The sequence below is a fragment of the Kogia breviceps genome, chromosome 11, assembly GCF_026419965.1.
Source record: "Kogia breviceps isolate mKogBre1 chromosome 11, mKogBre1 haplotype 1, whole genome shotgun sequence".
In the NCBI taxonomy this organism is placed as follows: domain Eukaryota; kingdom Metazoa; phylum Chordata; class Mammalia; order Artiodactyla; family Physeteridae; genus Kogia; species Kogia breviceps.
The window spans coordinates 16,872,974-16,945,062 of record NC_081320.1 but is presented as its reverse complement, the minus strand read 5'-3'; positions in this window follow the sequence as shown (position 1 = coordinate 16,945,062).

Below are 72,089 nucleotides of genomic sequence, written 5' to 3'. Positions count from 1 at the left end.
TATTTTTTCTGCAGCATTAGATGGCTCAAACACATAAGCCTAATAGATATTATTAATTTCTTTGAAGAAATAATGTTTTGATCTAAGTGTACTCATCTTAAATTGTCCCCTTGTTTTCTCACTCCTCCACTCTGAGAATAGTAGAGTAGGAAAAATATCATCATTGTATTCTACCTTGTTTTACAGATGAGGAAACTGAGGATTTTAGGGAAAAAATGACTTAAATGGATCTTACCAAAGGGAGTCCCAAAAGTTTGATATTAATCTTGATCTTCTGCCTCCAATCTTAGTCCAAGAATACGAATGTGATTCCCTTCCCAACCACACGCACAGTGAATTATCCCTAGACCCTATTGCTATAAACTTAGTTGCAATCTCTTTCTCCCTTACCCTTTATTTCTCCTCCTTTCCTTCCTCTCTCCCTCCTTGCCTTCCTTCTTTCCTCCCTCCCTCCCTCTCTCCCTCTCCATCATCTTTTTGTTTATTTGTATTTATGTCTATTTTAACATATGAATGTTTTTCCCTTCCCCTTGAGTATGGGCTGGACTTAGTGACTCATTTCTAATGAATACGGTAATTGACAGTGTATGACACAGAAACTAGGCTATAAAGAAGTACTGTGTCATCTGTCTTGATTTCTCCTCTCTCTCTCTCTCTCTCTCTCTCTCTCTCTGGAAAACCAGCTTCCATGCCTTGAGGGCACTAAGTCAGCCTTGAGGAGAGACCTATATAACTAGGAATTGAGAACCCCCCAACCAGCAGCCAGGTGAGTAAGCCCTTTGGGAAGTGGAACCTCAAACCCCAATCAAGTCTTCAGATGACTGCAGCCCAGTAGACAGCTTTTCTGAAACCCTATGAGAGACCCCAAGCCAGAAACTCCCATCTAAACCACTCTCAAACTGCTGACCCCAAGAAACTGTAAGATAATAAATGCATGTTGTTTTAAGCCACTACATTTAGGGATAATCTGTTATGTACCAATAGATAATTCAGATTTCCCATTTTCTGTGGTTAAAAAAATGTTTAAAAACCCCCAGGAGTCTGAGAAAAACATGTATCATTGCATGTATGTCTGTTTACTACTTGCTCAGTAAGCAAAGTGATTTCTAAGGAAACGAGATGTGACCTTTTAAATATTTTTCCATATGGCTTAATCATTTGTTCTAAAACGTATCTAGCCATTATATTATAGCTATTTACATAATTCTCTATAAATATTATTCAAATTTCTACTCTACACATTGCAACATCTCAACCCTTATTTCTATTTGTGAATTTTTACTGTTTGACTCCCTAACACAAAGACGACATAGCCGTCATCTTTGTTCTCCAGCAGATTGTATTTTGAAACAATTATAATTTTATACTCACTGTATATAGTATTTGTATGGAGTTCCAACTTCTTTTACTTCTCTTTTAACCTAATTTTACCCAGTATATGTCCCCTATATCCCTGTGTGTAGGCATATGTATGCAGCAGTGTGAATGATTTTCCTGGTATCATGGCATTCAAATAAGCATGCATTGAAGTGGAGATGGCCTTGAACGTAGATCATTCCCTCAAAAGACAGAGTTGGAAGAAGCACTTTAGGGTCTCAATTATTATTAATTAATTAGTGATAGTAGTGCTTAAAGAAATCTCTCTGATTGTTTTGATGTAAGAGTGGTGAGGATAATTCTGAAAAGAAGGCAAAATGATAAAAAAGAGTAGGCAGTAATTCTCTTAAGGGTATTATTCATAGGTAACTTGCCATAATAGATCAAAGGAGAGTATAAGAGAAAGAGGAACACGGGATGGATATGAAACGTGGAGACTGACATTTATGAAGCAGTTGCTAAGTGCCAATCAAACGTTGAAAAAACTTTTAGATTATTTTGAGTTTTCCTCACAAGAATCTAAGGAAGAAACAATTACTCCAAATTTATGGTTGAGGAAGGAGAATATTATAAAGACTAGGTGAAATTTACTATTTCCTACAATGAATAATTGAACTGAATCTAAAACTGCAACAATTTACTCCAAGTTTTCCTCATTTGAATATAGCTTGATGAGGAGTCCAGAAACCAGGGCACAGGAAGAATAGTTAAAGGTCCTAGAAATGTTTAACATAGAAAAGAGAAGGTTTGGCATGGGCAAAGTATCTTCAGGTATCTGAATGATCATCTTTTGCAACATAAAGTAGACACAATTAATCCTAAGCTACTAAAATAATAATTCGATAAAGAGACTGAAAAACAATTTTCTTAAGAAGAGACTAGAAATGTGTAGTGGCTCATTCCATCTCTAATAGTTTCCATTCCTAAGCTTTGACAACATGCTGACTTTGCCTAGGTCCCTGGCTTCCCACTATTAGAGAGATTCATGCAAAGTAATCCACTTTCCAAAGAAGAGAATCCAGAGGTAGTGATTATATTTCAGTGCACTGCTCACAGTACAAATCTGTCCAAACTTTATGCTTCTCCCTCCTGAAGTCTTTATTTCCTTTTCCTTCTGAATATCAGATGGTTTACTTTTGTTCTTTTATTATTCGATGTCCGTATCTCATCTTCCAATTGCTTTAAGTTATGCATCGCAGCAGAGATATAAATCTCACATTCATCCATTCCTTCACTCAGTAGTTGGTTTTTTTTTTTTTTTTTTTTTTTCACAACACTTTTATATAAGCCTTCATGTATTAAGAGATGGATAAGAAAGATTCTTTGACCTTAAACCCTGCTAGGAAAAGAGACAGGCAAGTTTATAAAGAAGTGCAATGCAGCATGGCAAATTCTATGATTGGTAAAAGTATGAGTGAGAAAAAAGAACAGAGGCAGCTAATTGAAACTAGTATCATCAGGAAAGGCTTCAGGAGGAGTTAGGATCTGAGCTGAGTTATAATGGACTCATAAAGGTGAAGAAGTAGAGAGTATACTTTTCTTAAGGCATTTAAGTGGTGAAAGGAGAGTGTGTGTGGCAATGACCTAAGTTCTGATCGACTTTAATTCTGCTGTACATAAAATATATTTCTCAGATGGGGAGGGCAACAATAGGTCTTATAGCAGTGATTATCAACTGTTGGTGATTTTGCACATCCCCACCTCTGCACCAAGGAAAAATGCCAATATTTGGAGACATCTCATGACTAGGGGTAGGGATGCTTTTAGCATTTAGTGGGTAGAGGCCAAGAATGCTGCTAACAATCCTACATACACAGGACAGGCCATCACAGCACAGATCTATCCAGCCCAGGATACTTATAGTGCTAAAGTTGAGAAATTCTGTCTTAGATGCTTGAAAATGTTTAAAAACTTTGCTTTAGATAACAATTATCATTGCAGACTTTAAAACAAGAGAGTAATGTGGTAAAATCCTCCTCTCTCTGTCTTCCTCAAGCCATCCAGAGCTCTGCTGTAGAAATAGTAGGCCTTGAATACTGCTCTGCCAAGCTTGCCAATTTTATAAAGTGCCTTGGGTTTGCTCCGACCTTTCTGTATGGGAGATGACCTTGCATTCCTAATTCCCTTGGATTCTTTTTTTAATCTAGGGAAATGTGTTTCTTGATTAAGTACAAGATCAAGTGTATCTTCTTCCTAAATTAATGGTTCTCTTGATCTGAGTGCTTACTCATTTGTTAATGCTCCAAAAGGAAATGTGCTTTTCTCAGACTCCATAACTCATATAAACAGGATTTTATATTCACCATTTAAATGAATATAAATCATGATTTATCTTCAGTATTATTCTTGATTTGTACTGAAAATATGTGATATATATATATATATATATATATATATATATATATACATATATATATAAATCTGTGGATGTAGTAAGGACTTTGGTAGCTCCATTATTTCCTTAGGGTCTCAGTTCACTGTTGTCTCACCTTTACCCTAATTAGGATTCTTAGTTGCTCATGCAAGTATCATAACTTGAAATATCAACGTCTTTAAAAAATATATATATCCAAATATTAAAACCATGAAAGGCCTGTCTAACTCAAGCCCTGCATTTTCTGAGTCCTTCCAACTTGATTAAAGTTCACATTAACCTTTCATATTTAGTTTACTTGGAAATGAAAATCAATTAGTACTTTACTCTCTTTTGTCATCTTAGCATAAAATTGCATTTACCACACAATTAGTGTGTGTTTGTGAATGTGTATAAGCATATACATACATATATGTACGTATTATAATACCACATTCTGTTTTTGTGTGCCTTTTTTGTTGTTTTAAGATTTTGAACTCCTTATTGATGACTAAAATAAAAAGATCAAACATGCATTATAAAATAAAAGAATATGCTTTTTCTCCTGAAGTGACTGTAGATATAACTAGAGTATCTTCATTGCCATTAGTATGAATTCAAGCCTCTCTCATGAGAATCTAATAAAGGGTTGCAAATATGCTTTAACTCTTATGCAAAATTGGGCCACATCTATCTATACTCAGCAGGAAGGAGTACAACAATTGATTAGTGAGGTTGTGATATTGTGATTTTATAATGAGACAAATATTTGTTCTTTGTCCCATTTCTGGCACAGAGCTCAAACCCTTGGAATTTCCTAAGTGATGAGAGCAATAAATGTGTCTTTTGTTAGGTTAATCAGGTGATCTGGGGGATGAACCTGAGGGAGTGGACTGATTGTCAAGAGAACTAAACATGTGATGATAAAAAGGTTGGAACTTTCAGTCCCATCCCCGACCTCTGGAAAGCAGTGAGGGTCTAGAGGTTCAGTTTAATCACCAATGGCCAATTACTTAATCAAGCATGCTTATGTAATGAAGCCTCCATTAAAAATCCAAAAGGACAGGTTTGGAGAGCTGCTGGGTTGGTGAAAACATTGATATTCCTAGAGAATGGTGTGCTCACAGAGGGCATGGAAAATCTGAGCCCTTTCCCCACACCCTTGCCCTATGCGTCTCTTCCAACAAGTTGTTCCTGAGTTATACCTTTTTACAATAAACTAGCAAACTAGTAAATAAAATATTTCTCTGAATGTTGTGAACCTCTCTAGCAAAATTAATGGAACCCATTGAGAGAGTCATTGGAACCTCCAATTTGTAGCCAATCAGTCAGAAGCACAGGTGACAATTTAGACTTGTAATTAGCAATCTTCTAGAACTGAGCCCTTAACCTGTGGAATCCAATACTATCTCTGCACAGATAGTGTCAGAATTGAATGGAATTATAGGACATCCAGTTGGTGTCTGAGAATTGGGTGATGTGGGAAAAACTCCTCCACATATTGTAATTAGAATGAGAATTGTTAGAGGCCTGCTTTGGGCTCCAGAGTTATGAGCACAACACAAGGGCCCTACATTTGTCAAAGCTAGGTTAGTCCATCAGGGAGATGGCTGAGTGCTTGAGAACAGATCAAAGTATTGTTGGAGTCAGTGTTTCAGTTGTGGAAGTGAGGTAATTAAAATGGGAAAAAAGAACGAGCATTTCTGGGACACGTTGTAGACTATATATGTATATATATGCACACACACACAAACACACATTACTTCACAAAATTTGGGATCATGATCATTATCAACATTTCAAAGATGAGAGAAACTAAATTTTGAAGAGCAAACATATACTCAGCTAGTAAGGGCAGGGCTTGAATTCAAACCTGGGTTTAGTTGGCTTTGAACCCTATGCTCTCCTAATATTTACAGGGCTTTGGACAATCACAATTCTTTTAGGATTTGTGTTTGGTTGGGAATGAGGACAAAACTGAGAGCCATAGGCTGAGAAAGAAGGCCGTGAATCTGCACTAAGTTTTGACAATCATCTGTAACCATTATCACAATCAATCTTGCAGAACATTTGATTATCCCAAAAAGAAACACACTACCCATTAGCAATCATTCCTTATTTTTCCCCAACACTTCAGCCCTAGGTGACCACTAATCTACTTTCTATAGCTAAAGATTTGCATATTATGGACACTTCATCTAAATGGTGTCATATTATATGTGGCCTTTTTTGAGTAGCTGCTTTCACTTAGCATGTTTTAAAGGTTCATCCATGTTACAACATGTATCAGTACTTCATTCCATTTTGGATAAACAATATCTCATTGTATGAATATATCACTTTATTTTTCATCTGTTTGTCACTTGATGGATATTTGGGTTGTACCTACTCTTTGGCTATTATGAATAATGCCATTATTAACATTTCTATACAAGGGTTTGTGTGTGTGTGTGTGTGTGTGTGTGTGTGTGTGTGTATGTGAAAATATAGTTTCAATTCTCTGAGTTAGATAATAAGGTATAGGTTTGCCAGTTCATATGGTAATTCTTTGTTTAATCTTTTGAGGAACTGCCAGACTGTTTTTCAAAACAGCTGTACCATTTTGAATCCCTACTAGCAGTGTAAGAGGATTCCAGTTTTTCCGATATTCTTGCCAAAACTTGAATGTAGCTATTTTAGTGTATGTGAAGTATTATCTCATTTCCAAAATGGATTATATTATTGAGCACATTTCCACATATTTATTGGGTATTTGTATGTCTTCTTTAGATTATAGCTTACTTTTTTTATATTGTAGTATATCAAATTAACAATGTTGTGATAGTTTCAAGGGCACAGCAAAGGGACTCACTCATACATATGAATGTATCCATTCTTTCCCAAACTCCCCTCCCATACAGGCTGCCACATAATATTGAGTACAGTTCCCTGTGCTATACAGTAGGTCTTATTGGTTATCCATTTTAAATATAGCAGCATGTACATGTCCATCCCAAACTCCCTGACCATCCCTTCCCCCCATCCTTCCCCCCGGCAACCATAAGTTCATTCTCTAACTCTGTGAGTCTGTTTCTGTTTTGTAAATAGGTTCTTAAGTATATATGCAACAATACACATAAAGGACTTGAGGCAATGTGTATCTGGTATATAATAGCCTTTGAATTAAAAAAAAATCTACTCTAGTTTTTCCTGTTTTTTAACTATGATATTTATCATCAATAATCAGAGTCTTTTAAGCCTTTAGAGTTAACAATTTTTCAGAAATTACTTAACTTTCTGTAGCATGTCTTACACTTAAGCTTTGTTCAATTTAATGCACTCAATTTTAAGATCTATTAACTGTATAACTTATAAACAGTAATTAAAATGGACATACATATCAATTGCTCACTTCTACATTTTGTTAGAAAATTGTTACTTTGTGAAATTTTACAGGTTGAGATAAAACAGTAGCAGTTATCCACATCTGAAACAGTGCCATTTTGCACAGCAATCATTTGAAAACTTCAGCTCATTCATTTTAAAACCTTCCAGAGAACAGATATACCTTATATAATAGCAGTGAGGATGATTCTTTATTGTTTATTCACTATGCACCTAGAATTATGCTAGGCCCTTTACCTCAGATTGTGCAGTTAATATTTACAAATATCCTATAAAGTAGATATTTTTATCCTAATTTTACAGTTGAAGGAATTGAGATATAGAGAGATTAATTTATTACTTAATGCCATACAAACCTTAAATAAGTGTCCCCATTATGCAATGTCTTTCCTTCTCCTAACTCTCCAAATTAACTATTTCAGCACATCCGAAATTCAGTACCTTTCATATAGGCTTTCTTAACAATTTAATTCACAGAATCATAAGTTATTCATGCAATAAAAGCTTCATTGAGCCTTTTATTAGGTACCAGCTACCACTTATATGCTGTGGACAAGAAGGCAAGTAAAACATGACTGCCATACTGGTATAAGAGAGAAACTTACAAGAAGTGTGAAAATGGAGATAGTGTATTGCTACCAGAATAAAGTGGAGGGTCATTTTAAGCTCCAGGAAGGCAAGAATCAGTGCCTCCTTTATTCAGCCTTGTATAATCAATGCCTACACAATGCCTAGCAGAGAGTGGGTACAATAAACATATTAACTAGAATTCAATATTAAAAACAATCTAGTGGTAAGAGAGGGGATTGATGCTGATGAATTTGAATTCAGCACCAAAGGATAGATTTGGTGCCTTAAAAGGCAAAAATAAGGAAGGACACTTCAAACACACACACACACACACACACACACACAATGGCAGAGACTCAAAGGAGTGATTGTGTGATCCTATATAGTTTTGAATGACTGCAGAAAAATATATGTATATTGAGACTGAAAGCCAGAGATGAGGCTGAGGTGTCTGGGGTTCAGGAAAGATCTTATACGTCAATTTGGGGGGTTTGGGTTTATCCTGAAAGCTATGGTGAATTGCTGAAGTGTTTTAAGCAGAAAACTGTGAAAGATGGTATTTACGATTTAACAAATCATTCCAGTAATTCTGTAGAAGACAGATTAAAATAGGAAAACAATTCAGGGAAACAATGGTAATTGTCTTAGTTCAGCTGCTGCAATAAAATACCATGCGCTGTGTGGTTTAACAGACTTTATTTCTCACAGTTCTTTCAGAAGAAAGAAATCCAGATCAAGGGGCTGGCAGATTCCATTTTTGTTGAAGATTCTCTTCTTAGCCTGAAAACCCTTCTTAGCCTGATCACCCTTCTCACTCTGTCCTCAAATGTCAGAGAGTGGAAAGTCTGGTATCTCCTCCGCTTCTTGTAAAAGCTCATGGGGCTCCTCCATCATGACCTCATCTAAGCCTAATTAACTCCCAGAGGTCTGTTTGGGAGGGGAAATGTCCCCCCACCTCTGTTGAGTTATTGTGGCTGGACTATTAATAAAGTTGACACAAAACCGATTAATAGGAGAAAAGAAACTTTAATAACCTTGAACTTAATATGAGATTCAAATCGATAGGGCCAAACCTGCTGATTTTTGAGGGCAGGACCTTCATAACTTATATAAAACATTATAAAAGTTTTTATTTTTCCTTTTTTGTTTTTCTTGAATAAAGGTCAGAGAGAAAACTTTGTTCTTTGAGAGAGGTAGGAACATAGTATGGCATCTATCTATGCCTGAGTTGGACCCTGGCTTAACCTACAATTCCCACTTAAAAGCAGAGTAGAAGCTGTGATAATTGCAGACACTAGATTGATTTTTTTTTTTACAAAAGTGTAGTAAAAGGTCTGTTTTCACATAATTTCACCAAATCTGGATTTTTTTTAACATTTTTAATTCTTAACTGGATAGTGAACAGTTTTGTTGTTAATTTTGATAGTTACACTATTTTCATATGATTATTAGAGATTTTATATCTTTAGTTGAAATTTTCCAGATGTTGTCCTGGCTTATTTATCTATGGATACAAACCATTCTTTGTTTTGTACAAGCACTTCATATATTTTCAGAGCTACATTTTTCATATAATGGAAATATCTATTCTTTGATTTTTTATTTGTCTTTTGATTTTGTTTCTATTTTGGACATGTGAATTTGTTATTTTCCTGATGCTTTTTGGCTTTCATGACATACTTAAAAAAAACATAGTAACTCTAAGATTATAAAAATATTTTTGTAAAGTACTTGTAATACATTTTTACTTTATTTTACATTGTTTTAAGGCATAAACAATCCAATTTAATTTATTTTATAAATGTTAAGTCTATTTTGTCAAACCCAATTACTGAAGGCATTTTTACCACCTCACTTTATAATACCATCCCAAAAGGCTATTTTTGTTTTTATTTTATTTGAGCTTCTTCTATATTTGCTTACTTCTTGAAGATCTTGCTATCTTATAAAGACTCCATCAGTACTTGGTAATTATAATAGAACAGTGGGAAGATCAAGTCTTAGAAGCAATAACTAGCCTTTTCCAGACTGCATCCAGAATAAAGACTCACAAGTGTGATAAATAACAATAACCATTAGTGTTTTTCTGGGCAACATCTCTCATTTTACAATTAGATACACTAAGGCCCAGAGGGACAAAGTGACTTGACCAAGGCAATTTAGTTAAAGTAACTCAGCTGACATCATGCCAAGTATTGGAATAACTTTCCCAAACATTCTGATAAAATGACAAATTAGGGGCACACTATTGGGATGCAGGGAAGTGTATGGCAAAATCTTATAAATGAAAAAGAAAAAAAGAGTAGCTTTTGATTGACTCTTATATTAGAATCTTACAGTTCCATCCATCAGATTAAGCTTACTCAGCCTTCACAGCCTATTTCCTCAGCAACCTTCACATGTATAATCATTTGAGAAGACAGTGACAATCTCCATGACACTAGGAAAGCGGTGTCTCTGTCATTCATCTAGCTCCTCATTTTAAATTTCATTTGTTCTTATTGGTCAGGTAGTCAGCATTATATCCCTTTAAACACACAACCATAGTCATTCACAAGTTCTTCATATCTAGCTAATAAAATATTCTTTAACAAATGAATATCGTACATGTATATAAATAAAATCTCAACATTTGCCGTTTTCTCTATAAACAGCCCTCTTTTCTTGTATCACATTTACTTAGGTTTCTCCATTTTCTGTATCCTCATGAAGCAATTTTTTGTTTATTTGTTTTAAAATATCCATTCCATTACTCTCTAAGGCATCCTGATTGAATGACAATTTGTATATTCATAACTTATATAACACATTATTTCTTTAATATTAATCATCCAATTAAGAATGTGTATATACACAAATACTTGCTAGAATAATAGCTGACTGTGGACTGGACAATAAGATAATGAGAACTTCTCAGCTGGTTCATTCCAAAGTGAACAAGTAAGGGAATCAATGTGAATCTCCCAGAGAGGTCTGGTTGTTGTCTCAGGATATGAACTCTGGCAAATATTTCCATCAGAAACTGGTGAGGGCACCCTTTATAGGGTGATAGATTTATTGATGGGAAAAGTAAGGTAAAGATATAATACAGGCAAAACAGTAAATAAAGATGAGAAAAAAAGAAAATGAACATAGTAAATATGAACAACTCTTAGTTCTCAGAAAGATCATTTTTTAAAGTACATAAATGAAATAGAAATAATTTACAAATTCATACAAAAAGTAAAACTGAGAAAAGAAAAAGGATTCTGTGATGGAATCCAACACTGGATATAATGCTAGAGAAACGTTAACCAGTTTAGAATAAATATAGATGAAATAAGGAACAAACAATGGGGACATATTTTTCAAAGTAGTTGCTTTGGGGCTTCCCTGGTGGCGCAGTAGTTGAGAATCCGTCTGCCAGTGCAGGTGACATGGGTTCATGCCCCGGTCTGGGAAGATCCCACACGCCTCAGAGCAGCTAGGCCCGTGAGCCACAACTACTGAGCCTGTGCGTCTGGAGCCTGTGCTCCACAATGGGAGAGGCCACGACAGTGAGAGGCCTGTGCACCGTGATGAAAAGTGGCCCCTGCTCGCTGAAACTGGAGAAAGCCCACACATAGAAATGAAGAGCCAACGCAGCAAAAAAATAAAAATAAAAAAAAATTGTACAAAGTAGTTGCTTTTGAGTAATATCTGGGAAAAAGGAAAAGGCAATCTGCACATTCTAGTTTATGCTGCAAGTTTTATTTTCCCTAAGTCAATATTAGCCAGCCCCTTTGATGTATTATCATGTTTTATCAACTTTACTACTCAATTGATTATAAGACCCTTCATTAAGAATGAAGAAAAAAAGTTTAGCCATAACTCAATGCCTTAAAGATACATCACACAACTGTCCTGTTGCTTTGAAATTTCTTCAGTCTATTCTAGGCGAGTTGGCAATTTCACCTACATTTAGTTGCATTGCTATTTGTGTATAGTAATAGTGTGTTAGCAATTCTATGCATGTATCTCAGAAATAGAATTTAATTCTCTGTCATCTACTTGTGGGTTTTGCCTTTTCTTAGGTTCTGCATAGTACTTGAAAGTTGCTTTACAACAAAATGTGGAATCAGTATCATTCCTCCAACAACAAAGAATTGTTTCATTCACTTAAAATGCATGTTTGGCTGCTCTTTTTCAGAACCCTTCTGTATAATCACAGAGACATCTCATTTTAAGAACGACTCATAGTGTAATCTCTGTAATGCCATTTTAAATGGCAATTAAACCCAACACATGTAGTAACAATGAAGCACATTAAACAACTGCATTGAAAAATAAAATAAGAATGACCAAGCTTGTATATGTGCAGGAACTGACAACTATGTCAAGACTCCCAGCTGGCTGACAGAGATTATAAAACACTACCAATAATGAGGTAAAAATCAATTTTGTGTGTGCCTCTTGCGAGAGAATATGCATCTTAAAATCAATGAAATACAGATCATATTCTTCTTCCAGCCCACTTCCATCTTCAGGATTTTCTCCTTCCAGTTAGAAAAGCTAGTCCATAAAAAGAGAAAACACACAAACAAAAAAATAAATGAAAAGAAAATTGTGTTTTTGCTGTGCTTGGTCAGAGAATATATTTGAATAAATTACAGGAACATCAATTGCTAATGATGTTATCAAGATAGCAACATAAGTCATTCAGACTTCAGTCCCCCTCATAAGAAGACCAACTATCCTTAGACAAATAACCAGTGTGAAAATGCCAGAACCTAAGGGGTGAGGCTGAAGCATACCCCTGGACTACAGGGATCAAGAAGGGCCACATCAGAAGGGTAAAAGATTGGCTACACACTGATCACATCACCCCTCCACTAGGTCAGCACAGAGTGTCACAGAGAGGGCCCCCTCGGTCTTATGGTTTCTCCAGCGGGAAAAGAGCCTAACTCGGACATACAGCTGCTCCAGTGTTGCAGGATGCTTCCTGGGAGGCCCACTCAGGTCTTACCTTATGGCAATCACTGGGGGAATCTGTGGAGCTTGACCACTTGGGGTCAACAAGAGACAGAGAGGGTGTGGGGCTTACAGCAACCAGTGCTCAGACATTGGTAGATAGTATACCTGCTTGCAGTGTTGCACAAACAGAGATTCCAGCCAGCAGCTGGGCCCATTTCCAGAGCTGAACTGGTGACCCTGTCTGGCCAGGGAGCTCTTTTGGCAGTTCTATCTGATTTGGGGCCCTAGTAAATGGGCTATACCAGCTGGATCCCATTCTACCTAGACAGGGAAGCAAATTTTCAGCCCTGGCAAACTGCTGAGAATAGCTTTTACTTCCACCCATTCAGGAAGCCTGGCCAGAGAACCTGGGCAGCTTCAGAGCCCCTCCTATAGCCTCACTCAGGCAGGAAACCAAACCAGCAGACTTTCCCAACTGTAGAGCACTGGCTGTGGTCATACATAACCACTGAGTCTGAACAATGACTCTGGGCAGACTTGAAGCCCTTCCTATATCTCTGCCCAGCCACACAGCCCAGCCTACAATGTTACCCAGCAGTGAAGCCCCGTGTACAACCTTGACTGATTGCTGAATACAGCTTGTGGCCTCATCCAAGAGGAATCCCAGAAAGTGACCTTAACTAATCGTACAGCAGTCTCTATACCTGCAAAATCTTATAAATGAAAAAGAAAAAAAGAATAGCTTTTGATTGACTCTTATATTAGAATTTTACAGTTTCATCCATCAGGTTAAGCTTACCCAGCCTTCACAGCCTGTTTCCTCAGCAACCTTCACATGTATAATCGAAGGTTATACCACACTGCATTATATAATTAGAGGCCATTCCCAACCAGAGAGCCTGGTCAGCAACCTTGCATAACAGCAGAGGAAAGCCAGTGACCTTTCTGATTACAAAGCCCTGCTTGTACTCCAACTTCCAACTTCAAGATAGAACTTCTAGCCCCATCTGAACATGGAGTCCAGGTAGTGACACCAGTTGGTAATGGAATACCTGAGACCCATATGACCAGAAGCAATGTCAGAGCCAAGCTTTATCCCTCCCCAACAACAGATTTGGTAACAACCACTGGCACCACCATGCCAGGGAAAATAGGTGACAGCCTTGGCTGACCAGAGGTGATTGCACAGTCCAAATAGTGGCCCCACCAGAATGTGGAGTACAGACAGCAGCCCAGCCTGATCAGAGATCTCACTCAGTAATCCCATTTGAATGTGGATTCCATTCACCAGGTCTACCTAGTCGTGTAGCCAAACTAGTGGTACATACCCTGAACTCAGAGCATGGGCCATGGCCTCAACAAACTTGAGACCCCATAGCAAGCCACACTTGGCCACAGACACTACCAGCTGACCTGTTCAGTACCCCAAGCTGAACTAACTGGTGGGTGTCTTTCCCTGATGAAGCATACCTGTAAAGTTCAGAAGAAGAGACCACTTAAGAAAATGAACCACTTTAGCAAATGAATCAATGCAAGGAATCAAGGATTATGAAAAATAAGACAAACATTACACAACCCAAGGAAACTAATAAAGGTCCAACAACTGACTCTGAACATGGAGATCTGTGAACTGACTGCCAAAGAATTTCGAAGAATCCTCTTAAAGAAGTTCAGAATACACAGAAAACTAAACAAAATTCAGAAAATAATGCATGAAAAAGTTTTAAGTTCAACAAAGAAATAGAAACCTTCAAAAAAAATAAAAGGCAAAATTTAAGGGCTTAAGAGTATGATGACTAAACTGAAGAATTCAATAGAGAGCTTCAGTATCAGACTCCACAAGACAGAAGAAAGAATCAATGATCTAGGAGGTAGGACATTTGAAATTATTCAAACAGAGGAGCAAAAAGGAAAAAAAATGAAAAAGAAGAAACCTATGGGACTATGGTGCACTAACAAAAGAAACAATGTATTAATATGAGGTTCAAAGAAAGGAAACAGAAAGAGAAAGAAAGTCTATGTAAAGTAATAATGGCTGAAAATTTTCCAACCTGGGAAGAGATATGGACATCCAGATTCATGAGACCCAAAGAATCCCAAAGAGGTTGAGCAAAATGAAAGATTTAAAAAATTGAGGATTTGTTCTTTGAAAAAATACACACAATTAAGCCTTTAGTTAGATTAGCGGAGCAAAAAGAGAGAAGACCCCAAAAAAATAAAATTACAAATGAAAGAAGAGACTATATAAGGAAGGAGACCACAGAAATACAAATAATAATAAGAGACTACTATGAAAAAATATATGCCAACAAATTTGACAATCTGAAAAACAATCTGGAATAAATGGACCAATTTCCAGGAACATGTAACTTACCAACATTGACTCATAAAGAAATAGAAATCTGAGCAGATCAACAATGAATAAGGAGACTGAAACAGTAATTGCAAACCTGTCAACATAGAATCAACTGGCGATTTCTATAAAAAAAAAAAAAAAAATCTAAAGAAGAATGCTAATCCTTTTATATCTCTTCCAAAAATTGGAAGAGGAGAAAACACTTCCAAAGTTGTTTTACAAGGCCATCGTTACTCAGATATCAAAGCCAGAAAAGGACACGAGAAAAGAAAACTACAGGCCAATATCCATGATGAATATAGAAGCAAAAATTGTCGGCAAAATACTAGAAAACCAAATTCAATAGAACAAAACAAAAGGATCATACACAATGATCAAGTATGATTTTTCCTTCACATGCAAGGATGGTTCATCTAATACAAATCAGTAATTTTGATAAATCTCATTCATAGAATGGAGGAAAAAATACATGATCATCTCAATGAATCTAGAAAAAAAATATTGACAAAATTCAACTTCCATTCATGGCAAAACTTTTAACAAATTGGGTATAAAAGGAGCATACCTCCTCATAATAAAGGCCATATATGACAAGCCCAAAGCTAAGATTATGCTAAATGATGAAAGGTTGAAAGCTGTTTTTCTAAGATCAGGAACAAGATGAGTACTAATTCTCACCACTCCTATTCAGGATGGTACTAGGAGTCCTAGCCAGAGCAATCAGGCAAGAAGAAGAAACAAAGGGCACCCAGATAGGGAGAGGAGAAATTGTCTGTTTGCAGAATACATGATTTTATATGTAGAAAATCCTACAGGTGCCACCAAAAATTGGTTAGGACAAGAAAACAAATTAGGTAAAGTTTCAGGATACAAATTCAGTATGTAATAATCAGTTGCATTTCTATACACTAAAAAACAAATTGTCTGAAGAGGAAATATGGAAGATGATCTCATTTATAATAGCTTCAAAAACAATAAAATAATTAGCAATATACCTAACCAAAAAGGTGAAAAATCTGTACACTGAAAACTTTATGATATTGATGAAAGAAATTGAAGGAGATAAAAATAAATGGAAACATATTCAATGCTCATGGATTGGAAGAATTAATATTGATGTAATTTCTATGTTACCAAAAGCCATCTGTAGATTCAGTGCAATCTCTATTAAGATACCAATGACATTTTTTATAGAAGTACAAAAAAATCTTAAAATTTATATGGAATTGCAAAAGACCTTGAATAGCCAAAGCAATCCTGAGACAGAAGAACTAAACTGGAGGCATCACACATCCTTATTTCAACCATTATTGTAAAGCTATAGTAATCAAAATTATATAGTTCTACAATAACTACAGACATAGTCATGGAACAGAACAGATAGCCTAGAAGTAAACCCATGCATAGATGGTCAACTAATATTAGACAAGGGAACCAAGAGTAATCAGTGGGGAAAAGATAGTCTCTTCAATGAATGGTGCTGGAAAAGTTGAATATTCAATGCAATGGAATGAATCTAGACCCCTTACACCACTCACAAAGATTAACTCAAAATGGATTAAAGACAAATATAAGACATGGAACCATGGAAGTTCTGGAAGAAAACATAGAGTAAAGCCTCCTTGACACTGGTTTTGACAGTGATTTTTTAAAATTGATACCAAAGGCACCAGCAACAAATTAAGCCAGACTACATCAAACTAAAAAGCTTCTACACAGCAAAAGGATGAATAAGCAATATGAAAAAGCAATCTACTGAAATGGTTGTACAGGTAGAATATATTTGCAAATCACATATCCGACAAGGGGTTAGTATCCAAAATATATATGAAAGTCATCCAATTCAATAGCAGTAAAACAATGCAATTTAAAAAATAAGCAAAATAACTGAAAAGACATTTTTTCCAAAGTTGCCATTCAGATGGCCAACAGATACATGAAAATGTGCTCAACATCACTCTTCATCAGGGAAGTGCAATTCAAAACCACAATGAGATGTCAACTCACTCTTATCAGAAAGACAAGAGAATGGCTGTTAGAATGGCTGTTTTCAGAAAGACAAGAGATAACAAGTGCTGAGGTTGTAGAGAAAAGGGAACTCATACACTATTGGTGGGACTATAAATGGGTACAGCCACTGTGGAAAACAGTGTGGAGATTCCTTTAAAAATTAAAAATAGAAGGACCACATGATAAAATAATCCCATTTCTGAATATATATCCAATGGAAATTAAAACAGATCTCAAAGATATATCTGCATATCTGCATTCCCATTTTCACTGCAGCATTATTCACAATAGCCAAGCCATAGAAACAACCTAAGGGTCTATCTACAGATGAATGGATAAATAGAAAGTGATATGTATATATATGTAATACATGTAAAAATGTGGTATGTAATGTTATATATATATATATATATATATATATAATTCAGCCATTAAAAAAGGCAATCTCCCATTTGTGATAACATAGATGTACCCCAAGGGCATTATGCTAAGTGAACTAAGTCAGACAGAGAAAGAAAAATACTGTATGATCTCACTTACATGTGGAATCTAAAAAAACAAACTCAAAAAGAGAGTAGTGGACTGGTAGTTGCCAGGGTGAGGTTGGAGGTGGGGGGAGGTGGGGAGAATGGGTGAAGGTGTCAATGGGTACAAATTTCCAATTATGAGGTAAGTGATTTCTGAGTATGTAACATACTGCATGGTTACTGTATTTAGCAATACTGTATTGTATATTTGAAAGTTGCTAAGAGAGTAGATACAAAACATTCTCAACACACACACACACACACACACACACACACACACACATACACACACACAATTTTAACCATGTGAGGGGATGGACCTGTTAACTAACGTTATTGTGGTAATCTTTTTGCTATATATGCATGTGTGTGTGTGTGTGTGTATATATATATATATATATATATATATATATACACACACATATATTATATATTTATGTCCATTATATCACAATGAGTGATAAAAAAATAAAATACAGGAATGTCTAAATTCAACTATTTCTTGACATGTAATTGCAATTTATTTCCTATTTTTCTCATGGCTCCCAGGCCCTGGTTGTTATCTTTACTATTTGTATTTGATAGATGAGAAGTTTGGTCATGGACACTTCCCTCTACCCTTCTGTATAGTTGAAGAGCTATGAAGGGTTTTTACATGCTTACATTTTTTAACAGTTGAAAAAAGGCAAAATAAGAAATATATTTTTGATCTATAAATTTTACAAAATTCAAATTTTAGTACCCATAAAAACTTTTATTGGAACAAAGCCTCATACATTTGTTTACTTACTGTCTGTGTATGTTTTTGCATTACATGGCAGAGTTGAGTTGCTCCAATGAAGAGCATATGGCCTTGAAATCTTAAACTAATCCTTTTTAGAAAAATGTTTGTTGACATCTGCTGTCTGTTAATTTCTTATGACCTTTTTGATTTGGTCCAAATAATACTGTATCTGGATGATTGTTTTGATTTTTTAAAATTTACTGATTTCAAATTAGAGAAAGTATCCCCTCCCCTTTAAATTTTTACCTGTGTTCAAGTTATTCATTTCAGTATAGTGAAATATGCTAAAGTGCTCTTCCACTTCTTTCTTGGAACACATACTTGTAATTTTCTAAATAGACTAAAATTACCATAATCACTTCCTCTTTGACCCAAGAGATATTTAGAATAGCTTTTGTTTTTCTGATTACTTCAGATGGTTTGATTTTTTTTTTGTCGTTGTTCTTTTGTTATTAATCTGATATATTTTGCATTGAATTCAGAAAATGTGGTGTGGATAGTTTATAACCCTGCAAAAAAATATATAAGATCCTTTTTTGAAAACAACTGAGGAATTTGAAAAGAATTTTCATTTTCAGTATGAATTTTCAGTGGTGTATAAAGTTACATTTATATATTTGTTATATGTATTATATTCATTTTATCCTTACTTAAATTTTGCTTAATTCATCTCTCAAAGGTAGATGACATGGTCTTAATTTTCTGAGTAAACTTATTTTAATAACAGAGGTTTACATACATAAATCATTTTAAAAATCCATTCACCATATGTTTCAGGAGGCCCTAAACTCTACCTGATAAAAAAGAGAGAGTCTTTGCTCTCATGAAACCCTCATGATGGGAAATATTTTATAGAAACCTAAACAACGTAAAACAAAAGCAAAAAAAAAAAATGATTTCAATTCCTCTGAATTAGTTCTAAAAAGGATAAGATACTACAGATATGCATTAAGGGAATTTTATTCTATCTGAAGAGCCGGGACCTCTTCCCCTTGTGTTTCTATTTTAAATGTTATTTAATATATGGTTTCCTAGTGACTGTGTGTTCTGGGGAGGAAGTGGTAGCAGAATGAGAATAACAGGCAGGGGAAAAGCAAAAGTGTGAAGGTGTTGAGTAAGGAAGGAGCAGGAAGCTGCAAGTGAAAGGAAATAACTAGGGTTGGAGTGAAGAGAAGAGAGAGACATGAGGAACACAAGGCTGGTCCTCTGTCTGAAGGACAGAGTACTGAAGATTCTGGGTTTTTTCCTAAGAGCAAGGGAAGGATTTTAAGCAAGGAACACCATGATCCTATTTTAATTTTTTTCCATTTCAAATACATCTGTTTTCTTCAGCGGGAAAGATGGTTTGGAGAGGTTGGGCAATATTGGATATAGGAAGAAACTTCAGGATGCTAAACTCTACCACTAGTTACAAATGGGAGGTTTTTACTGTTTCTGTTTGTCAACTTGAAATCTACCCATTTTAAAGAAAATGTTATGACCACTTTTGTTTGTTTTTCTGTGTATCCCTAGTGAGTTTACCCTGAATTTTCTGTGCATTTTGTCTGTATCTCCAGATTCACTATGATTTCTTTAAAAAGTGTATTGCTTGTGGGTTTCCTTTTTTATTTTTTGTACATAGCATTGTGTTACTTATTGCCTTGTGTTTTGCTGCTTCTAACTGCTGCCTAACTCTACATGATGTACATCCAGCTCATCTTACATATTCACTCTCTTAATCATTTACAACCAGGGTATTTAAAACTCCCCAAAATCACAAATAATGCCACAGTTATCATAGACATGTATTTCCTTTAATGGATATATGTGAGCTTTTCTTTTTGATATACAGCCAGGGTGAATTTCAGGGACATAGTATATATGCCCATCCCCAGACTGTCTGCCCTGACCTACCTTCCATGAAATGTAAATGAGGATATTTATTTTGTCACAGCTCACCAACACTTCATATTATCCAGTTTCTATTTTTTTTAATATTTGGTATAAATGATAACCAAAAAATTCATTATAAGAATTTCAAACATACCTAAAAATAGAGAAGAGTAAAATGGGCCCTTTTAAGTTAATAGTTATTTACATTTGCTTTAATTATTTTTTAATCATTTTGCTGATGTATTTAATTCAAATCATAGTATGGTGATTTCCACTTGGTGCTGTAACAAATTACCAGAAATATAGAGGCTTGAAATAGCACAGATTTATAACCTTATAGTTCTGGAGGTCAGAAGTCCAAACTGAGTCTCACTGAGATAAAATCAAGGTATTGGCAGAATTCTATGCACTTCTGAATGCTCTAGAGAGATTTTATTTTCTTGCTTTTTCCTGTTTCTATAAGCTGCTCCCATTCCTTGACTTCTGGTCCCATTCCATTTTCAAAGCCAGCCATGACTTCTGGATCTTTCTCACATCACATCACTGACATTGAATGTTCTACTGCTATCTTTTACTTTTAAAGCATCCTTGTGATTATGTTGGGCCCATCCAAACAATACAAGAAAAGTTCCTTATTTTAAGGTCACCTACTTATCAATTTTAATTCTATCTACTACCTTAATTCCTCTTTTGTAGTATAACATACTATATTACAGGTTCCAGGGTTTATGGTGTGGACATCTTTGAGGGGTCATCATTCTACCCACCACACTTAGAAATCATCCATCAATGATTCATTTCTAAAGACTAAGGACATTTTGTTATCTAACCACAATACCAGAATCATGCCCAACAAGTGTTGTTGTTTGTTTGTTTCTTTTTTAAAAAATCAGGATCCAAGCAAGGCCTGCTCACTGCATTTGGTTGTTCTAATGTCACTTAAGCATTTATTACACTAACTTTTTTTTTTTTCAAGAAGTTGATTTGTTAAAAAGTTTTGAGTCCACCTTCCTGCAGAAAATCCCACTTTATGGATTTGTTCTAACATTTCATGATTTTGAGGTAGTCATTGTAGTTCCTTTAAACCTCAAGCTAGATTTAGAGGCCAAAAGAGATTCAAGTTCAACATATCTGGTGAAAATACCTGCCAGTATTTTCTATATATTTCACATTGTATCACCTTAGAAGGCTCATAATATCTCCCTGCTCTGTTGTACTGAAATGAGGTTTCAACATTCATTCTTAAGTTTGAAATTTGCTTATTGACAACAGCTGTGGAATCTCATTGCCTCCACTCTGTCACTGTTGGAAATCTTGTTGGATTTTTAAAGCATTATCCACCTAGCTATTATATATGGGATACATAATTTTTCAACCACATTGAAAGGCCATTCTGCCTTTCTTTTAATTTGGTCTCATTCTCACTATATTTTTATAAGGCTTGTCTACAGTTTTTGGTTGGTGGATGGTGCCCTTTCCCGTTTCTCATTGCTGTTACAGAATCCTCTATTTATTTATATACTGCTTCTGACATTTCAATGGGAATTTTTGAGGGCGGAAGACTAGGTTTGATACCTATGTCATTTTTGTTTTCAATGATTTTATCTGTAGAGACACAGATGATGTATTTCAGATAATAGTGTCTACTGATTAATAGAAAATATAGAAAACAAAATGACAGTATGCTTTTAGTAACTAAAATATGTGTGAAATATAATCAAAATAGAGAATTTATATGCATTTAAAAATAACAATTCACATATGTAATATATACATATTGTTAATGTTCTGATAATGTCTAATACATGCATGGATTCATGAACTCCTTGCAATTTGTGACTCTCCTTAGGGGACTATGGACTTTAGAGTAGAAATCATGACTTAAGGAATATGATTTCCAATTTGGAATTTCAATGAGACTTATTATCTGAATTAATTCTTAATCCCTGGGCTATGGAAGTACAATTGAAAACTAACACTTTAATGCTTAAATGATTCATAGAATAAATTACCTTTTCAGCAGCTAAATGTTACCATAGGGATATAAAATATGTACCATAGTTTCCTAAATTATCCATTTTTTTGTCCATAAATGGCTTTGTATTCATTTCATTATTCAATAAGTATTTATTTTTTGTCTATATGACTTCTTGTTGTTTTGTTGTTATATGTTGGGGATATAGCAGTAAGAAAAATAGATACTATTATGTTGTTCTTGCATATAGTTTGTAGTCAGTTCTGAGAAGATGAATCTGATTTTCATCCCATTAACCTGGATAAGATAGGGATAATTTTGGTATTGAGGGCAGTTCTATTCTTTGGGACAAGTGAAGAGAGAGCCTGTATATTTGTTCTGATTAATTTATCTGTTCATAATATAAAACACTAAATGAACAGTGGCTTAACTAAAAAAAAAAAAAAAAGTATTTTTGCCATCTGGAGGTAAGGAGTCCAATCGCTGGTATGACTCTTTTCCACTTTAGGGACTTTACTGATCAGGTTTCAGTCAGGGAAGTGGAAACACTAGCAGTTTTTATCAACAGATATATAATAGAAATTAGATATTGCATAATTTTGGAAAGGGCTGGGAAGTAAAAGTCCAGGAGAGTGTTGAGGGATGATAAAATTTATCTCTGACCAACCAATCTGAGAAGCCAGGCATATCGAGTGGCTAAAATGGTATTACAGAGAAACAGCTCATGGGGTAGTCTATGGAAAATCCCATTTCTGTGTGTTACCTTCTCTGTGGGTCTACTGCCAAGCTTCTCCTGGAAGGCCCAGAGATGCTGTTGGCTGACAGGATCAGCATCTGGGAAGAAAGTCTGGACACAGAGCAGAGGAGAGCCAGGGCTGGAACCCATTGGCACCTCTGCATCTGCTTGTCACAGTGTCTGACCTTGGTGACCATCAGAAAATAATGGCTTCTGCCTGAGTGCCATCCTCCAAATGTCCTGCAAATTCTTCTTTTGGAAAACTCGATCCCAGAAACTTCCAGAGAATATGATTCTGGGAAACTAAACTAAACTAAGTCAACATAGCTCACTACCAAAGGTACAAAAGCCCAGCCAGGAACACAAAAGCAAAGCAAGTAGGCAGGGGATTCACTTGGATGATAAGGAGTCACTTAAGCAGGTGGTTTATGTGGGTACAATATTGTGAGAGAACTTTAAGAAGTAAGATTAAGAAGGTTAAGTGGTAAAAATTGTGTGAGATATTACAAAAAAGGAGGGGATGTCAAATATATTTTAAATGTAAAGTATACATATAGAAAATATTAAGCATTAGGATAACATTGTAAATTATAAGATTTAGTTAGTGACTTCTGGTTCGCTTTTTCCTTTTGATCTTTATTTTACGTCACTGAAAAAAAACCAACAACCTGAATTCAGGACTATTTTGCCTTTTTTCAGACAGGTATGCTATCTGGATGAGCTTAGGGAATGAGTACTGAAGTACATATTGGACAGTGATGGAGTGTTCCTAATGTGTTTGGCAAGAGCTCTGAGGGAAATTACTTTGTTCTTATTCAGACAGACACCATCCTGTTCTCCCTAAATAAAATGCCTATAGCCAGTCATTTCTGTGTGAGGACGAGGGATGGTGGGTATTGAATAAGAAGCAAACATTGTTGAGATTTATTAAGATGAGAGTTAAGCAGTGAAGAGACACACTTGGTACAGTTTTTTTCCTGGTAGCTCAGCTGAATTTTTCACTCAGAGACCCAATTGGCTGTATTCATATCTATCCAAGGATGCCGCGTCATTAGGAAAATGCCTACGGCGCCTAGGAGAGGAGGATGGGAGTTTGCAATCCAAGAACTAGGGTGAAAAAAATACAGGTTCTCATAGGAAATGCCATTAAAGGAAAATACCCTCCAGTAAAGCTGCATTCCCTTCCACAACTATCTCGCAGTGTTCCACATTGTGCTTTCGGAGGAATATCTTACAGGGTAGAGAGGAATAAAGTAGTCACAGATTCTACCTGTGAATGTTAGGGAAAATATAGTTTAAACACTAAACACTACATTTTGCTCCAGAGACTTCTGGACCTCACAATATCTTCTCTCCTTCTGTAGAAAAAGAGCCCCAGATTTGACAGTTGGGTACACGTCTGCCTGAAAACTACATTTTCCAGCCTCCCTTAGAGCTGGATGTGGTCATGAAACTAAGTTCTGCTAAGGAAATGAAAACAGAAGTAGTGAGAGTAATTTTCAGTATTGCCTCCAAAGGGAGGTGGTTTACTCTTTTCCCTTTTCATTTCACCTTCTGGTTAAGTGCAAATGCAGGTTATCTTTGATAAAGAGATTATGTTAGGAATGGATACCAATCATACAGATAATCATAAGTTTAAAAGAATCTTGGTTCCTGTAGTAAAAGCCTCAAATACATTTTCACTTTTCCCATCAATAGTTGGAGTCTATTTCTCATCTCCTTGAGTGTAGGTGGGCCCTATAGTTGTCCATAATCAAGACAGTACACTAGAAGGGACTCTCTCATGTCTAATACCAAGGTCTAAAAGAATCACAAGTTTCAGCTTTTGCACCTTTTTGAAGCTCCCTCTTGGAAGCTAGTTGTCATATAAGAAATCTTATTACCCTGAAAACATCATTCTTTTAGACAGCCCCAAGTAGCCATGTTAGAGGCTACTGGGTACAGAGAAATGCCCAGCCAACTCCTAGATGTTTGAGTTACCCTGGGTGAGAAACAAAAACATGTGAGTGAGGAAGAACACTAGGGACTTTCTATCCCTGACGTACACCACAAAAAACAGAAGAACTACCCAGCTGAGTACAATTCAGATTAAAGAATTATGAGAAATTACGAGAAATAATAAAATGGTTGTTGCTTTAAGTTAGTAAATCTTGGAATATTGGTGTAGTTTGTTATGCAGCATAGATCACTGAAACCCTTTTTCTTCTTTACTTTTCTTTTTCTTCTTTTTCTTTTTTTTTTAGGGATCCCGCCAACATCTCATCAGTGGCCACCAGGGACTGATGCTATACGGACAGACATTGTGGAGCAGGATGTTTACCTACTCCTCAGCCTTATCCCCTCCCTACAGGTTGGCAAAATCCATATTTTTAAACCTAATAGATGCTCAATAGGAGGCTGGGCTCTAGAGCCTTAGCCTTGCTATTTTTTTTTTTTAATTGAAGTAACATTGGTTTATACCATTATATTTCTACTTCTGTGTACACTACAGCATCCTCACCACCAAAACTTTAGTTTTTTTTTTTACTCATCTGATATAATCATACTGCTTCCTCTTTGTTTGTGTTTTTTTGTGTGTGGTACGCGGGCCTCTCACTGTTGTGGCCTCTCCCTCTCACTGTTGTGGCCTCTCCCGTTGCGGAGCACAGGCTCCGGACGCGCAGGCTCAGCGGCCATGGCTCATGGGCCCAGCCGCTCTGCGGCATGTGGGATCTTCCCGGACCCGGGCACGAACCCGTGTCTCCTGCATTGGCAGGCGGATTCTCAACCACTGCGCCACCAGGGAAGCCCACTGCTTCCTTTTTGAAAATTGCTCAGAGAAGCTCTGCCTGAACCACAAAGTTTGAGTGTCATGGTTTAAGCTATGGAGTTGGCAAGACCTGTTTCACCACAGCTGATGACTGGAAATCCTTTTTTTCTCCCTCCTGACCTCAGATCTCAGGTCTCGTATCATCAACTAACGTTTATTGATTCAAGAATCTATATAAGTTTTGTCCTAATTCAGATATATGACAACCAATGATTTTTTACAAAAGCATAAATGATTTTACTGCTGAACTTTGCAGCTTATAACTTTTAAATTTAATTTGAACATATTTAAAAGATTGTACTGGGAATTTTAAATAGATGTTTTTACTGTTAATGACTTCACAGTTTTTATTGACTATATTCCAGTCTATTTAATTGCTGAGAAGCAAATATATTGAACTTGTTAAGCTTTCTGGTTCTGACATGTGCTGTAGAAATGGCCAAAATATTACACTGTGTTATCTAGGATTTTATATATCTCAAAGCTTTAAAATTATCTGCTTTATATTAGCACATTGGATGAATGAAATTACCACTGTATTATTATTGCTATGGGAGTTGTTATTTTTGTCATTGGTAGTGCATTTTTTTTCCATATTATAAATTTATCATTGTGCTCCTCTGAAATTTCTGGTATCTGCCCCATTGTAAGTGCAATATTGCCATTCATGGAACTTTTCTATCCACCCTATAGAGAAGCAAGAATATTAAGGCATGGACAGTGATTTCCTCATTAGTGCTAAAGGAGGTATGAAATATCACATAAAGAGAAAAAAACATATATCAAGTTAATACTCAACTTTCACATTGAAATGCAACCAGTATCTTCAAGGAAAGGATATCTACACTTTAAAAATGGAATTCATAATATAACATTTAATGGCCCCAAACATTTGAAAACTCTATCCCTCTGATTCTAAATGCCCTCTTATTTCTTCACTGAAATTAAAAAAAAAAAAAAATCTTCCAAGACATTTATTCAAATGACATTTAAGATAAAGCTGCTATGTAAAATATTTACTATATAACATTACTGAATGATTTTCCTTTGTGTAGGCATAAGAGTATAGCATTTAAATGTTGCCAGGGACTGTACAGACAGACTGTCTTATTCAAACCTCTTAATTTGTAAGCCAAAATACATGAGTAGCCTGCTACAAATGGTGGTCTTTCATATAAACACACACACAGAGGAATCTTCTACTCAACCACTACAGAAGTCCCTATTCTCATTAGCTAATTTTTGAAATGTTCTATTGCAATGAATTGCCTTATAACTGCATCTCCTTAGTACCACATTTGTTATATCACATCCACATGCATAATTTCTTGAATATCCTCTCAAAACCCTCTTTTTGTTATATTACTCTCCACTCTCAAATGAATTCTCCAGTGCCAAGATGATCAAGGTCATAAGTTCTAGTCTAATATTATAGATGATGCAATAACTGTTCCTGTTTTGAAACATTATGTTTCCACTAGTTTGAAAAGAAAGTTTCTGATGCAGAATGGCCAAAATGCCTTGTGTATTCACACCATTTTTAACTTTTTAAATACCTTGAAAAAACTAGATTATCCTCATTTTCATTTATAAAAATGTCTAATATATGTATTGATTATAAAATAGTGCTGTCTTTATACCAATGCAAATGCCCACCCTGTTTTGAGACTCAGTTAATGATAGACCCTTCATCATAAAGCTCTCATTGCTCATAATAACTCCACTGATTTTCCCTTCTCTCAACATCTAGAGCTTTTATTATTGCTAGTCACTTGAAATTTACTCCATATTGCCTGTATCTGTTATTTTTTCTCATTTAGTTAAGCTTATGTCCTCAACTAGACTTCAAACTTTTTGTTTTGGAGAGGTATTACTAACCCACATTTCTCTTTATTTTCCAATACAGGGTCTAGAAAAGTTTTCATAAGCACTCTCAAATAAATTAATAAAAAATAAAGAGTTCAAGTTAAAAAAAAAAAAAAAAAAAAAAAAAAAAAAAAAAAAAAAAAAAAAACAGCTTACCCTGTAGACAAAATGAGTTTGAATTAAAAACACTGATGTATTTATTGAACATATACTATGAACTGAGTTTTTTGCATAATACTATATGTGAACTTTCTCATTCAGCTAATTAAATACAGTTTGGCTTGAAATAAAGTGTTTGCATTTAAAATAGCTTGGAACATAGGTAAATTTAGAATTTATGAAACAGACTCTAAATTCTCAGAAGCTTTTGTCTTCTGGAAAGGAATTACTTGTTTATTTATCTGAAAATAATTTCTTAAAGAAGTGTCTCTTTGGGAAGATGTCAGAGAATGTACTGAAAGAAAAAAGGAAGACACAAGGAAAGGTAGATAGCCAAATGACACAATAATTATGCTTCTCAGATTATGATGTCAGACATGCAAAGCTGCTCCTTAAATTCCATTTGCTGGTTGTGTTCTAACATCAAGTGATAATTGAATATCTATTTGATTTGTTTCCCTCCCAGAGCCAACGTATCTCTGAATCTTGCCAAGAAACACTATTTGCAAGTAATGGTGCCCTCATCTTCCTTGTTTCTTGGCTTCCATGTCTCCTGATTACATTCTTTTTTTTTAAACATCTTTATTGGAGTATAATTGCTTTACAATGGTGTGTTAGTTTCTGCTTTATAACAAAGTGAATCAGCTATACATATACATATATCCCCATATCTCCTCCCTCTTGCATCTCCCTCCCATCCTCCCTATCCCACCCCTCTAGGTGGTCACAAAGCACTGAGCTTATCTCCCTGTGCTATGCAGCTGCTTCCCATTAGCTATCTAATTTACATTTGGTAGTACATATATGTCAATGCTACTCTCTCACTTCATCCCAGCTTACCCTTCCCACTCCCCGCGTCCTCAAGTCCCTTCTCTACATCTGCGTCTTTATACTTGTCCTGGCCCTAGGTTCTTCAGAATATTTTTTTTAAGATTCCATATATATGTGTTAGCATATGGTATTTGTTTTTCTCTTTCTGACTTACTTCACTCTGTATGACAGACTCCAGGTCTATCCACCTCACTACTAATAACTCAATTTCATTTATTTTTATGGCTGAGTAATATTCCATTGTATATACGTGCCACATCTTCTTTGTCCATTCATCTGTCGATGGACACTTAGGTTGCTTCCATGTTCTGACTATTGTAAATAGAGCTGCAAATAACATTGTGGTACATGATTCTTTTTGAATTATGGTTTTCTCAAGGTAACTTTATGTCATGCTATGTGCTTCCTTTAAATCCACTTTGGTTCCTCAATAGTCAGCACTTCTGCATCCTCAGGCAATATATTTTCCTAAAAGAGCACAATAGCTAACATTTTCTAACCCTTTGTTAGTTCCGTAAGACTATAAATTCATTATAATGGAGTAAGTGAACTCCTGCAACTTGTGTCCATATATACCCCACCAAAATATAGAAGTGTTGATTAACACATAATACAAATGCTTTATTTTCCAAATACCCTCCCAGAGGAAAGGATGTGCGTTTGAGATTATTTCTCACCATTATGTAAGATGAAAGGGGCATGTGTGTATAATTAAAAAGCTGCAAATGTCACTGACTCTGTGATCAGGAGGCTAGCTTAAAAAACTGCAGGCAATTGTGTATTTTGTGACCTTGTCTACTTGCCAAAATAGAGAGCATTCAAAATAAAACTGCTGAGCTGAGAACAGAGAAACAAATTTCAGGCACAGTGATTTCTCTCTGGCACAGAAAGATCAATGCAGGGCAATTTTAGGGGTGTGGAATGGCCACTATTCCAATTTTGTCTATCTATCTGTTGATGTACTAGTTTCCGAGAAGACTTTCAGTTAAGAAGAGTGAAAATCTGAGTTCTGGTTCCTTTTGACAGTGATATGTCTTAGTGTAATAGGCATAGGAAACATTCTGTGTGGGTTCAAATCTCAGCTCCGGGCTTCCCTGGTGGCGCAGTGGTTGAGAATCCGCCTGCCGATGCAGGGGATACGGGTTCGTGCCCCGGTCCGGGAAGATCCCACATGCCGCGGAGCAGCTGGGCCCGTGAGCCATGGCCGCTGAGCCTGCGCATCCGGAGCCTGTGCCCCGCAACGGGAGAGGCCACAACAGTGAGAGGCCAGCATACCACAAAAAAAAAAAAAAAAAAAAAAAAAAAAAAAAAAAAAAAAAATCTCAGCTCCATCACTTTCTAGCTGTATAAAATAGGGAAGATATTTAAACTCTCTGTACCTCATTTTCCTCATGTTTAATCTAGAGTCGATAATGGCACCTACCTCCTAGGATTGTTGTGAGGATGAAATGAGTTAATATATGTAAAGGGCTTAGAAAGTTGTCAGGCATATAGTAAACCCTTACGTATTAGTTATTATTATCCAGTGTGGACCCAACCCATCCTGGCAATTTCTGTCCCTCAGATATTCAGATTCATCTCTTGCTCTCTTCCTTTCCTCATGAAAACTTTCTCTTATGTCCTTCTACACATTAAAGGGAGAAAACCAAGTAAAGAATTCTTACTTTTCAGCACCATAAGTGGCAGGCCCTTATATTAGGTTAATGATAATTACTTTCAAAAGTAATTACTATAATACTTCCATACATATGAATGATGTCTTACCCTTCACAGGTGAGGAAACTGAGCTTTAGAGAGGGAAAGTTACTTGGACAAGATTACACAACCAGCATGAAGCAGAACCCGACACTTAGGGCAAGTCTTTAAATGAAAAGCCCTCAGTTTTTTCAAAATAGCAGGCTAAGCTTTACTTTTCCCTCAAAAAGCATCCGTAATTCAACCTATAATTTATAAAATATTTTTATAAAATTGTCTTAGTTGATTCCTGCAAGAAATCTAAATGATCTATAGTACAATATGTCACTTTACGAATGAGGAAAATAAGATTAAGGGAGAATGCAAGATTACTCACCTTATACAGACAGTACATGGCAGAAAAAATGCAAAAATAGGTTATCTTAATGTTTTTCCTGATCGTTTCCACCCAAGTGATTTATAGTGACAGGCAACATTCAAGTACAAATTTTTCTGGAAGAATTGTGCATTTTTAGCAAGTAGCTAATGGCCATGGTATAAAAACTTAATAGAGAAGTTTCAAGCAGCAGTCAGTGGGAACTACTATGTGTGAAAGAGAATCCTGGAATCACACCTGTTAGGTCACACAGCCTACTTCCTGCCTCACCTCTGTGCTCACTAGCCCTATGTATCACATTTAGGATGACTCACCTTTGACAAGAATAAAAACTGCTTCTGCTGATACTGGAATAGAGAAATTATAGAGTTAAAAAACTAGGAATTGCAAGTCAACTCTGAAATTCTAGATAGAGAACTACAGAACACTGGGGCACAGGTGGTATTTTTACTTCTTTTTGTTTCAAGTTTTAATATTTTCTACTTAGATCTGTAAGTATGATGATAGAAATTGTTCTCCTCTATTACATGGATGAGGGACTCAGAAGTGCCATGAGTCTTTCTTTTCCAAAAGAAAGACCTTGTTTGCTTATGTCTTTATGATATAATCCAACAAAGGCAGTATTTATGTGGAAGCATTTTAAAAGTCAGCTGGCATCCTAGGCATGCTTCTCTAAAATGGAATACAACGTCCACATAGAAACTAGACTTGTGGTAGTGAAAGAACTCCAAAATTTTGGAAATCTACTGGAAATCCCATTTGTCAGAGCATTCTGTCTAACACTGTTGGCAAATTCACCTCTCAGAATAAGAGAACAGGGAGATTGCTAATTTGGATCTAATTTATGTTAATGAGAATAAATACCAGGAATGGTGAAAGATTATTATGCCAATGTTATGGACTGAACATGTGTGCCCCTCTTCCGAGTTGATATACTGAAACCCAAATCCCCATTCCTAATGTAATGGTATTGGAGGTGGGGTCTTTTGGAGGAAATTGGGTCACAAAGGTAGAGCCCTCACAAATGGGATTAGTGCCCTTATGAGAAGAGACAAGAGAGAGTTGATTGCTCTCTGCTCTCTACCACATGAGGACACAAGAGAAGACAGCCATCTGCAAACCAGGAAACATGCTCTTACCAGACACTGGATTGGCTGGAACCTTGATCTTGGACTTTCCAGCCTCTAGAACTGTGAGAAAAAGTTTCTGTTGTTTAAACCACCCAGTCTATGGTAGTTTGTTATAGCAACCTGAACTGACTAAGATAGCCACCTTGAAGTTCTCAGCAGCAAAATACAAAATAACATAGTAATAAAAATAAAGAGAGGTAATTAAAACATAGTTCACGTGTGGTTTATTATTAAGAATTAAAATAATAAAATATATAATCTCATGGCTATCATCATGCTATGTTTATCCAATATCTAGTTTGTACAAGATATTTTTAAAATATTAGTGTAAAAAAAACACTACAAATCACAGGATGTAAGTTTTTTTCATTATTTTGTAGTTCAAGAATATAAAATTCACAAAGATTGTGGGGAATTTCCAGGTTTACATACATCAGAGCTGGGAATTGGACCCAGATCCATATTGAAAGCCCTGATATTTGTATTGTGACAGTGAATGAGGTTCTCATGTGGAAGATTGACTGACAGATATTAAAAACATTAAAGAAAGAAGTTTGAACCATATAGTAGCAAATTATCCTAGGAAAAATTGGCCAAAGCGCGCATCAAACACCCAGCATCCCTGAAAATTATGAAATGGATTTTATTCATGGAAGGAGGTGTAGATAAAGAAAGTTAGAGCCTGGATTAAAACCAGAGCCAGAATGAACTGAAGTTTATAAACTATTACAAACATAATTCATAAAAGTTTTGTTTATCTGCTTTTGTTTGTTTTGTTTTGATTAATAAAAAGTAGAAGGGATAGGTCTGTAGTTTGGAAAAAATTTCAGCAATACAGCATAAATAGAATAAAGTGAGAAGGCAGAATGAGTGAACTCAAACCTTGTTTTAATCTTCTCTTGCAAGAATATACCTAAAGTTCAAAACGGTAGAAACATATGATAAATTGTACATTTAAATTCTGGGTAATTTGAATATCATAGGAAAATTCCAACTTGATTTTTGTACACCGATTCAGACAAAAGTTCACAGATTGCTAAATGAATTTAAAGATGGGAAGCTGAGAATACTATTTCTATTTAGAGGTGATGGAGAAGAAAAGTCAAATATGACAACATATTTTATTTCTAAGTTTATAGAAAACGAAAGCAGTCAAAAACAGGGTATTTACTTTGGAGAAGAGAAGATAAAGAGGTGACAAAAATAATTTCTTACAAATACCTGAAGGACAGTTATGTGGAAGACACAATACCTTTAAAATGATTTTGCTCAAATAGGAGAAAAATAAAGGGAGATAGATGGAATTTTTAGGAAAGAATATTTTGCAAAGGTTTTACTCATGAAAAAACTTGTGAGTGCTTACTCACTAATATGGTCATTTCTTATAAAAGGAGACTGTGTGTTTGGTGTGGACTTTTACTCTTTTACTTTCCATACTTCCAAGTTGTTTCTACTTTTCCTCTATAAACAAAACTTGGGGATGTTGGCTTTTTGAAAAAAAATAATCAGGAAAGGCCTGATTGATAAGTAGCACTTAATTAGTTATTTGATGCAGTGTAGCAGCCTGAAAGGGGAGAACTAGAAATGTGGAGAAAGTTATTTCCAGGCAAAACAAAGAGCATGTGTAAAGCCCCTCATATTGGAGGGGGTTTGCCTTGTTTAAGGAATAAGGTGAAGACTAGAGTATGGTGACTGAGGTAAAGTGTGAAACAATGGGGAGAGGCAGTAACAGAAGGCTATGCCATGATGGGAAGGCATTGGCTTTCACTTTGGCTGGGGTCAGAAGCCATTTACAATACTTGAAAAGAGAAGTAGCTTGAACCAAGAGATTGTTTTCTCCCATCTTTACTGAAGTATAATTGATAAATTAAAATTGTATATGTTTAAGGTTTACAACTTGATTTATATATATATATATATATATACATTGTGAAATAATCAACACAATCAGTTCACTCAGGTTACTATATTGAGAGTAGAAAGAATTTAAAAACAAAGAATCCATTTAGTAGACTACCATGGTTGTCTGGGTGAGAGACTATGATTACTTGGACCAGGAAGAAAACACTGGATGTATGAAAAGTGGTACCAATTTGAATATTTCACTAACAACCAACAAGATTTACTAAAAAATGGATGAAGGTTGTAAGATAAAGAGAAGGATAAAAGGTGACTGCAAGATATTTTGTTTATACAATGGGAAAGTTGGAGGGACAGAATAATTACAGGGCAAAAAGACTTGAGAAAGTCCAGCAATGCATCAGAAGTCAAGGACATAATAACAAGGCTTAAATTGGAGAGGCCTATTAAAAGTACAGGTAATTTGGGCAATTGATAATTTGATTCATGAATTCAAGAAGATCTAGGAAGGAAGGGTGTGCCATTTGGGAAGTACTGGACAGTATATGACTTTTAAATAAATGGAACTAGATAAAATCACATGGGAGTGAGCAGAATTAGAGACGAGGTTTAAAGGCAGAGTTCTGAACATGCCAAATTATAGAGATTGGGAGGTAAGGAAAGTGAGTAACAATTGAGGAAGTAGGAAAATCAGGAGAGTGTGGTGTCCTTAAGAAGCTACCTGAAAACAGTGTTTCAGGATAGTCACTGCTGATAAGTCAAACCAAACGAAAGACTTGAGAATTGACTAGTAGACGTGGAAAGAGAGTTGCCAGCAGTGATCTTGGCAAAGTACACTTCAGTAGAGTGATTAGAGCAACAGTATTATCGGGGACAGTTTAATAGAAGATAAGAATCTAACATCCAGGGTCAGTGAGGATAGACAAATCATGAGAAGCAAATCATTTTGCTACAGCGAAGAGAGATGGGATAGTAAATAGAAAGAGACACGGAGTCCAAAGAGCTTTTATTTTAGTTTTTTGCTCTTTACTACTTCATTTATTTAATTAAATATTTATTTAGGATGGAGAAATTACACAGAGTTTGCATGCTGATGGGTGTGATCAAGTGGAAAGGAAAATGAGGGAAATTGGAGCAATGTCCTTGTTAGGTGAGTGGGGAGGGGGTGTCATGAACAGATGGAGAAGTTAACTCTTGAAAGTATCCGTAGTTCAAGACTGGAAGATGTAGATAGAGGTAAAGAAGTGAGTGGATAAATGCGGTCATGGTAAGGAGGTAGCAGCCTTCTAAAGGCCACTTTTTTTGTCCATGAAACTCAAGGAGGATCAGTTTAAATGATATTTTGTCTTCTTATTTCTGCTGTCATATTCATCACATGCTCAAGTATTAAGCAAGTCACCTTACTAAACTACCTTAACTCCAAACCAGGACAAGAGACTTTGGCATTCATTTTATTTTACATGAGGATTTTCTGACCACTACAGCACAACAAATAAATGGGTATATCAAAAAGCAATATGTTCTTACAGTGATTCAAATAATGAGGGCTTAGCATGGAAATATTCAAGAAGATAATTGGCACAGAATTCGCAGTCTACAACAAGACCAAGAACATGTAAAAAAGTTTAGTATGTGATGAACGCAGGCCTCCAGATTGTTGGGAAAATAATGTGATGGTTTTAAAATGGAGTTTATGTGACTAACTTACTCTTTGGAACCAAAAAGACAAATTTAGATCCTTAAGCTATTATTTTTATCCTAAAATAAAATCCAGATTGATTAAAAGTATAAATGAACAACAAAGAGAGAGAAATTCATTGAAAAAATAGCCTATTTATATAAGACAGTGTAGAAAACGCTTTAAACAATTTTATTTTATCAAATTAATATCATATATATTTAAAATATGATCTAAAATAAAAATTAGCAGATGACCATGTGTAGCTGTTTCTTCTGGTTTGTACCTGCATGTTTATAAATATTATAGTACACATATGTTGCTATTCCTTGTTTTATCAAATACAAACACTTAACTATTTGCTTTTTTTTATAGTAGAAGAGACTTATCTCTTATATCTACCTCTGTGAACCACAGTTTCCCTCCCATCCACACAATACATTTTGATTTTTTCCTTTAACATGATATTTTGTCTTAACAACAGTTTTGGGAGAGCCAAATGTTTAAGCAGACCTTGTTGATTGTGGACATCCTGTGGAAAGCCCGTGTTAAAAATAGTTTGCATTAAAGAGACCTTAAATACTTGTATTACAAAGTCTTTTTCTGGAGCAATTTAATCTTCCACAAAAGAATCTCCCAGTCTCCTTTCTGGGGGTTTGCATGGTTGCCTGATTCTAAAAGCAGATGATGGGAAGAAGCCTGGTCAGCTTTCAGACTCTCCTGTACCCACCAAATGCTTCTAGCTTTCAGGCTCATCTTTGTTCATTGCTGGGCTGAGACACCTGAGTTTAGAGCATTTCCAGTTCGGATTCCCTTGAGAATAAACTTATTTTTCCTCCTGCCTCATTTTTGAGAGTTATGGCTCAGAGTATATTTTTGTTTGAGGCCATGTATATCAGGTCTGCAGTACCTAATTCTTTTGTCCTTAAGTCTTCAGGTTTTCTCCATCTCCAAGAGTTTTAGTATGAAGTTTCCTCTACCCTACTAAGTCAGTTGTTCTAATTTAGCTGATTTCAGTCTTCCAAAAATTATTTAAATGACTGCTGAAATTTCCCTTTTTGTTCTCTTTGTATTAATTCATGTAGAGTATTTTTAGTAGTGTTTGAGGAGAGGGAGAAGATAAAAGTTTGTGGAACATCCACAATTGTAAACCAAAATCATTACAAAAATTCTACAAACTAAAGGGAAAATTCTGTAAAGTAAAATTCTATACTAAATGAAATTTCTATAAAGTAAAAGATTCGTATAATCTTTCCCCCATTCCAAACTCTGCAAATTTGTCACTTTTGATAGAACCCTCACTTGCATCAGCCCACTTCTCATGATTCAGAAAGTTAGCTTCCCCCACCACTTCTTGAAATACAAATGTGCATTTCAGGCTTCCCTGGTGGTGCAGTGGTTGAGAATCCGCCTGCCAATGCAGGGGACACGGGTTCTTGCCCCGGGCCGGGAGGATCCCACATGCCGTGGAGCGGCTGGGCCCATGAGCCATGGCCCCGGAGCCTGTGCTCTGCAACGGGAGAGGCCACAACAGTGAGAGGCCCATGTACCACCAAAAAACAAACAAACAAAACCAAAAAACAAATGTGCATTTCAAATGTTTGTTGGCATGTACATTTTTTTCTAGAAAAGTATAATCTTCTTGAAATTAGAGTCTATGTTTATTCATCATTATATTTTAAAAAATTAGCACAATATCAGGTAAAAAGCAGGTCTTTTGAAATTTTAGCACATTTAATAGAATATTATTAAATGATTATTTAGTGTCCCATATGAATAGAGCCATTAGCTCAAATTTATCTTTATTTCCAAAGATATACATTGTACTTTTTTTCAGCTTATTGGCTTATGTTTTCATTTTCTTCCCTGCAAATAAAAGAATCTCATTTGGGAATTTAATATGATCCACTAGAACAATTTCAACTGAACTGTATATTAAATCCTCAGAAATCTGAGTATATAAAATATAACAATTTTTGGTACTATCATTTGTGTTCCATTAGCCAACTTTAACTAGCATGCTGGCACTATTTCTGATCATTTCTTTTTACTGAGTAATAGAGTCTCTTAAAATGCTTCAGATTATATCTGAAATCAAATGTGAGATATTAAATACAGCCCTTCTGGGAGATGAAAGCATTTTACTTAATTTCTATGCTTATCATGCTAAGAAAACAACACATGGCAGAAAGAGATGCATCCACATAATATACTAAGGAATGGATACATTTTTTATTACAGGCAGTATGAAAAATACACACAAAGTCAGGCCAAGTTAGAACGCATAACAGTGTAGATGGAAAGCCAGTAAGTTCTGCCTGGATAAGCACACCCTACCTCCAAAATAGAAGGTGAAGATAAGAAAGGATTCTTTCCAAGTACCAGTAGTGAAAACAGTGAATAAACTAATTGCCTTCCAATTAAAGGATGAAGGGAGATGCAAGATTTTTTTTTCTTAAAGAAGAAATTTAGCTTTCCTAGCAGTGATTTCCTTGCACTTAAAAGATTTCAGGATGTTAAGATCATTTCATCTGCAGTTCTTCAAAAGCAGATAGATTAAAATTAGTTCTAAATGGCTGAAACATGGGAAATGGCATCAAATCCTGTCTTGAATAAATCTTCTCTAGATCTTAATGCAAAGGAAAAATTATTTCCTCCCTAAAGTTCAGATAGGGTTATCCTGAATTGGTAAAAACAATTGAATTATAATTAGTTTCAAACATTAGAATTTACTCATAAGCAATTTTTCTCATTACTAAACAGCAGACAAAAAAAAGTGTCTAAAAGTTGACCATATTCTAGTCAGCTATTTTTATTTTTTCCTCATTTAAATATCTATTCTTTTTTGTAGCCATTATCACCTAGTAGATTGTTTAATAATTATGGTGGTTTATATTATATCTTTCATATCTCTCTACAGACACTGTGAAGTTCTTGAGGATAGGTATAATAATTACTCAGTTATACTAGAGATAAATTATGGATATATTATGAACATTGAGATGTGCATGTGGAGACTCTGCCTGGGCCAATAGATGTGGCAAGGAAATGGATAACAGATTAAGATAAGTCTCAACATACCTATAGGCAGTTCTTTTTGTTTCTTATTAAAAAAAAATATATTTATTGAAGTATAGTTGATTTACAATGTCATGTAAATTTCAGGTGTACAGCACAGTGATTCAGTTATACATACGTATACATATATTCTTTTTCAGATTCTTCCCCCTTATAGGTTATTACATAATATTGAGTATAGTTCACTGTGCTATACAGTAGGTCCTTGCTGGTTACCTATTTTATTTTTTTTCATATCTTTATTAGAGTATAATTGCTTTACAATGTTGTTATAGGCAGTTCTTATTCAAAACCTGCACACATTTTAGTTGCCAAAGTTTAGTTAAATTAAACCAGTCTTTTAACATCACGGTTCAAACTTCAATTATCAAGTATATTAACTGCAAGTAATTACACAGAGTGCAAAGTTTTCTTCTAGATCTTCAGTTCACAAAGAACTTAATAAAAAACATATAAGCATCATGTTCAAAGACTTATCACATAAGTTCTTTCAAAGGCTGTTGGTTATTGGGCACTGTGCATCTGTTACTCAGTTCACCCACAGACAGCAACATATATAGTTGTGTTGTGTCCTTGTCTCCTAGTTATATACCTACAGGCCATTTTACAAAAATGGATAATCAAAAGAGGGAATAAGCCAACAAGAATGAAAGTACAGCAAAGAAGCAGAGTGATAAAATTATAAGTGAAATTCAGTTCTAATATAAATGTAGTTATAGAATAAACCACTAACCATGGTAATGTTGACACTGCTGCCATTGGAGAGACTTCAGATATATAGCCAGGAGTACTTAGTGAAGTTATCTCCTTGAATGAAGTAGTTGTGATGACAAAGAACGAAGATGTCCCAGAAGAAATGACATTGGCAAAAAACCTTCACATTACAGAAATTCTTGGATATATTTCATGACATTGAAAGTACAAATAATAAAACATTGGAAGCTAATCCAAACTTAGAAAGGGGCATGACAATTTGCCAGGGCTTAGAAAGGTACTCACTCCATATCAGATGTTATACATTGAGAATTGTATATGAATTGCAAAGAATTAAAACATATTATTTTATCATTATGTCTTATTTTTAAATTACAGTGTACTAAATAAATATTCATTTTACTATTTTTAAAATTTCTTTATATATTTATAATATTTTGGCAAGCATTTTTAAAGGTCACAGAATAATCATAGTTTTTCCCATTGATTAAGATCACTTTACACAATTTCAGTTGTGTGTGTATTTCATGATCTGGCACTGCCAGAGAAGTGAGAACTGCCTGTGTATATAGTTACCATCATAACTCTTTAAGGCTTCCCTGGTGGCTCAGCGGTTAATAAGAGTCCACCTGACAATGCAGGGGACACAGTTTTGAACCTTGGTGCAGGAAGATCCCACATGCCTGCCATGGAGCAGCTAAGCCCGTGAGCCATAACTACTGGGCCTGCGCTCTAGAGCCAATGAGCCACAACTACTGAGCCCATGAGCCACAACTATTGAAGCCTCTGTGCCTAGAGCCTGTGCTCCACAACAAGAGAAGCCACTGCAATGAGAAGCCTACGTACCACAACAAAGAGTAACCCCTGCTCACCGTAACTAGAGGAAGCCCGCGTGCAGCAACAAGACCTAACACAGCCAAAAATAAATTAATTTAATTTAATTTAATTAAAAAAAACTCTTTCAGTGTCATACATGACTCCTTATTCTTTAAAAATAACTCGAAGGACAGCTCATGTCCCAAGTCCACACAAGCATGAAAGATAAATAAATACATGATGAACCCCCAAAGCTTCTTTTTTGTGTACAAAAACTTTATGCTATAGCATAAAAATTAAACAGAAGGTATCAATAGTCTTCTCAATGAACCACTAGTAATTACTTTAATTTTTATAAGATTAGAAGAATACAGAATTTTATACTTTGAAGTGACATCTGTGGTCATAGATGACAACTACAAATCAGGGGAAAATTCCTTTGATAGCATTTCAGAGGAAAATATAATTGTATTTATTTATATTTACTCTATTGCTAAATTGCATTATGAAAACTGTCACTGTAATTTTATTGTTGTTGTTTTAAATTTCCATTATGAGCTAGTTTTGTCAATCAGACATCTTCTAGTAGACACGTGGTAAAAATGGTTTGAAATGTACAGATCCTTCTTGATCTCTGTCTCTTCCCATCACATTACAATTGCCTTTTGCCTCCATCATTCTCCCCACTTCCTCCACAACCACCATCTTGTAGCTTAGATCCATGTTCACCAGACTGAGATTGAGATATAAGCTTCTTACCACAATTATGCTGTATGACTCCCAAAGCAGCAGTTCTGTAGATAATGGCTTCAAATGCATGAAGTTACACAAGCCTCCTGCTGCACACTCACCCACTCAATATTTTATCAACAATGAATATGTGTGTTTATGCGTATGTCTGTGTGTGCATGTATGCTTGAGGAGAGTGAAATGTGGAAATTATGGGATGGTCATAATTGGGCTCTTCATTGAATATAACAATACTACTAATGATAATGAAAAGATAAGCAGTGATAACAACAAATAACATTTACTGAGAATTTACCATGTTCCTGACAATATTCTTAACAAGTCAGTGGCTTATTTAATGTTGCGAGTGACCGTTTGAAGTAAGAACTATTAGTAACCCAGTTTTAAAATCAGAAAATGGAGAGAAAGTTTAAGCCGATTCCCCACTAACACACAGGTAGACAATATTGCAGCCAACATCAGGAATCAATAATTTTCTCTCCAGAACACATATCCAATAACCACTACACTACACTTTACATAAAGATTCAGAAATGGGGCCAAGTGTGTGGTCTACTTTAGCTACAGCTTTCTTCCAAATAGGGTTAGGAAAGGCAGCAGTGGGAAATGATTTGCTAAGTGGGTGGGAAGCCAGGAGAGTAAAATAAATGAACATTTAGAATTCAAAAGTTGAGTGTTTGCACAGTAGCTGCAGGCTTCACTCCATTTGCCTGAAAATTTTAGGATGGAGTTGTCACTTCACTCAGTCAGAATGGCCACCATCAAAATGTCTACAAATAACAAATGCCTGAAAGGGTGTGGAGAAAAGTGAACCCTCTTAGACTATTGGTGGGAATGTAAATGGGTGCAGCCACTATGGAGAACAGTATGGAGGTTCCTTAAAAAACTAAAAATAGAGTTACCATATGATCCTGCAATCCCACTCCTGGGCATATATTGGGAGAAATCTTTCCTTTGAACAGATACATGCACCACAATGTTAATTGTAGCACTATCTACAATAATTAAGATATGGGAGCCACCTAAATTTCCATGTCCATCGATAAATGGATGCATAAAGAAGATGTAATACACACATACACACACAAACACACAAACACACACACTGGAATATTACTCAGCCATAAAAAAATGAAATGATGCCATTTGCAGCAATGTGGATGGACCTAGAGATTATCATACTAAGTGAAGTAAGCCAGACAAAGACAAATATCATATTATATTGCTTATATGTGGAATCTGAAAAGAAAAAGATACAATGAACTTATTTATAAAACAGAAATAGACCCACAGACATAGAAAACAAACTTATGGTTTCTAAAGGGGAAGGGCAGGAGGGATAAATTTGGAGGGTGAGATTAACATATACACACTACTGTATGGAAAATAGATAACCAACAAGGACCTGCTGTATAGCACAAACTAATATGACATTGTGCGTTAGTCAAATGTACTTCAATTAAAAAAGACAGTATTTGCAGAATTCAACATGTAAAGGCAAGTCAGTCAACCTAAATTATTGTTACAGACTGAAAAGTTATACAGGTTCCAGTAGAGTTTCAGTCATATTTTCAATGATAGATATATGAGAGTTTGACATTTTTAAAAGTCTGAATAATCCATGATCTTTCTCTAGTTCTTTGAGTTTAATATCTGTGTAAACAAAGCCAATAGAGATCATACAATATATTGTATATGGCATTTTGTTCCATCTCAGTCTACTCAAGCATACAAATGATTCAATTGTAGAGTACCAAAATACCTGCTTGAATTTTGTCCCAAGTTTCTGTAAAAAAAGGGTTACACTGCTCAGCCAGTCTGAATTGATTGATTAACAATCTTTTATAGATTCCATTTCATAGATTCATAAAATTATGAAATTTCACAATAGTAAGTACTTTGGAGTGAGGAGTTTTTTCCGATTTCAAACTCTGCTTTCTTTAATACTTGATTAAAAGACAAAAATGTAGACAATTTGATTTGCTAAATACATGGGCAAGCTTGATTTCATTTTGAAAAGAATCCGGCAAATTATTGACACTTGCACTGTTTGGAAATTATCACAGTTAATCTGCCCAGAAACTTAATAAAATGTCTTATTCATGGGTAAATTTAATGAGCATATACAAAAGTAGTTTTTGTGTTAAGTAAACATGAAGGTTAATGGATAAATAGCCACTGAGGGGAAAAAAAAGGTATTTTGTTTCTTCCTGTGTCTTTGCTATAAAAAAGCCTTTGCATCTATCAAACTTAGTTGATTCTGAAGCTTGAAATTGAGAGGAAACTGCAATTTAAGAAACTGTAAAAGAACATTCTGTACTCTCCTTGAACCTCTATGCCCCAGTTTCTACATGTATTTTCATTTTGTCCTTAGTCTTTTGAGATTGCTTTTGAGGAATAATATGGGCTCCCTCTGGTGACTAACACCTAAACATTCCCATGGCAGTTAATTAAGAAGCTGCGGTATCCAAATCATGTGCTTGTCTTATGCAGAAAAGTATGTGAGGTTATAGGCTTACAGGGAAGGTTAAATTAAAAAAAAAAAAAAAATGTAGAGTTTAGCACTGGCTCTCTTCTGAATGCACAGAGTAACTAACTTCATCGCATTAAATTCCCCAATTAGTGCCAGCTTTTATTTTATTTTTTTTCTTTTTATTGTAGCTGTCATTAGAGTGAGAATATCTTGACATTTTCAGGCACAAAGACAAAATTAAATTATTTTAAAACAATATAAATTTTTTTCAACGTGTTGGTGCACACAGGAAAGGGGAGTAAGGCTAGTGGAAATAAGAAATCAATGCCAGACATGAAGGATTTATCCAAGTCTAATCTCTTCAAGCTGGACAACTCTTCAACAGCTTAAAAGAGCCTGGGTAAGACTCCCTCCCAGTATTAGGTAGCAAATGTCCGGCTCCTTATTCAGCCTATTCTTCTGTTTCTTTTTTTTTCTACATTTTTTCTCTTTTTCTTTCATTCTAATAAATAAAATGTATTCTAAGAGATATAATTAAAGCGTTGAACCATGTTCTGGTCCCATACTCATTTTTTACTCAGAAATAACCATCATCTTGAAGTTGCTATGTATGCTTTCTATTTAGCAGTTATATTTTCAAAACACATGTGTCTACATAAACAATCTTGAAACCGGATATTATATTGTGTCTGTTTATCATTTACCTATGTTAGTATCATTGTGTGTGTGCCCTCCTGCAACTGGTGTCTTTATCCACCTGAGATTTTAGATTCATTCATGTTGATGTGTGTAAATATAGTTTATTTTCTTTACCTGCTATCAACTATAATACTATAGCATCATTTATTCATTCAGATGATTTATAATTGCCTTTTAGGTTGTTTTCATTTTTCTGTCAACCTGAAGATTCAGAGGGTCTCACGGCCTTTTCCTCTTCTACATATATGAGGGTTTCTCAGGAGCGCAGTCTGTGAAGTTGGATTGTTGGATCTCGGTGAATGCACACATTTAACTCAATTAACTAATACAAAATTGCTCTTCAAAGCGATTGTTTCTGCTTACTTTCCCACCACTTCTTATTTACTCTATGAGAACATTTTGCCCAGTGAGTAAACAAATGTTCTCAGTTTAATTCCTACCGTTCTCTGTAACACTTTTAAAAACGATTTTCAAAAATAGCTTCACTTATGAACAACTGACCATTTTCACACCTTTTCCCTAGTCACTCTCTTTTTCTACATGACACTAAGTCTAAACACTTTCTTGCTCCTATGGATTCTGATATAGTAGGGAAGGGAGAGATATTAACATTCACACTACTAATGTAACAAGGAAGAGCTAAATCAGACTCCACATTGGATCTGTTTCTTTGACTTTAACCTTTGTTTTTCATTGCTTTTGTTATTATAATCATACATAATGACCTGCCTGAGGGAACCCAGCCCGTCTCCTGTTCAGCTCACAGGGAGACAATCTGACCCTGCCTGCCCACCTGTGAATTGCTGCAAGAAAGAAGAAATTTTTTTTTTTATTATTATTTTTTTATCCGGTACTCGGGCCTCTCACTGTTGCGGCCTCTACCATTGCGGAGCACAGGCTCCGGATGCGCAGGCTCAGCGGCCATCGCTCACGGGCCCAGCCGCTCCGCGGCACGTGGGATCCTCCCGGACCGGGGCACGAATCCGTGTCCCCTGCATCGGCAGGCCGACTCTCAACCACTGCGCCACCAGGGAAGCCCAGAAAGAAGAAATTAACACATCCCCTCACCAGGGTTGGTTATCACAGGAGATGTTTTGCAATTCGCATGGCCCTTTTACTTTACTTCCTCATCGCCTCTCGCTCTCTGATTCTGTAGAAGAAAACGGCATCCAGACCCCGATAAGATGTTTTTTCAGAGACACTAGTCTGCCACCTTCCTGGTCCGTTGGCTTTCAGAATAAAGTTGTATTCCTTGCCTCGACACCTCATCTCCGATTCATTGGCCTTTCGGGTGGCGAGCAGAGCGAGCTTGGAGTCGGTAACAGTACTCCTTCAGAAAAAATACTCCAGTGCCATATTTTAATGTCACTTTTCCCTTGAACATCACATCAGCTGGTTAAACCACTCACTTCTCTTTTCTTTCAACATCATCTGGCTAACTTTAAGTCATTTCCCTTTGTTTTCTAAGATATTTTACAAGGGCCTTTCAGTTTTCTTCTAGATGTTTTCTCTGTCAGCTCCCTTGGCAGCAGATAATAATAAGGTCCATATGAATGACTTTTATACTTCAGTGACCTTCAGCACACTATTTCAGGAATCCTTATATATCCCAAACACATTTATATTTGAATATTTTAACTGTAAATAGATTTAACCCAGATAGACCTCTTCTTTTATTTACACAACACCAGAACCACTTCCTCTAAATGCACTTGAAAAACAAAAATAGCCATAGCAAACATCATTTTAAGTTTTTTTTTTTTTTTTTTTTTTTGGTGGTATGCGGACCTCTCACTGTTGTGGCCTCTCCCTTTGCGGAGCACAGGCTCCGGACGCGCAGGCACAGTGGCCACAGCTCACGGGCCCAGCTGCTCCGCGGCATGTGGGATCTTCCCGGACCGGGGCACGAACCCGTGTCCCCTGCATCCGCAGGCGGATTCTCAACCACTGCGCCACCAGGGAAGCCCCTCATTTTAAGTTTTTAAGTATTAATTTCAAATGAGCTTTATTGCTGCCCAGAAATCTACTCCTTCTCCCTAGTCTTTTTTCCTGTATCAGAGGCAGTAATTTCCACTCTTCTCAAACTATCAAGTCTACTCTCCAAATCCTCACTCTATTGGTATCTGTACTTCTCGTTTCACTGAACAAGCAGTAGCAAACCAAAAATAACTTCCATGCACCCGCAAAGCCACATATACCATTTTAGCTGGAACCCTGCCTTACTTGGCCTTCTCTTCTGCTATGGTGGTGAAATTATCCCTACAGCTTTCTTAGGCAAGCCTCTCTGCTTATATGCTGAATCCCATCTATTCAAAGATGTGACCCCTGCACTGGACCCATTTCAACCCTACACTATCAACATGTCCAGCTCAGCTGGGTTTTCATCATCATCATCATTATACCCCAATGAGACAATATCTCCCATCCTAAAAACTCATAAAATCTTTATGGACATCAAATTCCCTCTGAAGAAACCACTTGGTTTCCCTGTTTCTTTTTGTAAAAAAAAAAATGCTGTTTTCGTTTCCCCCTCCTCCCTTTTTCTCCTGAATTCACCACAGTCATATTTTATTTTCTCAACCTTAATAAAGCTATTAACCCATTGAGACAGCAATGACCCTCATGTTGCTACAACCAGTGTTATTTTTTCTGACCTCACTTTACTCACCTTATTACATTTGACATGGCGGATCACTCCCTCTTTCTCGAAACACTTCCTTTCCTCCCACTCTCTTTCACATACTTTACTAAACATTTGTTGCTAAACCTTCCCAATATCTAAATTTGGAGAACCTTCAGACTCATTCCCTGACACTTTTATCTCTCTTAATGATTGCATCCAGAACTATGAGTTTAAATGGCATTTGTATTCAAATGCCAGGTATATGAATTTTCCTATCTGACATCTACATTCGAAAGTCTAGATGTCAACAAATCAAAGCCACTAGGCTGACATTTAAACCCTCATCTTCTCCTCAAGTCTTCTTTACACTTTTCTTATTTTTTGTTCACCCACTAGTCGGTAACTCTATCATCCCTATTGCCAAGGCTAAAAACCTTGGCGATATTACAGACCTATCTCTTTATCTCATATTCCTCATCTATTGATACATATTAGCAAATTCTGTTGATTTTTTTCTTAAAAACATATGCACAGTCCAACCATCTTTTCCTAATGTATCTCTATCTTAAAGTATCTGTCTTGCAAGCCTTTTATTATCTAGCACCTGAGAGGTCTCCCTTATTCTACCCTTGCACTCAACAGTATAGTTTTCTACACATCGAACAGAATGATATCATTAAAGTTATGCCAAATTTCATATCACTTATTCTCTAAAGTCCCCACAATTTTTCCATGTATCTTAAAAAATACAAAATTATTGCCACGTCTACATTTATTTGGCCCTGGCAACCTCTCTCATTTCATATACTACCTCGCTCACTTCATTCCAGCCATTTGGTTTTTGTGGTATTCCTCAAGCATACCAAGCATCTCCTGCTTTAGGGGCCTTGTATCCAGTGTTTCATTATTTCTGGAATCTTCTTCCTCAGACCTTTGCATAACTTCCCACCTTGCATCAGTCATTTACCCTCTTAGAGAAGTCTCAGACCACTCTTTCTAATACAGAATCTACTATTTTCTAGCCAAGACTGTATTTAATTATTTTCACAGAATATATTATCACTTAACACTTTTTGCATTTATTTGTTTATTGATTATTAACCAAATAGTCTGATAGAATTAACCATAATGAATGCAGGGGCTGTCTTTGTTTGCCACTGTATCCCTGGCACCATAAAGAAGACACTTAATAAATAATTGCTGAATATTTATTCAAAAATAATACTGAATAATATTGAATTTCCTAGCCACAACTTTCTGTGTACTCACCTCTACTAATATTCAAGTCATGAAAGATGATTTTTCTTTTCAACATTAGCTGTGCTGCTTAAGACAATTTTTATGTTCACTATCAGCTTCTTCCTCACTCATATTTTTGCCTCATATAATCTGAATTTAATTCTTTCCCATTTCAACTGCCTCGCTGAGCACTGGAGATTCTAACCATATTCTTATGTTTCCTTTACGAATTTAAGTAAAGAAAATACAATCACTAGTTTTTCAGTCCTATTCATTATATAAATAATAATTTTCATTAAAATAATAAAAGTATGTTTATTGTATTAAACTTTGATGTGGAGAGATTTGGAAATCAAATTGTAATTTGTTACAGACAGGGATTTCTTCTAATAACCCTTGATAATAACTCTACTTTTTGTCTAAGGGTACTGAAGAGGTATCATTTTGTAAAATGTTATTCTGTATATGAAAACTGTATTTGTTGTGTAAGTTAGGACTGAAATACAGGCTCCTTCAGTAGTAGGAGACACCACTAATACTAAGTTTAAAAATATTTTGTGAAAGAGCGAATCTAGTATAAAAGAAAATGGGTGGGGAGAACACAAAGACAGAGGTGATACGATAGGTTTCTCACCCTGGTCAAGTGACCTGTGGTGTGAGAATAGACATCAGCTTTCTGAGGTCTCTTCATGCTTCAGATCATACACAACTGAGAGATTAAACTTTGAGTTAATCTTTCAAATATCCAAATATGGAGCAACTTCACTGATTATATTCTACATTGACATTCTGAGCAGATCATCTCTTACTTAATTTATCTTCTGCTTCTAAGACTCAAACAGCCCTTCAGACTTGTCATATGACATATCTTGGAACCAAGAACAATAAAAAGAAAATAAAAGAGTTTTTGTTTCTCTTTTTCTTTCTTTCCTATATTATTATTTTTTGTTTACTGTTTTTTTACTCTGGGTAAATAAAGGAATGAACAACCATTTACAAAGAGCACTGAGTCTTCATTATGATCCTGGCTCCTCAGTAGCCTCTGGGAAACTCATCTGTTGCAAAGGAAATATTTAAGAATGTTTATTAGGGATTTTGAAATTCAAACTAAAAATGCTTGCCTGTAATCTAAGCTCTAGGCCAATCTTTTGCATTCATCCTTAGTTATGCCAATTCTTGTTTTTAATTACTTTTCCCCAAGCAACTCTTCAAAATGTCTTTTTTCCTCTTAGATCTTAAATTCACTTTCACCCTTAACCAAGGATTTGCCTTTTGCATCCTTGAGAAAATTGAATTACTCTTGAGTAGAATCCCTTAATTCTGCCATTATCCACCCCAAATTATAGAAAAATTAACACATATTTCATTATGTTCTCATGACACAAAGTAAGATAGAATTTATCCTATTCTTACCAGTGTAGTAAAATAAACATATCAGTGTATAAAGATATAACAAACTCATGAAACTTATTTCTCTGGAGATCAAATAGAAGCAGAGTCAATACAAGAGAAAATAAAGTATCTTTTCTAGTAGACTCAAAGCATTTCTTTGAGGACTATTTTGGAACTCTCCAATAAATACTTTAAGTTTTATTTTAATATATATGGAGTATTTTTAAATTTAAATATGAAAATTAAAAATAAATATAAACTTCGGATCTCAAACTCTCTCTTATTAACTCGTTGTCTAATCTAAGACTATAATATTCTAAAAAGATATCAGGTTTCAACAGTATACGTTTTTTTCCCCCCTTTGGAAACTTGAGTTTCTACTTTAAAATTCAAGGAATGAACTTAATTCCCTAGTGTTTTCTTGTGGAAAAAAATTTAATTATTTAGATCTAATTGATTTTAGCAATTTTCAAATCTTTATCACTTGTTTCTAGTTGTCAAAACTCATACATTTCTCCCAGTATTTTCTCTAGGGAAAAAAATTTCTGCATTATTCAGTATCTAATTTCAGCTAACAGAAGTGAGAAAAATAATTTGGTAAGACACAGGAGCAACATTAATCATGGCAGTACTATGTCATTATATTACACTCCACCTTGAACTTAATTTTGATTGGATCTTAAAATATTATCTTTGCTACTGATAACCATTCTAACCAAGTTTTCTTGTTATAAATACTTTTCCTATGGATAAGTTTTTTGTGGAGACTCTAAATTAATATTTTAGGGACACTAAGATCTGCTATAGGATGGTGGAGAAATTAATTAATATTAGGAATCTTTACTGTCTGTAAGAAACTCAAAGGTATAATTTTAATGGTATGGTCTTAAGGAAAAATAATCTGTTCTAATGTGTCAGTTACAATAAAAAGGAAGAGACTGCATTTACATTTCTAAGGATAAGCTTAGATTTAGCTTTTTAAACTCTGCCAAAAGCAATAGATTGAAGCCCCAAATCAATCAAACACCCATTATTGGTACTGTCTACTACTCAGAATTCAGCATGATAGCATCCTTTGAGTTGAGTTGACTTTACAGATAGCTTTGACTATGATCATGATATTAACCAAGTAATTTGTTTTCACATATTGTCTGCTTTTTTCACAGATCTTTGATTATCAAATTTTAGATTTTAAATAGTAACACTTCAAACATTTCTCAGCTCCTACTACCAACCACGATAAATGAAGTGAATATGAATGAATGTATTTTAAATAGTTTCTGAATTTGTTTACATATGTACTGAAGCAGCCTAATGGAGTATCAAAGACTAGTAATCCTCCATCTCCCAAATATGAGAGACACAATGGTCCTCCAATCATTTTACAATGAACATGTATCTAGCAATTGCTCTTTTAAAGTAAGAAGAAACATGTTCTTTCAAAGCAAAGTAATTTAAACAATATGTTCAGCAATACTAATTTAATGTTGTCACCAAATAACTCAACAGTTACTATTTTAGATTGGAAAAAATAGCTTTTTATCTTTTAAATAAATGAAGAGATAGTACATGTTCATGAATTGGAAGACCCAATGTTGCTAAGGTAACAATTATTCCCAACTTGATGTATAGATTCAATGCAACCCGAGTCAAAATCCCAGAAAGCTATCTGTAAATATTGACAAATTGATTCGAAAATTTTTGGAGAAATGATAAAGACCTATTATAGCTAACCCAATACTGAATAAGTGAAACAAAGTTGGATGACTCACAGTAACCAATCTGAAGACATTATAAAATTACAATATTCAAGGTAATGGAGTGTTGGTGAGAGAGCTCACAAATTGACTCACACAAATAGAGTGAACAGATCTTTGACAGAGAAGAAGACAAATTAATGGAGAAAGCATAGTCTTGTCCACAAATTTGTGTTGGCAAAATTTGAACCTCCATATGCAAAATATGAACCTATATACAGAATTTATATCTTAGACATTAGATTAAAATGGAATATAGAAATTAAGAGTATAATGCAAATCTATAAGACATTGAAAATCCTTGTGGTAAAATTGACATGAAATTGGATTTTATGATGAAATTTTAAGTAAAACACCACTAGCATGACTCATAAAAGAAAAAAAATGATAAATTGGATGTTATTAAATTTAAAAACTACTCTATGAAAGATACCAATAAGACAATTAAAAAGAAACAAAAAACATATGTCTGATAAGGAAATTGTATCCAAAATATACAATACTTGATTCCTAAAAACAACACTTAAAATTAAAATTCAAGACTGAAAAATGAACTAACACATATATATGGAATCTAAGAAAAAAAATGTCATGAAGAGATTAGTGGTAGGATGGGAATGAAACACAGACCTACTAGAGCATGGACTTGAGGATATGGAGAGGGGGAAGGGTAAGCTGTGACAAAGTGAGAGAGTGGTAGGGACATATACAGACTACCAAACGTAAATTAGATAGCTAGTGGGAAGCTGCAGCATAGCACAGGGAGATCCCCTCTGTGCTTTGTGACCACCTAGAGGGGAGGGATAGGGAGGGTGGGAGGGAGGGAGACGTAAGAGGGAGGGGATATGGGAACATATGTATATGTATAGCTGATTCACTTTGTTGTAAAGGAGAAACTAACACATTATTGTAAAACAGTTATACTCCAATAAAGATGTTAAAAAAAATGAAAAATGATCAGGGCAATTGAAAATGTTAAAATAAATGAATGGCAAATAATCATATGAATATATTATCAACATCATTTGCCATTGGGTAATTGGAAATTAAAACAACAATGAGATACCACTACATACCTATCAAAATGACTAAAATTTAAAACACTGACAATTATTGAATGCTGAAATGAATGTCGAACTAAAGGATTTATTCATTTATTGTTGAGATGCAAAATGGTACAGAGACTTTGGAAGATTGTTTGGCAATTGTTTACAAAGTTAAATGTAGTTTTATCATATAATTCACCTATCAGGCTCCTAGGTATTTACCTAATTGAATTAAAAAGTTATGCCCACACAAAAACCTGTGCATTAATGTTTATAGTGACTTCATTCATATTTGCTATAGCTGAAAGCAACCAAGATGTCCTTCAGTGGGTGAATGGACACAAGCTGTGGTATATTCTTACAATGAAGTATTACTCAGTAATAAAAAGATGTGAGCTAGTAAGCCACAAAAAGATATGGGGAAACTTAAATGCATATTGCTAAGTAAAAGAAGCCAGTATGAAAACCTCCATATGATTCCAAGCATATGACATTCTGGAAAAGGCAAAATCATAGAGAGAGTAAATAAATCAGTGGCTAACAGGTTTGGCAGAGGTTGGAGGAGGTGGAGGGTTAGATAAGTATATCACAGGGGATTTACAAGCATACCTCAGATATTGTGGATTTGGTTCCAGACCAACATAATAAAGCAAATATCTTAGTAAATTGAGTCACACATTTTTTTTTAAGTTTTCCTGTTCATATAAAAGTTACATTTACTCTATACTGTAATCTACTCAGTGTTTAATAGTATTTTGACTAAAAAGATAACATATCTTAATTTAAAAATATAACATGTTTTTGCTAAAAATGTTAACCATAATCTGAGGCTTTAGCAAGTTGTAATCTTTTTGCTGGTGGAGGCTCTTGCCTCCATGTTGATCAGGTTGCTGGGGCAGATGTGGCAATTTCTTTAAATAAGACAACAATGCAGTTTGCACCGTCAATTGACTCTTTCTTTCATGAATGAGCATGCAATAATGTTTGATAACATTTTACCCACAGTAGAATATCTTACAGTTAGAGTCAAATTTTTCAAACCCTACCATTGCTGTATCAACTAAGTAGTATTCTAAATTCTGTGTTGACATTTCAGCAATCTTCATAGCATCTTCACCAGAAGTAGGTTCCATCTCAAAAAATCAGTTTAATTGCTCATCCGTAAGAAGTAACTCCTCTTTTCTTAAAATTTTATCATGAAATTGCAGGGATTCAGTCACATCTTGTAATTCTAATTATCTTGCTATTTCCACCACATATTAATTACTTCCTCCACTGAAGTCTTGAACACCTCAAAGTCATCATTAGGGTTGGAATCAACTTCTTCTAAGCTTCTATTGTTTATATTGTGATCTCTTCTCATGAATCATAAATGTTCTTCATGACATCTGCAATGGTGAATCCTTTCCAGAAGGTTTTCAATTGACTTTTCACAGATCCATCAGAGGAATCACTATCTATGGCAGCTATAGTCTTAGAAATGTATTTCTTAAATAACAAAACTTGAAAGTCAAAATTCCTCTTTGTTCCATGGGCTACAAAGTGGATGTTGTATTAACAGGCATAAAGACAACATCAATCTCATTGTACATCTCCTTCAGAGCTCTTGGGTTAACAGGTGCATTGTCACTAAGCCATGATATTTTGAAAGGAATCTTTTTCTTTTTTTTCCTCCTGAGCAGTAGGTCTCAACAGTGGGCTTAAAATGTTTAGTAAGCAATGCTGTAAACAGATGTGTTGTCATCCAGGCTTTGTTATTCCATTTATAGAGCACAGGCAGAGTAGATTTAGCATAATTGTTAATGGACCTAGTATTTTTGGAATGGTAAATGAGAATTGGCTTCAACTTAAAGTCACCAGCTGCATTAGGCCCTTACACGAATGTCGGCCTTTTGAAGCTTTGAAGCCAGGCATTGATTTCTCCTCTCTAGCTATGAAAGTTCTAGATGACACCTTATTCCAATAGAAAGCTACTTTATCTGGAGTGAAAATATGCTATTTAGTGTAGCCACCTTCAATAATTATCTTCGCTAGATCTTCTTGATAACTTGCTACAGTTTCTACATCATTACTTGCTGTTTCACCTTGCACTTTTAAGTTATGGAGATGGATTCCTTCCTGAAACCTCATGAACCAACCTCTTCTAGCTTCAACCTTTTCTTCTGCAGCTTCCTCACCTCTCTCAGCCTTCAAATAATTGAAGGGATTTAGGGCCTTCCTCTGGATCAAGCTTTGACTTAAGGCAATGCTGTGGCTGGTTTGATCTTCTATCCAGACTAAAACTTACTCCATATCAGTTTTCTGCATATCAGCAATAAGGCTGTTTTTCTTTCTTATCATTCATGTGTTCACTGGAGTATTACTTTTTCTTTGTATTCATAACTTGACTAACTGGTGCAAAAGACCTTGCATTCAGCCTATCTTATCTTGGCTTTCAACATGCCTTCCTCACTGAGCTTAATCATTTCTAGCTTTTGCTTTAAAGCAAGAGAAATGCAACTGTTCTTTTTATTTGAACATTTAGAGACCATTGTAGGGTTATTAAGTGGCCTAATTACAATATTGTTGTTTCTCAGGGACTAAGGAAGTCTGAGGAGAGGGAGAGAGATGGGAGAACAGCTGTTTGGTGGAGCAGTAAGAACGCACATAGCATTTATCCATTATGCTCGCTATCTCACATGGGTATGATTTGTGGAGTCCCAAAACAATTAAAATAATACCATTAAAGATCAATTATCACAGATCACCATAACAATATAATAATAATGAAAAAGTTTGAAATATTGTGAGAATTACCAAAATGTGACACAGAGACATAAAGTGAGCAAATTAGTCAAAACCAGTAGAAGTTTACAACACAAAGGATAAATCATAATGCATGTAAATTAAAAATATTTTATAGGTCGGAAGTCCCACCATGAAAAGCAGAATGTGAAAAATAATCTAAATATACTGCAAATGTGTGTGACAATGTGAAAGGGACAATATGATAATGTGCTGACTTAAGTAACTTTGGAAATGAGTGGGTTCTGCAAGACGAAAGACAAACAGAATTGTACAAAGCACTGCCCTCTAGTTAAAAAGGTTGTTCTCCCCTGCTCCGTGGGGATAACAGGTGGACAATTCTGAAACCATTACACCTGTGTATTGGAATTGAACAATTGAGCAAGTGAATATCAAGTGGTAGAAGTCAGGTATCACACTTATGGAATGGAAGGCTACAGAGAAGCAGGATAGAGTGATCCATATAGTAATTGATTAGAGTAGGAGACTTCAGTATGCATTCATTTTTAATTTAATAGACGTGAAGATGGTTACAAATAGAAATATATATGTGTGTTAGTACCTTGGTAATATTACATGTAAATATCTCCTTGATCTGTTAGCTGGGAGTGCCTAGAAACAATGATGCTCCAGTAGCAATGAGCACATCTAGTGCCATGATATTTGGTTTTTACTTTTTAAAAAAATTTGTATACAATTTTGAAAAGTTACTTTCCATTTGCAGTTATTACAAAATATTTGCTCTATTCCCCATGTTGTACAACATATCCTTGAACCTGTTTTATTCCCAATAGTTTCTACCTCCTGCTCCCCCATCACTCTACTGTTCCACTCCTCCTACACTGGTAACCACTAGTCTGTTCTCTACATCTGTGTGTCTGTCTCTTTTTTGTTATATTCACTACTTTGTTGTATTGTTTAGATTCCACGTCTAAGTGATATCATACAGTATTTTTCTTTCTTGGTCTGACTTATTTCACTTAGCATAATGCCCTCCAAGTCCATCCATGGTGATGCAAAGGGCAAAATTTCATTCTTTCTTTAAAGGCTGAGTAGTATTCCACTGTAAATACATACCACATATTATTGGTTTTAAATACTATTCCCCAATAGAAAACAGGATTCCTTAGAGAAATAGCTTACTCTAGGACTTGGGAAATAAATATACAAGAGCCTAAAGTATCTTGTAATGCCAAAAAACAAGAAAGTGCTAAAAACAAGCAGTCAAGCTAATAAACAAAACAGAAAAGACACAACGATGTTTGTATGTCAAATGCATATGAGGGACAACTAAAAGAGCTCCATTGGAGGGGGCTTCCCTGGTGGTACAGTGGTTGAGAGTCTGCCTGCCAATGCAGGGGACACGGGTTTGTGCCCCGGTCTGGGAAGATCCCACATGCAGCGTAGTGGCTAGGCCCGTGAACCAAGGGTACTGAGCATGCGCATCCGGAGCCTGTGCTCTGCAACAGAAGAGGCCACAACAGTGAGAGGCCCGCGTACCGCAAAAAAATAGAAAAAAAAAAAAAGGAACTCCACTGGCAAAAACAGGGATAATTTGAGCAAAAAATGTAAAGCTGTATTGTATTTTAACCTAAAGTATAAAACCAATATCCATAATTCTATAATGGCATAAATAAAACATTTAATAAATAATACATGGGGAAATATAGGCAAATATCCCTTGTAGAACTCCAAATATTTTTTTAGATACTTCACCTTTCAAAGTGGTGGAGCATAAGTCCCCATTCTTTAACTGTGGGCTGGGCACACTGACTTTCTTCCAAAGAACACAGTGTGGAAGAAAGGGGGAATAAGAGTAACTTTATGGTCTAGAGACTGGAGAAATACAATCTTAAGTCAGGTGATCAAGATTAACATCAACAGTAATAAGTCTTATTGATTATGGATCCTTGATATGATGCAATAAAAATGGCACTTCACCACTGAGATCTTTCCCCAAAAAACATATTCCACAGTTTAGCCATAAGAAAAACATCAGACAAATCTCAGTTAAGTGACATTGTATAAAATACTGGAACAGAATTCCTCAAAATTCTCAAGGTCATCAAAAAACAAGGGAAGTCTAAGAAATCATCACAGTCTAGAGAAGCCTAAGGAGGCATGATGATTAAATATAATGCAATATCCTGGATAGGATCCTGAAGTTAAAAAAGAAAGAAAGAAAGAAAAAAGAGGACAATAGGGATAAACTAAAACTTAGAAAATCCAGATGAAGTATGGACTTGGTTAACAATAATATATTGGTCTTTGGTCATTAACTATGACATATATACTATTTAAGATGCTAATAATAAGAGTGTGGTATGTGGTATATGAGAATTTTATGTATTGTCTTTGAAATCTTTCTAAACCTACTCTAAAATAAAAAGTTTATTAATATCTATTAGCTAATGATGTGTTTCTAAGTGGAATTATTCCACGTGAGTCCCCCTAATTCCCAAGTCATAAAGATGGAGAAAGTCAGAGGAAAATGCCAGTGTAATTTATTTCATTATAAAATTAGTATTTTTTACTTAAGTAATTTAAACTTTCTAGATTCTCCATTCAATATATGCATTACATTAAAAACATTTCATCAGCTATGAAGAGAAAAACTTTCAAGATAGATTTTATTTTTTTACATTAATGAAAACTTGGCTAACAGTACGATCGTCAACTAAATGAAAAATTGGGACAAAGTGAACCACTCCTCCATAAATGTTTTTGTTTAATTGACTATTTTTATTTTTTCATTTACTTTAAAAAGTAAATATTTCTGTAACTTAAGAATTGGCCATTTACCTTTTCCCCTGTTTTTCCTTTTTTTGCTGTCCCCCATATCCTTAGGAAATAGTGAAATAAAAATACACAGTTTTTTTTAACACTAAAATGGTCAATTCTGATATTCACTTGAGGTAATGTAGAAAGGAGTCTATGAAGTACCATGTGGTTCATTTAAGTCTACTGTGCAGAACAATGGTGCTTACTAATTCCAGAGGGGTAATAGTGAATATGAGTCAGGTAAGGTAATATGTTCCCTGTTGATATAAATTTAGATTGTAATTGCCTCCAGAATAAATGTTTAACCCTGGAATAAATTTCACATATTTGATTCAATAGTCTTAACAAGAAAGAAACTTGCCTGCAACTTAATGTAATGAGAATATTACAGAGGAGCCCTTGAGAACTGTCATTCTACATTTTCTCTCTATTCTCCTACTCTAGGTCCCCAACATGATTCTTTGAAACTTGTGAAGTAATAAAGAAAATTGACCATCTTGACAAAGACCTGAAGTGCCATCTAGAGAGAGTAACTGAGACATGAGAACATTTAGAGAAAGGGACAGAAGGAGGAGAAGAGATTCAGAGAGCAAGAGTCCTGTTTGAAATATAAATGGATATTATTCAAATGTGAATGAAAGTCAGAGACACTTGAAGAAGAGTTTTGAGGTTTTTGAGGAATGGGCCATAAATATTAAGCTAGGAAATGGGTACCCTACATGGGAGAGAATGCTGAGGCAAGGTAAAGTCCTTCGGAGATATTACTTTGGACTCTCATTTCACAAGGTTTTTCCAGAGTTGTTATTCCACATTTTATGCAGTCCCAATTCCTCAAAAATATCTTTGTGCTTATTTGCAAATTCTGGTGTGATAGTTCTTGAGAGGCTGAAGAAAAACAGGGTTGAAGCAAATCAAAGTTTTCTCCACTGTCTCCTTATGAGAGCATATAAAGAAGGAGCATCAATCTTCCTAAACAATAGTGTTGAGTTTTAGATGGTAGCGGGTACTGTAGTGAACTCAAGAGAAATTTAAAGCTCATCTTTCTGATTACATTCATCCTAATATATTTGAGAGGAAGACAGCCAATTAAAGGATAGTGGAGGATGAAATTTGTGTTCTATCTATACTGTTTGAATCTTCATGAGTGTTTTAACTATCTGTTGAAGCAAAACATAGTAAGCAAAACGTAATGGCTTTAAGTAACATTATTATAAATCTGTGGGTGGTTCTGTTCCACATTTTTCTCTGAAGTCACTCAAGCAGCTTTATTCAAATGTGACCTCGATTGGTGCTGGAATTTCCAAGATGGCCTCTCAGACTTCAAGGTCTCCCTCATTCTGTGTCATCTCTCATTATTTAGTAGTCTTGTTTGAGTTTCTTTACAGAATGGTGGCTGGCTTCCAGGAGAGGGGGTTCTAAGATGACAAGTTCCAATGTGCAATTACTCTTCAAGCCTCTTCTTTCATTGCCATGCTACCTGAGTATAAGAAGTCATGGTTTAAGGCTTCCCTGGTGGCGCAGTGATTGAGAGTCTGCCTGCCAAAGATCCCACATGCTGTGGAGCGGCTGGGCCCGTGAGCCATGACCGCTGAGCCTGTGTGTTCGGAGCCTGTGCCAGCGTACCACAAAAAAAAAAAAAAAAAAAAAAAAGGCATTATTTAGTGGGGGCTACCAATTCAAAAGCCTCTCATAATTAGAAATTCAAAATAAACATCAGATTCCAACAAATTGAATTTAAATTATTTTGCCTTAGGTAATGGAGAGGGTACATGGGAAATAGGGGATAAGCAATGTTCCAGAATTTTTTTAAACAAAAAATATTGGGTTTAGCAACTATCTTCTGGGGCCCAATTACCACTTGAACACACCAAATCAATAACTTCAGTTGAATTTTGTTCCCTGATGTATTAACAACTGAATTTTGCAGAACTAATTTGTTTTCTGTGTAAAGTCTCTGCTAATACGACTATTTCCAGACACCAAACCATTTCTCCTCTCCCCACACCCTAATCTTGCTCAACACAATAAACACACACAAACTTGAAATTAAATTTTAAAAACAAAATAAAAGCCTACTAGAATTCATTACATTTTTTATAGAACTGCTTCCAGAATTTTATTTTCCTCATTTCATCATAATTTTAAAAACTGCGGCATTTAAAAAGAGTTGAATGGCGTTCATATATCAACACTGCATTTGGCACTGAGGGGATATGAAAAAAGATATAGACATCATTCTTTAATTTGAATATTACTTTTTAATTTAGACATCTCTGTATTTGTTAGGATTTTGTTGAAATTTCAACCATATTAAGAAGTTTCACAAGCGCTGTTATATTCATGTTCTAGTTGATGAAACTGAGGCTCAGAAAAAGGCAGTGAAAGTCCACAGTGGGCAATTGGAAGGGAATCGTGTTCAGACTAGATTTCTGATTTCTTGAGTAGAATTCTAGTGCTTCCTTTACAATAGAGTAAATGCGAGTTGTAGGGGTTTATAGATCTGTGTTTAAATTTTAATATTGACACAGGCAAATTATATAAACCTGTGAACAAGCAGATTCTGTGTTTTAAATATTATAATTGTTGTGTTTACCTTATGCAATTAGTATGGTTATATTAAATGCCACATGAGGTTATCTCTTTGAGGACACACCTGCTGCCCCTAAAGCCTTGCAGGCTACTTAAGCAGTAAGGTATGATCATGTAAACCAACAGCATTACATATACAAAAGTGTTGAACAAAAGAACAAATAATTTTAAAAATGGTTAAATGTTAAATTGTGTAGCAGTGAAAGAAGCAATATATGAGCTCATTGAAGAGAAAGAGCAGTGAGGGCTGATGGAGTCAGAGAGGACTTGATAGAAAAGGTGACACTTGAACTCGGCCTTAAATCGACTATACTGGTAGCTTTTGTCCTTTGCCTCTAGCCTCAGCAGAGTTCACATTCATGTTCACAGATATGAAGACCATTATCAATCACATCGCAACCATGAAGGTTTGACCCTTTTGCCACATTGATTAGGCATCCCATTGATCTGTCCTGCATTATTTCAGTTCACTCTCCTCATTCCTCCCTCTCTATTGTACAGGTGCCTGCACTCAGCCCTTCCAAGGTCTAAGTATCCATTTCCAGCTTATCTTGCCTGGATTCCTTGTACTGGAAAGCACCAGGTTCTTTATGATAAGCATTTACATTGGAGAAAATGTGCTCTCCAAAAATATAAGTGCTAATACTCTAACTACCTGAGGTGAAAGAACAATAGTGAAATTTAATAAAGAAGAAATGAAATGTTCAATTGCAGACCAAAATTGCTTTACAGCAGTACAATAAAATAAAACACAAGCCAGTTGCCCTCAGCACCAGACTATTATTCATGCACAGCAAAACAGGAAGTAGCCCTCAGGGTTGCTTGAGCAGAAACAGATGAGTGATGAGAGTTTTATTTCTTTCCTTTTAACCTCTGAGGAGCTATGGAGGAAGAATAGAAAGACACATTAAAGCAAAAGGTAAAAATATTTTCTCTCCTCTTCTACCATTTTTCTCATATTTGATTCTGACAAACTGGTACTAGATTGCATAGAATATGTACCTTCTTTGTTCTCTTAGATAAGGCAGCACTGGCTGCCTTATCTAAGATAGAAATTTACATTTTCCTACAGAAATGACACAAATTATTTCCCATCAGTTTTGGGATAAGATAATAATTCTAAACCCCTGAAAAAACTGACAAGTGGCCAAATTGAATTGTTTACTTCAAAATCCTGCTTGGTACCTAGTGCAATGCCTGGCTTACCATAGCACCCAAGATCACTTGTTGAATAAACAGACAGAAGATATTTATGTAAAGAGACATGACAGTCTGAGTAGCAGATGAAGAGGAACGAACTATGGAGGGATTTTCTTAAAGCTTTCTGTTCAGGGAAGCATGCTAATTTTACTCAGATAGTGTGCTTATTTGGAGTGGCTTAAGAAGAAAGCTGATAGAAATTCAGTCCTTGCCTTTCTTCTGTCAGTTCTACTTGTTGACTATTTCTTCAAAATCAACATGCTATTTTCTCACCTTAGACCTGTTCTTTGACTGTTTTTGTTTTGCTAGAAAGGCAAAAGAGAGGATGTTGATAGAAAAATAAATGATCTCTAATTGACTCATTATGACTTATCTTTATTAACAGCAAAATCTTCTGTGCTCTCTCAATGAATCACACATATTTGGCCATCATAATTCTGTTCCTACATGAATGAGAGGTCAAACTTGAAAAGAATGTTTACAGGCCTTATCAATTTTATCTTCTTTTACATTTTTTACTTGCATCATTCTTAGACTCTAATCAGATCTCATGGCCTGTTAAGATCACATAATAGTTCTATATTGTGCATTCCCTCTTTGCCTAAATTCCTATGCTAGTATTTTAAAAATAATCTACAGAAAAATGACCAAATTTAAGTCAGAGGTAGCCAATATCCCTAAGTCTTTATAAGATATGTATATATGGACAATATACAAACCCTCAGAGATTGGACTGATGCTACATAGAAGCCATTTTGGGAAAGATGGAAAATGGAGTTGAGAAGGCCACCATTCTGCAATGCTCCTTGAATTCCTTTTTGATGTGCATACCATATTACATGGGTTTAAAAGGAAGAAAGGTGTTGATTAAACTGAAAACTACTGCTTTCTATAATCTACTAAATTGGTAGGTAGGAAAACACAAGAGGATTATTGCCATAAAGACACTCTTATTTATTTATTTATTTTGTGTGGTACGCAGGCCTCTCACTGCCGTGGCCTCTCCCGTTGTGGAGCACAGGCTCTGGACGCGCAGGTCCAGCGGCCATGGCTCACGGGCCCAGCCACTCCGTGGCATATGGGATACCCCTGGACCGGGGCACGAACCCGTGTCCCCTGCATCAGCAGGCAGACTCTCAACCACTGTGCCACCAGGGAAGCCCAAGACACTCATTTTAATAGTAACATGAGTCGTTTTCAGGCAATGACTCCATAATTCTCCAGCTTGACCATTTGTCATTGGCCCAGTGGAGATCTGGAGAGTAATGAAGAGGAAAACATACAATGTAAAGCCAATCCGGAGAATATTTTGAGGCAGGATCAAAAGCATCAAACCAACAGCGTCATCAAGAAAGACCTAGTCATATACAAGCATACCTCCTTTTATTGTGCTTTGTTTTTTATTGGGCTTCACAGATATTGTGATTTTTTTTTTTTTTTTTTTTTTTTAACAAATTGAAGGTTTGTGGCAACCCTGTGTTGAGCAAATCTATTGACACCATTTTTTCAACAGCATTTGCTCACATCTGTGTTGCTGTCTCATGTTTTGGTAATTCTTACAATATTTTAAACTTTTTTCATTATTATTATATCTGTTATGGTGATCTGTGATCAGTGATCTGTGCTGTTACTATTGAAAAAAATTATAACTCACTGAAGGCTCAGTTAACATTTTTTGGTAAAAAATGTATTTTTAAATTAAGGCATGTACATTTTTTAAACATAATGCTGTTGCATACTTAATAAACTATAGTATAGTATAAACATAAAACCTTTGGGTGAATCACTTTATTGTGATATTCACATTATTGCAGTGCTCTAGAAGCAATCCTGCTATATCTCTAAGTTATGTTTATATGAATCATATTATTGCACACTAGGGAAAAGTCATCACCTAAAATATCCAACCTGCACCTGGCACCTGGAGCAGAGAGGAGAGCAAATCTTTCCCCAGTCCTTTGTCTAGCCCGATCCCACTCCTGTCTTTAAGGAAACGTAAGAGTCAAATCTTGAAAATAGCCAGACTCATCTGTTCCAAAGTACTTTTCTATTTTCTGTGTTTAAATTTAGTTTAGTTCCTTCCTGTTAGTCTGATTTTCAAGTAATTTTAAACCTTTTTCCTTCTTTTCAATATCAGTTGATGCCTTCCTGAGAGTGTCAATGAACCAGCGTGATACCTGTGGGCTTCTGGGCTTCCTCAATTCTCTCTGCAGCTGAAAACTTTCTGTCACTGTCCTATTGAAATCCAGCCAGTGTATCAAAAGTTTCTGTTAACATTTCTATTAATCTTCTAAATTGCATTTCTCCAAATATTGGTCTTTTCCTCAGTCTTTCAGACTTGATCACTATCTCAATTTATTGTTACAAAAGCAAGCACCTTAGTTTCTCTGCATGAAGAGGAGTTTAAGTTATTTATGAAACAAGTTTAAGATGATCATACCTGTGCTTTCTCCCATTTAACCAGGGAGGTCAGACATGTTGCTTTTCACTCGTGGCAGCGTTTCCAGCCCTGTCCTTAGTGCTAGCTTAGAGCTAGAAAGTTTACTGCAGGCAGAAATGTTAGCTCTTCCTCTAAGATAGATGGAAAGAAAAAGAGAGTAAGGAAGGATATTGACAATGGAAAAGGGAGTGATGGTAAAGATATAACATAATAATGACTTGAAAGAATAAGTGTGAGAAAATAGAAGAGAAAGAAAAGTACAGTAAAGGATGTAAGGCAGTAATTTTTTTTAAAGGCTATGCAAGTTAAGAAAGTAGGAAACAGCATTTGTTTATGACATTTATCTATTAAATATAAAACTGGACACTATATTTGAACCCAGAATGATACCTTTTTTTCTTCTCACTTTGCAAGTATAATTAATCAAATAAAAAGAAAGAAGCAAACACAAAGCAACAGAAAGTAAAGGGTCCTGAAGCTGGAAAGGTTGTGGAACAATTAAGAAATGAGAGCACAAGAAAGTAGCAAACCCAGAATTTCAGGCTCCTTTATCAGATTCTAAAACAGAGAATTTTCCAAAAGATAAGATGGAAAAGAAAGGATGTTCATTAAAAAGGAAAGGGTGAATTTATCGGCAGAGTGACTTTTTAAATTGGCTCACACTCTAAGGCTAACATTTCACTAACATTTTACCAAGATAATATTAATGTTTCATTTTCAATAAACAACTTCCTAATTAAAGCAAGGATTGGCATTTTTTTCAAAAAAAATTTTTATAGAAACTTAAATTACTCTCTTTTTTAAAAAGAAAATATTTAAGAGTTGACTCATATGAATGGATCTGAGGGATGCCAGAATTTCTAATCCCCCCAAAATAGGCTCCCTCATATAGTAGATAAATTTGAATTCCTGTCTTAAATTGATCTCAACTAAGATGATTCATAAAACTCAGAGTGAAAAGAAAAACAAAATGTCTGGTTTAAATAAAAAGAAACATGAATACAATCTTTTCCAGCTCAACCTCTTTAACATATAAATAGTACTAATAGGATAGGAAAGGAAGTGAGCTATTGTCAGTAAACATAGTAATTTATCCATCTTTTTAAATGTGGCTGAATTGGGTGTGTTGAGAGATGGAAGGGTAGAATCTAGATCATAGAGCATGTCCTATGAATGTAGGCTAATGGAAGTGGATCACTTGTACCCTGGAGAAATATGGAAAAGAGATGTTAGGAGGTAGACATGAAGTTGGCTGTGGAAGAACAGGACAAATTTTGAGTTTGCAAAGGCTAAAAATAGACTTTATGTCTGGAACGGGATAGTCATTGGAAAATGAATCTAGCTTCAAATACTAGAGGGTTACCTCATAAGACTGGCAGACCAGAAGGTACATTGGAGAACAATGTCCCAATGTACTCACACTGAGTAAGATTTTCTTGATACTGAATGCGGGTTCATTCACATTAAGTCCTTACATAACTCTGACCTCAGATCCCAAACATGAACACTGCTGAATTGCAAAAAAGGAGTCTGTGAGCCCTGGACACTAGGCAGGGCCACAGTATGGTTGCTGAAGAAGTCCTTGACCTTGTCCACAGTCTCACCTACAGTGGATCTTGCCTAATGATTAAACACAAAATCTTCTCAGTATCAAAGACACTTCTAATCCAATTAAACTGCCAGCAAAGTCAGGGCATTCACTCTGCAGTCTTTGTCTCCAGTTGTAGTTTCTGGAAACAGAAGAATAAATATTTATCCTGTTAAAAATAAAGAAAGAATAAAGCAGGCAAAATGTCATGCATGACTATGACAATAAAGAGACTTTGTTATCTGTGTGTTTCTAATACCTTTGGAAACACCCTCAGAGATAAAAGGTCCTTAAATTTTTTATTCTTACTTAGAAGGAATTAAAAGTTTTCATTCACTCAGAAAAAGAAAAAAAAAAATCTGTGCTCCTTTTAATGTTAGCTTAACTCATGACCAAATATTAATTATCATAATTTTGCTATTAAGAATTCAAAGGCCTAACTCCATATAAAACATCCTCTGGGTACTAAGAGGTTTTGATTTTTAAATCCCCTTTACATTCTGCAACTCAGGAGAATAATTTCTCATATTATGTATTGCTAGTATTATAGCATTATGACTCAGGTCAGTATTACTTGACAACTTATAAGTGAGCCCTCTTGATTTTATTTTTTATGAAAATGTCATATATTAAAGTCCTATTTTACAAAATAAGTAAATAAAGAGGTGGTAAATTGCATTATAAAATGAGTCTTCACTTTACAGAAGGTCTCACCTGGGATTATCATGTAATGATTTCCTTTACTGTCACTGTTTATTCACACACAGATAAATAAAGCAGCTGCAGTGAAGGGCTGAGAGACTAAGATAATTACATCTAAGCTATAATGATATATAATCCACCCAAAATGAATATGGGGCATTCTGAATAGAAATTTTATCTCTGGTAAAATAGTACAGCTGAACCACCACTTGATATATATATAAAACCCTTATTGTTCCTGGAATATATCTGACTGCTGAAATAAAATCTTCTTGCCAATGACATGAATACTACTTCACAGTGTGACCATAAAAATTCTATCTAAATATTTAGGGAATACCTAACTAACCCTCTGGTTCCCTGACCCCTTGCCAATATATCCCTTACTTGAATTAAGGCATGAAGACTATGGTACTCACAAAGATTTTTCATTTGGAGTAAGGAATTCAACTCAGAAACTCGAGCTTATCTCTTAGTTTCCTCACTCTGTTAGAATGTGAGCCTAATATAGGTAAGGACATTTCCTATATTTTCTCTAATGCACTAGCATCACTGTGAGCAATCCCTGGCTATACACTATATGTTATTGTGTATTACTTGATATATTTTATTTGTTGAAGGTAGAATGAGTGACCTACCTTAAGACAAGTTTAAATGATGCTGATATGCATTATGGATCCAGGGTCCCCAAAAATGCCATAGAGATTCTTCCTGGCCCCTTTAGTATCTTGACTCTGCTTGGTCTTGCAATTTACTCTTGTTTACTCACATCTCTTTTAATGATGACTTAGTCCACCATAGAGAAGGGAAGATGGTCTCTGGCAACTCAAGCCCTGTTCCTATTATTTGTGATTTAGTGAATGATTATCCAGTATAATGGAAGGACTCTAAATAACCCCTTTGTATTCCATACAGATGCCTATTGCCAGGAAACAGATGAGGCAACATGATTGGCAGTGCCACCACATGGCATGAGAAAGGGCAACTTTCCAGAGGTAAGAGGGTGCAGGGCAGAGAAAAAAATATGTCCCCTAATCCTTTATTTCTAGTTAGTTTCCCAAAGATAAATCAAAGCAAGAGGTACCTTCTTGTCTTGAGAACACAATATACTTTTTGATGTCTAGATCCCCATTCAGGGTGATAACAGGCTCAATCAATCTGGAGTCTTATTTCCCACATGGAATACTTCTCTTTGGGCCTTTCCTCTTGTCTTCAGTCTCTAACATTTCAGGACAAGGAAAATCCCTGCATTAATTTATCACTTTGAAGTAAAGTCTCAGCTAAAAGGGCACTCAGAATTTTAACCATAAGAATGAGGAAAAACTTCATTCTCTTGGCATTAATGTTTTCCCTCTGAAGGCTGTCTACTGTAGCACTAGGAAGAGCCAGTGTTGTAGATGAAGTCGAAAGCAGTGTGCTGGAGAATTCCCTCCTGCTTGGGTGAGGGGAGAGAAGGGGGTCTTTTTGTCCTATTCAGGGTTTCAACTGATTGTGTGAGGCCCATCCACATTATGGAGGGCATCTGCTTTACTCAAATGTAACCGATTTAAATGTTAATCTCATCCAAAACACCCTCACAGAAACATCCAGAATAGTGTTTGACCAAATATCTGGGTACTGTGTGACCCAGCCATATAAGCACTCATACACATCTCCTTAAACCATACTTGATCTACAACTAAAAACAATAACATAATAAAACAAGGTCATACTTCTACCTAACATGATAAAACTATTCTGTGTACAACCAAAAACATACCAATATTTTCCACAGAAGAGGATACAAAGTCCTTGAGTGGTCTTTGCTCTTCTCTTTGATATCCAATAACTTAAATATCATGATACAAAATCAATACCTCTTATGTTACTTGATAAGGGATAAGAGAAGGAAGAGAACAAAGATATTCTACACACACACATTTATACACAAACATATAATAAAATAAGGAGGAAACACATATGATGATGATGATTACAGTCTGCAATTCTACTGGTCATGAGGTATAGCTTTTATTTATAACTATTTTTTTTCACTATCCTTTCTATATTCCCTTTGATTTCATCAAGAATCTCAGTTGTTTGTGGTTCTTTATGTTGTGGGGTTATCCAATCCTTTATTTATGAAGGGTCTGGGCCACTAGTAGTTCTGCCTGCACTTGGTTGTTAAGTAGTTTATCATTGACTTCAATCAAAGGACAATACTGAGATGCTTTAATGGATCTCTTTATTATAGACATACTCTTCCTTAATTCCACTGTGAAATAGTAGTTGAATTTATCCTTGGTAGTCAGGATCACTCACCCCAACCAGCACAGTAACTCTCTTATTTGTTAATTCAGAGACGTAAGGAGACCTAAGTTCCAGGTGACAGTCTTAACTTTCAGTTCAATGGATTCATTGTTGTGCCTTCTGATGGAAGGCACATTTGGAATTAAGATGGGCTAGGCCATCAGAGAATAAAGTCATGGGGACAGGACGATGAGCTTTTGCTAATGGTTCACTAGGGATAATAGTGAATGTCACCACTCTCATTTTTACCTCTTGATTCCTGGACCTGTAAATCCTGGCTATGGGACAAATTGCATCATATATTAGACACTGAGTCAGTGTCACCCAGCTGGCAATTTAATTGAGTATTCAAAAGACCCTTCCACCATTCTGTGATCACCCTGAGGAGTGGTGATATACTGAGGATACAGTGTTGATCTCTATTGCTGGCAGACTGTACCTTAAGTAGCAGCTATTACCAGGTCAGCCATCGTGAGTTGAAATCCATATTGTCCAGCCCAGGCAAAACCTGCATTCCTGCCACCATGGGCACTTTGTTTATAATCCCATTCACCGAGGACAGTGGTGACCAGGAAAAGAGGCAGACTTGTACTCACAGAATGGGTCAACCTATGCAATTGATAATTAAAATACTCTTCTGCTAAGGTCACACTTTTATGGATATTCACATGGAACACAAATATTCTCATGCTATTTTCCTAGTTAGAAGGGTCAATTCTTATAGCTCTTCACGAAACCTCCTTGTCACCAATTTCCCATTCATGCTCCTTCCAAGTCCCTGACTAACCAGCCAAACTATTGATCACACACCTTCCATGAGTTTGTATATAATCACACATGTGGTCATTTCTCCCTCCAAGAAAAATGAAAAACCAGGTACACTCATTGAAGTTCTGTCAATTGATAGGATTTCCTTCACCAATGTCCTTCAGGGATGTCCCAGAAATGGACTATAGTGCTGCACCTATCCACTTTGTGGTGGTGCCTGCATCCATAGTAATATCTGCAAACTGGACTCAAGTTTTCTCTTCCTCTTTCAACTGACCATAGGGAACTCCCTATGGGCTGGAATAACACACTCAAATGAGGAATATGTTATCTCCAAAACCCAAAGGGGTCCAACAGGCATTTTGTCTCTTTTTTGGTTGTAGGGGCCATATGCAACAATTTATGCTTCACCTTAGAAGAGATATCTTGACTTATCCCACATCGGAACCCTAGAAACTTCACTGAGGTAGAAGGTGACTGAATTTTTGTCGGATTTATTTCCCATCCTTAAATGTCTTTAAAACATCAACATAGTTGCTGTTTCTTGCTTACTAGGTCCAATCAGCATAATATCTTCAATGTAATGGACCAGTGTGAAATCTTGTGTAAGGGAAATACAAAAGATCCCTGCTGACTGAATTATGACATAGGGCTGGAGAGTTGATATACCCCTAACGTAGGACAGTGAAGGTGTGATTCTGGTCTTGCCAGATGAAAGCTAACTGCTTCTGTTGTACCTTACTGACAGGTATAGAAGAAAGTAGCTTTCCATGTCAGTGGCTGCATGTCAGGTTCTAAGGCATGTGTTAATTAGCCGAAGCATTAAAACCACATCTGGTATAGCAACTGTGATTGGAGTTATCACCTGGTTAAACTTGTGATAATCCACTGTCATTATCCAAGATCCAACTGTCTTCTGCACAGGACAAATAGGTGAGTTGCATGGGAGCATGGTAGGAATCACCACCCCTGCATCGTTCAAGTCCTTGATGGTGATACTACTAATTTTGCAATCACTCGAAGAACTTTCTATTGCATCTGGTTTACTATTTTCCTAGGTAAATGTATTTGTAGTGGTTTCCACTTGACTTTTTCCATCCTTTTCGCCTTCACTGCACAGATCAGTTAACTAATGTGAGCATTCTGCCAGCTTCTGAGAATATCTCTTCTAATCATGCATTTTGGAACTGGGGAAATAACCACAGGATGGGTTTGGGAATCCAGTGGGCCCATTTTGACAGGGATCTAAGCTAAAACTTGATTGATCACCTGGCTCCCATAAGCTTCTATTCTGACTTGTGGACCCTAGTGACATTTTGAGTCTCCTAAGATAGTGACAGTTCAGAACTGTGTCCAATAGTTCCCAAAAGTTCTATTTATTTTTCCCTAATACACAATTACCTTCATAAAAGGTCATAAGTCTCTGGAGAAGGCTGGGAGAAAGATCTTGGCTGAATAAATTAGACTCAGCAAACTTCGTCTCAAAGGCCCCCAAATTATCCAAATTGTGCAAAATTATCCATGCATCTTTTTTCACCATTACATGAAGAACTCATAGCTTTTTGTCCTCTGAGCTTACCTTCAATCACTAAACCTGATATTAGAGTTTATTTAAATTAGTTTCAACTCACTTTAATATCTCAAATAGTACTGTATAGTTGAAAAAGTGATTTGACATTATTTATTCCAGTTAATCATTACAATATATTGGTAAAGGGAATTCCCTAGTTATTAACATTAGCTTGAAGAAAATGACCTGAAGCTCTTATATGACATCAGTATTATTAGATCTAAAGAATGTGAAGAGATAATATCTACTGAGGACACTAATATCATTGTTTACTTAGATTAGTACCTCATTGCCCAACATTTCTAAATTAGACTACAGTGAGAAAATTATAAGCAGTGTAATAATGAGAATGTCACATATAAAATTAATCATATTTGTTGATTTCAAAGAAAATAAAACCTTGTGGAATATGTTGGATTAGTTTTCATTAATTTTCATAGAGTCAAAGTTTAAAATTTCCTTTGTGTTATTTAGAGTTTTTTAATGAGATGAATGACTTTTAGAGAAAATAATAGATAATTACAAAAGAAGATCATTGTTACTGATAAATTACCTTATATAGCCCCCTAGGAAGAAAGCAATATTTGTACAGAGGCTGATTATGACATTGTGATATTCTTATTAGTGCAAAGAAGAGTTATGTGAATATGATATGCTCTATTAGCACACTCTTCTCTTTGCATTTCTCATTCAAATATGTTGTAAACAAATGGAATATGCTGTTTCTATGCTTTCACTGTCTTGAAATAATAAATGTACAAAAAAAGAGAGCTGCTTCAGTACAGTTTAACCTAATAGAAAAACTCATTCTAAACAATGCAGAAACAATTCACACATTTAGATTTAATCAAATAAAATATAAAAACCCAGAGAATTTTATTAGGGTAGTCCACTGAAATCAAAGAATAAAAGAACTGGTTGAAATTTCAAGATCATTTAGTCCATCCCCTCTTATTTTACAAATAAGGTAATAATCTCTAAAGGCAAGCAGCATGCTCAAAGTCATGGAATAACTAAACTGCAAAGTCAAATTCTCAGGTTCCTTTCAATGGAAAACTTAAACTACACAATGTCTTGTTAAATTACATGTTCTTGAACTTATCCTTGTAAACTTTATCTGAAATAACATATAGTTTAACTTGTATCCAGTTCACAGAAAGGCTGGTATATAAAACCACAAATTTAAAATTTCAAAATAAGAATACAACAACAACCAAAACAATAGCTATGTTCTCTGGAATACCAAAAGATGTCTGTTTGGAACAGACGTGATTAATGGAATCATTAATAAAATGGTTAACCAAGGAAATAAAGTACATATTCACGAAATTATTACAAGAAAGGATATAAGGAATTAACTTTATATTTGTTGATCTATTATATATCTAGCACTGTATATATAGCATATCACTTAAGCCTTACAATAAAATTTTATCTTCATTTTACAAATTACCAACAATTGTTTACATTTGTTTAAAACAATTAAGATTTATATATGTTATGCTACTTGA